Source organism: Oncorhynchus mykiss, chromosome 12 (genome assembly GCF_013265735.2).
Source record: "Oncorhynchus mykiss isolate Arlee chromosome 12, USDA_OmykA_1.1, whole genome shotgun sequence".
In the NCBI taxonomy this organism is placed as follows: Eukaryota; Metazoa; Chordata; class Actinopteri; order Salmoniformes; family Salmonidae; genus Oncorhynchus; species Oncorhynchus mykiss.
In genome coordinates this window covers 67,315,884-67,387,972 of record NC_048576.1, presented here as the reverse complement: position 1 = coordinate 67,387,972, position 72,089 = coordinate 67,315,884, and the positions used below count along the sequence as shown (strand labels likewise).

The 72,089-nt window shown below is 43.3% G+C and overlaps 1 long non-coding RNA gene across 2 annotated transcripts; it reads left to right on the top strand.

The window, feature by feature from the left end:
- The first annotated feature begins 17,273 nt into the window (after window positions 1-17,273).
- LOC118937720 lies at window positions 17,274-55,817 on the top strand. Of its 2 annotated transcripts, none has more exons than XR_005035114.1 (6): window positions 17,274-17,584; window positions 17,741-17,834; window positions 18,879-18,948; window positions 27,473-27,595; window positions 28,196-28,263; window positions 55,379-55,817. It is a non-coding gene; the product is annotated as an uncharacterized LOC118937720 (long non-coding RNA). The 2 variants fall into 2 exon arrangements; XR_005035113.1 differs by having other exon boundaries at window positions 27,686-28,263.
- The last annotated feature ends 16,272 nt before the right edge of the window (window positions 55,818-72,089 follow it).

The following is a 72,089-nucleotide window of genomic DNA, read 5'->3' as shown; positions in this document are numbered from 1 at the left end:
GGAATTCAACTTTTAGCAGGACAGTAACCTAAAACACAAGGCCAAATCTACACTGGAGTTGCTTACCAAGAAGACAGTGAATGTTCCGGACTGGCCAAGTTTACAGCTTTGACTTAAATCTGTTTGAAAATCTATGGCATGACTTGAACATTTCTGTCTAGCCATGATCGACAGAGCTTGAAGAATTTAAAAAAGAATAACGGGCAAATATTGCACAATCCAAGTGTGCAAAGCTCTTAGAGACTTACCCAAAAAGACTCCTAGCTGTAACCGATGCCAAAGGTGATTCTAACATGTATTGACTCAGGGAGCTGAATACTTATGCAACGACTATATTTTTGTTAATTTCTATTCATCTTTAAAACATATATAATTTTTCTTCCCCTTTGACATTGGAGTATTTTGTGTAGCTGGTTGACAAAAAAAAAGACAATTAAATGTTAATCCCACTTTGTAACACAATAAAATGTGAAGAAATCAAAAGGGTCTGGATACTTTTGCAACAGGATCGATAATAAACAGAAGCAGCAGCGTATGTGATGAGTCAAAAGAGTTAGTACAAAAAGGGTCATGTACAGTCTGGGTAGCTATTTGGTGAACTATTTAGTAGTCTTATGGCTTGCTGTTCAGGGTCTTGTTGGTTCCAGACTACTGTGCAGTAGCAGAGAGAACGGTCTATGACGTGGATGGCTGGAGTCTTTGGGGCCTTCCTCTGACACCGCCTGGTATAGAGGTCCTGGAAGGCAGGGAGATCGGACCCGGTGATGTACTGGGTTGTACGCACTACCCTCTAGCGTCTTAAGGTCGGATGCCAAGCAGTTGCCATGCCAAGCGGTGATGCAGCCAGTCAGGATGCTCTCAATGTTGCAGCTGTTGAACTTCTGGAGGATCTGAGGGCCCATGCAACACTTCTTTGCCTCCTAAGGTGGAAGAGGAGTTGTCGTGCCTTCTTCACAACTGTGTTGGTGTGTGTGGAGCATTTTAAGTCCTTAGCGATGTGGACACCGAGGCACTTGAAGCTTTCGACCCACTCCACTACAACCCCGTCGATATGGATGGGGGCGAGCTCACCCCTCCGTTTCCTGTAGTTCACGATCAGCTCCTTTGTCTTGCTGACGTTGAGGGAGAGGTTTTTGCCCTGTCACCACACTGCCAGGTCACTGACCTCTCTATAGGCGGTCTCATCCTCGTCGATGATCAGTCCTACCATCATCGTGTCGTCAGCAAACGTAATGATGGGGTGACAGTCGTCCGCAGCCAGGCAGTCGTGGTGAAACGGAAGTACAGGAGGGGGATTAAGCACAAAACCCTACATGGCTATAAATTGCAGCGGTTGAAGCCACTGTATAGCATGCTCTTTAATTTTTAACATTTTTATTTCACCTTTATTTAACCAGGTAGGCCAGTTCTCATTTACAACTGCGACCTGGCCAAGATAAAGCAAAGCAGTACGACAAAAAACAACAGTTACACATAGGATAAACAAAATTACAATCAATTACACAATAGGAAAATCTATATACGGTGTGTGCAAATGAATATGATGAATACAGCTGCAGCGATCAGTAAGCTGCTCAGAGAGCTGATGCTTAAAGCTAGTGAGGGAGATACGTCTCCAAAACTTCAGCGATTTTTGCAATTCGTTCCAGTCATTGGCAGCAGAGAACTGGAAGGAAAGGCGGCCAAACGAGGTGTTGACTTTGGGGAAGACCAGTGAGATATACCTGCTGGAGCGCGTGCTATGGTGTTGTTGTAGGTGTTGTTATGGTGACCAGTGAGCTGAGATAAGGCGGAGCTTTACCTAGCAAAGACTTATAGATGACCTGGAGCCAGTGGGTCTGGCGATGAATATGTAGCGAGGGCCAGCCGACGAGAGCATACAGGTCACAGTGGTGGGTGGTATATGGGGCTTTGGTGACAAAACGGATGGGACTGTGATAGACTGCATCCAGTTTGCTGAGTAGAGTGTTGGAGGCTATTTTGTAAATGACATCACCAGAGTCGAGGATCGGTAGGATAGTCAGTTTTACGAGGGTTATGTTTGGCAGTGTGAGTGAAGGAGGCTTTGTTGCGAAATAGGAAGCCGACTAGATTTAATTTTGGATTGGAGATGTTTACTATGAGTCTGGAAGGAGAGTTTACAGTCTAGCCAGACATTTGTAGTTGTCCACAAGTCAGAACCGTCCAGAGTAGTGATGCAGGCAGTGATCGGTTGAAGAGCATGCATTTAGTTTTACTAGCGTTTAAGAGCAGTTGGGGGCCATGGAAGGAGTATTATATGGCATTGAAGCTCGTTTGGAGGTTTGTTAACACAGTGTCCAAAGAAGAGCCAGATGTATACAGAATGGGGTCGTCTGCGTAGAGGTGGACCAAGGAATCACCCGCAGCAAGAGTGACATCATTGATATATGAAGAGAAAAGAGTCAGCCCGAGAATTGTACCCTATGGTACCCCCATAGAGACTGCCAGAGGTCCGGACAACAGGCCCTCTGATTTGACACACTGAACTCTATCGGAGAAGTAGTTGGTGAACCAGGTGAGGCATTCATTTGTGAAACCAAAGCTGTTGAGTCTGCCGATAAGAATGTGGTGATTGACAGAGTCGAAAGCCTTGGCCAGGTCGATGAAGAAGGCTACACAGTCCTGTCTTTTATCGATGGCGGTTATGATATCGTTTAGTACCTTGAGCGTGGCTGAGGTGCACCCGTGACCAGCTCGGAAACTGGATTGCACAGCAGAGAAGGTACGGTGAGATTCGAAATGGTCAGCGATCTGTTTGTTAATTTGGCTTTCCGAAGACTTTAGAAAGGCAGGGTGGATATAGGTCTGTAACAGTTTGGGTCTAGAGTGTCACCCCCTTTGAAGAGGGGGATGAACGCAGCAGCTTTCCAATCTTTAGGAATCTTGGACGATACGAAAGAGAGGTTGAACAGACGAGTAACAGGGGTTGCTACAATGGCGGCGGATAATTTTAGAAATAGAGGGTCCAGATTGTCTAGCCCAGCTGATTTGTACGGGTCCAAGGGTTTTGCTCTGATTTACAACTTGATATCTGTGGCGTGTTACTAGAAACACCCTTTACATCTCCTATTGACATCAATACATCATTTACTATATACTAAAGTGTAAATTCTGCCCACAGGTCGTTAGAATGTGGCCCACACTGGAGGCTTTAAATGATGCCCGGACTGATACTGTGGAGGCCATGATGTTCTGCTCATGCTACATGAGTTATAGCTACTGTACTGACGCGACTACACAAACAAACTTCTAAACGCATCGCTAAACACACTAACCTACTGTATACGGAAGTTACGACATTAAAATGTCAAATGAATGCAACATTTTAGAGACACAGTTGCTGTGCAAAAGGCCACACTGTTGAGTTGACATTAACTGTGTGCTAGGGAGCACTCAACGGAAGGGAATTGTTTTTCACAGCCTGGAGGTCCAATCACCTACAGTCTCTATTCCATGTGTGTGTGTGTGTGTGTGTGTGTGCATGCACGTATGCACTTGTGTGCCTAAGTGTGTGTGAGCAAGAGATATCCAATGTATATGAAGGTCTTTGTGATGAGCATGAGGTCTATGAATCTGAATAGGCCAAGCTTAATATTTGTAAGATGTATCTATCTGTAGGTCAGTTTACATGCAGATATTGATGTGGATTTGTGTGTGGTTATGAGTCAATTGTGCGTGTAGGTCTGTGTGTGTGACTTAATTTGCATTGTGAGACGTTTCCAATGTGACAGTACAGTAGCATGCACGGGTAAGTATGTGTACACACACACACACACACACAGCTGAATTGATGAGCAGCGGTACATCAGCTTGAGATGAACTGGCTCGGAGGCGTTGGGTGGAAAGGATAAATTGGGGAGGAAGGAGGGGAGGAGGAAAGGGTTAGATGTGCAGTGTGAGGGGGTGGGGGGGGAGGAGGAAAGGGGAGACGGCGGAACTCAATCAGGGCTGGGTCACATTGGTTCAGAGCGGCAATTCAGCGCTGCCGCCGCGCTGAAAAATGCAAGGTGACAGTTCATTTTCGCTGGTGACAGCTTTTGTCGGTCTCACTCGCCGGCTCCCTGGTGAACTGTGTGGTGGTGGCAGCGACGGCAGAAGAGGGACAAGGAACAGGGGGGAGTGAGGGAGGAGGGGGGAGTGAGCCGAACCAGCAGCATGTCAGGCAGCATTCCCAGCTGCAGACAGACAGGAACAGGCATACAGGAAGAGCAGCGGTGGTGGAACAATGACTAGTGACAGTGAATAGACAAGTGGATCAGCCAACGGGGAACAGCTAAGGTGGAATAGCTATAGGAAATGGCCAAAGGAGGAACATCCTAGGCCAAGGAGGAACAGTATTAGGGAACAATGACGAAGAACAATGACGGAGAACAGCCAAGAGGGAACAGGAGTACCGATCGGTCAAGGTTCAGCAGTCAAGGCATATGTCAGTCTTATGACAGGGATATGAAGTACAGTGTTGCAATTATACATTTAAAAAAAAATATATATAATTTAGCAGATGCTCCTATCCATAGCAACTTAAAGTAGTGAGTGCACACATTTTCATACTTGTCCCATGTGGGAATCAAACCAACAACCCTGACATTGCAAGCACCATGCTCTACCAACTGAGCCACATAGGACCTGAATATCTATGACAACGCAGGAGACCATCACCCAGAGTGCATAACACACCAGCCATGGCATGTCATGTGACACACGTAAATGTGCGCACACAGAGACTCTGGGGTTCATTGAACAGGAGAGCGACACACGACAGACAGATACGTGTGTGTGTGTGTTGGCACCTCAGCCCGGTTTGGGAACATGAGCGCGGCTCAGCGGCTCGATTGACACGTAGGTAAATGAGAGGCGGTAGATGGCGGCGTGCGGTTGAATGGGCCCTAATTTGCATGCTAATTGTGTGATAGCCTGTGAATGATTGTTTTGGTCTGGATCAATGGAGAGACGAGCCGTGGCGGCCAGGGGAGATGACACACACACACACACACACACACATCAGAGAAAGACAGCGTCAACACACTCCGCTATCAACGCTCCACTCTGCCTAACCCCAACTACCAACCAAGAGATATGGAGAAAAACAGAGGCCAGAGAGGTGTTCATGAAATTGGGGTTTGACAGTGTGTGTGTTTGGATTGGTTGGGATTTATATAAAAAAGGTAGGTTTGCATATGCGTGTTTGCGAGCGTATCGTTTTGGTGTACATGTTTGCAAGCATGTGTATTTTAAAGTGTGTATAACACACTGAGGGAAAGTAAACAGATTTGCACATTTTAGTTGGAAATACTTAACATTTCAGTCCACTAAAGCTTTCTGTTGTTGCATGCAGTTGTGCAATATATCTAGTGGGGTTTCAATGGATCCAACTGGCATCATCAGTCATGTAGAAATGAAGTGATTTATTGTCTTACAGCTGTCAATACTTGATTATGTTACGCATAGGCAAGAATGAACCGGTATTTGCTGGTTTAGTGTGCGTGTGTGTGTGTGTATTTTTGCGATAGAGAGATAGCGAGAGACTGAGAGAATAACAGATGTACAGGTAACTGCCAAAATAAAGGAACCACTTGAGTAAATGAGGGATACAAAGTATATTGAAAGCAGGTGCTTCCACACAGGTGTGGTTCCTGAGTTAACTAAGCAATTAACATCCTATCAAACCCCATGTATAAAAATGCCCAGTTGCCATTATTTTGGCTACCATGTTAGTGACTTTGAAAGAGGAGTCTCAAAGGAGAATATGGGGTTAAAAAGGGTGTGTGTGTGGCCTCCCGGGTGGTGCAGTGGTCTAGGGCACTGCATCGCAACGCTCGCTGTGCCACCAGAGACTCTGGGTTTACGCCCAGATATCCTTGTCTCATCGCGCACCAGCGACTCCTGTGGCGGGCCGGGCGCAGTGCATGCTAACCAAGGTCGCCAGGTGCACGGCGTTTCCTCCGACACATTGGTGCTGGCTTCCGGGTTGGCTGCGTGCTGTGTTAAGAAGCAGTGTGGCTTGGTTGGGTTGTGTTTCGGAGGACGCATGTCTTTTGACCTTGGTCTCTCCCGAGCCCATACGGGAGTTGTAGCGTTGAGACAAGATAGTAATTACGAACAATTGGATACCACGAAATTGGGGAGAAAAGGTACAATTAAATATTTAAAAAATAAAATACACACACGTTGTCTCAGTCACCCAGATCTCAACCCATTTGAGCACTTAAGGGATATTCTTGAGTGGTGCCTGAGACAGCATTGTCTACCACCATCAACAAAACACCAAATTATGGAATTTCTCACGGAAGAATGTTGTCACATCCCTCCAATAGAGTTCCAGACACTTGTAGAATCTATGCCAAGGAGCATTGAGTCTGTGGTGGCCCAATGTGGGGGCGTTTCTTTCCTTTATTTTGACATTTACCTGTATCTCTGGTCTGAACAAGGTCTTCAAATCTCACATTGGCCCCTTTACCGTAGGTTGAAGGTCATTGGAACCCTTTTCATACCAAAACAAAATGGCCACCCTCTTTGTTATCCATGTCTTTGGGGCCCAAAAGGCACAAGTGTCCAGGTCAATCATCATTATTATCCCTCAATAGACCAAGACCGATACAGTCAGCAGCACCACAGGAAAAAGACAATAAGACGGAGCAGACATTCTCCCACACCAGGCGTCCATCTTGGGGATTCAAGCTCTCCATTGCTGCTCAGTCATCTATTGATCAGGATGGGTATCGATGGAACAAGACAAGAGTTTTGACTTCACTTGGACATTCTTCTTCCCAACATGGATGTTGATTATCTTTCCATTACCTCATTAGGGAATCTCTGGAGGAGTCTTTCTGCCGAGCTGACCACAGCTCTAGTGATGGTCTTAAAGGGAGAGAGATAGAGAGTGTGTGTGGGGAGGGAGGCCTGATAATACAATAGAAATAGACTGTTTGATTTCTGTAAAGGATAAATGCCTAAAACTCCACTTTGCCTGAAAGATCATTGCAGAGATCCAATCTTTACTTGACCTTTGAATGAGCCTGCATGCCCTTTGTATATTCTGACACGGGTCATGTGTGTGAATGCTAGTCAATTTGGATGTAAACATTGGGGTTTAGCTTGAATATGTGCGTGTTGTATGCGACTTAGTGTGTATATGGGTGTCAATTGTAATATCTGTCCCTCTGTCTAACACTGTGGTCACAATACTGTCTCTCTACTGCAGGACCAACACTCCAACCTGATGGCCAAAGTCTGTCACACAGGCACAAAAACACACACATAGACCCCCCCTCAGGCCCCCATCCTCCACCTGCACACACACACACATAAGCACGTGCACACACATCTTCCTCCTTTGTTTGGGATCCCTCATAGTCCAGTATTATTTCCCTCCAGGTATCACAGGATCAGGCTTGTTGTGTGGGTATGGCTGGCCATGGGTCTGGAGATGGCTGATCCGTGACTTGCAGCTCTTGTCGCAGTGGGGGCAGGGATGATTCGTCCTCTGGATTGTCGTTACTGTGCTTTGAGGCATGCTCTCTTCTTTCGGGCCTCAAAGAGTTGAATTCCGTTGATGATGACCTCTATGAAGATCTGTCAAGGGCATGTTTTTTTTATCAGTTATTTGGATTCACATGGCATTTCTTGAGGTGTGCTTTGAGGTTGTCACGGAAACCCTTTCTACCCTCCAGTGGCACAGGAACCACCTCAATCTCCCCACACTGAAACATACACAGGGTCCTGATAGGTTGCTGCAATGTAATGTGCTGGTGGTGCAGTAGCCCTAATGCGTGCTCTCTGTGGGGGCGTTTTGGCAGCAGGCACCTGCTTAGGGAGGCTGGCTGTGGGTTGCCAGGATGTCTTGGTCCAGAGCTCCTGAGGAGGATGACACCATTACAGAGCTACAGAGAGACGGTCCTCATTTGCAGGCAGAACCCGTCGAGGTCGGGACCCTGCTGCATCCGTCGCCATGGCAACCCCATGTAATGTTGAGAGAAGAGCGCAATTCTAAACTCCCTGGTCTATCACTTTCTCCCTCCCCTTTGCTCCTTCGGTGCCTGTCTTATGTCCTACTTCTTCTTTGTCTCTCGGTCGCATCGTCATCCTTTCTTTCTACTTCGACTGTATTTTCAGATTCTTCTGCAGGGCAGCTTTGGTCAATGAATCAATGTTCCTATTTTGGGTTGTCTCGGTTCATTCACCAATTTCTACAGGCCTATCCTTCTCTCCATGGCCATTTCTCTCTTTGTATTCTTCTCTTTTCCTCTCATCCCTGTGGATCCTTCGCTTGCTGCCTTCATCTCTCCTTTCTTGACTCCCGACCTCCCTCGCTTTGATAACTCCAAATGATAATATCTTAGATAAACTTACACCCCCCCCCCCCCCCCCCCCCCCCTTTGGCTTGCCTTCATTCCTTCCTTCCTTTCCCATCTGTGGTAGAGGGTTGTTGAGGTCACATAGTGAACACCAGTCTCCTCTGCAAGCTCTGATAAGACAGTGGCAGGTAGAGATCTGAAGGTAGAGGCCAGAGCAGCAGGTCACTGGAGACTCACACATAGCAAATTGGAGCCTGTGTGAAATATGGTGGCATAACTGGTAACAATACTGCTCCGATACATTTCCCCCCTGCTATTTAATTACCTCCTATGATGCTATTGTAGAGATATTGTGAATGCACTTAAACATACACTCCTGTGAAGGTACACAAACACCTGTATGGTTCAAGCACTCTTACCTTTGCACTGTGCTCCACCCTCATCTATGTCAACCCTGTCTCATCTATCCAACCCTCATTCCCCCCGCGTCCCCACCAGTCAATAAGCCCATTCCAACCTCTTAGCAGGTCTATGATTCAGGCTTACAGTAACTTCCTCTCCCTGTCCAATCTATTATACTGTCATGTATCTGGTTTTGGGGAGTACTGATACAAAGTCTGTGTCCCAAATGGCACCTGATTCCCTATATAGTGCACTGCTTTTGACCAGAGCTCTATGGACTGTTCTCACTGGGTGCCATTTGGGACCCACAACAGCCTTTTCTGGTGTAATGGTCAGTGAGCAGTTAGGAGTGTAATTGTCATTCCCATGTGGGCGTATACTGGTCAGGGACAGACAGATCACCCCTTGAGTCCAATCTCCCCTACTGCTGCAGGGAGTCTGGGCTTTGTGCACTACTGCTTATCTACCATGGGACAGTTCTGGCAGGTAGCGACAGCAGGGAGAGAGAGAGAGGAGGAGAGAGAGCAGGCAGATTGAGGAGAGGGAGGTGAGCAAGAGAATATGGAGTCAGAAGAAGAGGAGTTGGGGGATGCGAGATAGTGATTGTAGGGCAGTGAGAAATAGAGAGCAGACAGAAGAGTAGACAGGGGAGTGAGCATGGGCGAGAGAAGGACAGGAAGAAAGACGGAGAAAGAGAGGGAAAAAGACAGAGCGAGGGAGAAGAGAGCAGCACTGTAATGGCTCTCGTCTTCTTGCAATCGAATTCTCACCGCTCTGTCGCACAGAGGGACGCTAATTGACAGGCAACCACTTAAGTCTTAATTTTCTTTTAAGATTGCAGGGTAAAAATAAAGAGAATGGAAGAAAGGATATGAGGGGGGAATTCTAATGAGAGCAAGAGTGTCAGAGACTGGGCTCTTAAAAATGTGATTTTTCTTCCATTTCCCTCCAGACCCCAAACTCCTATTACCATGCATTTGGATCTGTTATGGCAGGTATTCCCAAACAAGGGTACGCACAATGCCGACGGGGGTACGCCAAATAAAAATGTGATTCACATTTAAAAATAATAATTATTATTATTATTATTTACATTTTCTAACAGTCCATTTATATTTTCCACCATAAAATTCAACCATCTAGCGTTCAGCGAAATAACAACAAAAGGTCAAATACAGGTAGCCTAGTCAAATAATTAACACCCAATCACATTAACCGTTACTCTCTCCCGCAAATTCCACGGTCCATATGTAGCCAAACGTAACTGCTGCTCATTCAGTTCTCAAAAATGTATAAATTGTTTAAGAAAGTAAGGACCGCATCCATAGAGACACATACCAGCTCTACTGGTGGTACTGCTACTACCAGCAGTACTACACCTGCACCTGTGGACAAAACGAGTTGTTCTGCTTCCGTGAGCACATCCTAGCATGCTAGCATCAGTAAATCTACATTTGTTATTCGCCCAGCTAGCATGGACACTGACAGTTGTGAATCTGATTCAGTCAAAGAGCTACTGCCCCCTACCCGGGAAAGCACCAAACAACAGACAGGGACGTTAGACCATCGAAAAATATCATGAACTAGATTGATTTGGGGTTCACTTATATTGGGAGTAGTGCCTTTCCTCAGCCACAGTATGTGCAAAAGCACCATCTCACAACTTGATGAAACCGTCACTCTTGCGCAGACCTTTAGAAACAAAACATGCCAATTTGCAAAATAAGCCACAGGAGTTTTTTGAGTGAGAATTAAGATGACTTTCGAGTAGTAAGACATGCATAAAAGCAACATATACTATTAATTAGAAGGGGCTAGAAGAGTCTTATATGGTGAGCTACCGAGTGGCTAGGACAGGCAAGCCCCATACTACTGTGGAGGACTTAATTCTTCCTGCTGCCGTGGATATGGCTGGGACAATGCTGGGGGAAAAGGCCAAAAAAACGACACAGATAATGCCTTCTTAAAACAACACTGTTTCACGACGCATCAGTGACATGACAGGAGATGTTTTGAAACAATTACTGTTTTCCATAAAAGTCAGTGAATTCTATGCGTTACAGCTGAATGAGTCAACAGACGTGGCGGGCCTGGCACAGCTCCTGGTATATGTCCGTTATGTTTATGGGGGGTCAATTAAGGAAGACATCCTCTTCTGTAAACCAAGACAACAGGAAAGGATATTTTTACTGGACAGCTTTGCGACATCAAATGGACTTTGGTGGTCAAGATGTGTTGGTATCTGTACTGATGGCGCAAAAGCCATGACAGGGAGACATTGTGGCGTGGTAACACGCATGCAAGCAGTTGCTCCTGAAGCCACTTGGGTACACTGCAGCATCCACCGAGAGGCTCCTGCTGCCAAAGGAATGCCTGACAGCTTGAAAGACGTTTTGGACACTACAGTGAAAATGGTTAACTTTGTTAAAGCAAAGCGCTTGAACTCTCGTGTATTTTCTACACTATACAATGGTATGGGCAGCGATCATGTTACACTTTTACAACATACAGAAGTGCGCTGGTTATCAAGGGGCAAAGTATTTACATGTTTTCTTTAATTGAGAGACGGGCTTAAAGTTCTTTACTGACCATAATTTTTACTTGTCTGACCGCTTGAATGATGACGAGTTTCTCACATGACTGGCCTATCTGGGTGATGTTTTTTCTCGCCTGAATGATCTGAATCTAGGATTACAGGGACTCTCCGCAACTATATTCAATGTGCGGGACAAAATTGAGGCTTAAGAAGTTGGAGCTCTTCTCTGTCTGCATTAACAAGGACAACACACAGGTCTTTCCATCATTGTATGATTTTTTTGTGTGCAAATGATCTCAAGCTTACGGACAATATCAAATGTGAGGTGCTTCGCTATATGAGTGAGTTGGGTGCGCAATTACGCAGGTACTTTCCCGAAACAGATGACAAAAACTGGATTCGTTATCTCTTTCATGCCCTGCCTCCAGTCCACTTACCGATATCTGAACAAGAGAGCCTCATCAAAATTGCAACAAGCGGTTCTGTGAAAAAATAATTTCATCAGAACCCTCTGTCAGATTTCTGGATTGGGCTGCGCTCAGAGTATCCTGGCTTGGCAAATCACACTGTTAAGACACTGATGCCCTTTGCAACCACGTACCTATGTGAGAGTGGATTCTCAGCCCTCACTCATGAAAATGTAATACAGGCACAGACTGTGAGTGGAAAATGACTGAGACTCTCTCCAATACAACCCAACACTGCAGAGTTATGTGTATCCTTTCAAGCACATCCTTCTCATTAACCTGTGGTGAGTTATTCACAATTTTCAATGAACAAATAAAGTTTTATATTTAAGATATTTTATATGCAAAATGTTATATGCTAAATGATTGATTATGATTATTTGTGCCCTGGACGTATAAGAGATTTTTGTCACTTCCCACGAGCCGGATTGTGACAAAAACTCACACTCATTCTTATGTTTAATAAATGTATCGTATAGTGTGTGTGGCAGGCTTACAATGATGGCAAAAAACAACATTTGAGAGTGCGCTGATCCTGGTGCTAGAGGGGGTACGCAGGTGGAGGTTGAATGTTTGAAGGGGTACGGGACTATAAAAAGTTTGGGAACCACTGTCCTATGGTAATAGTCCACAGACTAGACAGTAAGATCATACCAAACGACGCTGTTCTAACCAAATTGGTTACCGGATGTGCTGAATAGACTGTAAAACAAATCAATATTATTTTTAGTGGTAGAACGGATTACTGTGTGAAACAAATATGCACTAGACAGCACAGGAGGTTGGTGGCACCTTAATTGAGGAGGACAGGCTCGTGGTAATAACTGGAGAGGAATGAGTGAAATGGTAACAAATACATCAAACATATAGTTGAGGTGTTCGATGCCATTCCATTTGCTCCATCCATTATTATCAGCCGTTCTCACCTCACTAGCCTCCTGTGCTTGACAGATACATGGACCGGGAGAAATATGTATAAAGTACACACACACACACACACACACACACACACACACACACACACACAGCAAGGATCAGTCACAAGAAATACCTATACCCCCATCCCACACCCCTGCAAAGATGTATTTTTTGATTGTACAATGTTAGGTGTAAAAAAGAGAGTTGTCAAAATATTGTAAGACAGTTCATTGTTTCTCTTTATGAGGCCTCAACATCAGTGTGAAAAGGCCAAAACAGATTTTATAATTATCGTTGTCAAATAACAAACCCATCCTGTGTAAAGTGTCAGGATGTTTATTGTCTAGTAGTGACACAACGGTCCCAGTGGTGGTTAGCTGTATTACTGCTAGGCTACGTTCCTTTTAAATCTCTCCAGCCCTCTGCCTCTCTCAAGCCCGTTACCCTCCCATTAGTCGGCTCACAGACAGGACCCAGGTCACAGACAGTGAAGCTCGCCCCCTAGTGGCTACAACATGACACTCCAAGATGCTGTGATCTAAATCTGGCTCATCCAGCACAGAGGGAAGCAGAGAGGAACTGGAGTCTAATAGAAAACAATGGGTCAGTGAGATCACAGCCCTGGCTGCTGACTTCTATCTACTACTCTACCTTAGAAAACTTGTCACAAAAAAAAAAACTCTCCAATACTAAAACGAATGATCCGCAGAAGGATACCATCAAATGAAAAATCCTTAATTGCTAATATAATTACGGAATGTTGATTACTTAATTATTAGCCTACATAATTGGTTAATTTTCACTTTTGAATTAATTTTAACATTTTTCAGTTTTCAAAGTGGCACTGCTTTTCACTCCGATTTAAACAATGTCGCTTTGATTCTGTTGCAGATGGTCTTGTAGTTGTCCCACACACAGAGAAAGACATAAAAGGCCTCTTTCAGGGTCTGTATCAGTGTGTGAGTGTTTATGGCTTGGTGGGGATATGCCACTCCTTTCTTATCAGGCTGTTTTGGAGACACAAGCAGTTTAGGCAGCTTTTTATCTCCCTCAGGCCTCTTCTGCCCCCTCGTAACGCAGATATGATATCTGGGCCATATCAGTTAGTGCCCCCTCTCTCCCTAACTCTATTTTACTGCCCCTCATCAAGACTTTTCGGATCCTGACAAGGCCCAAGGCCTCTGTGTCGTAGATACAAAGCCGGGCACTCGGCAAAAGCCCATGCGAGAGCCAAAAGGCTATTGCTCATACCTTGTTACAGAACCTCCCCCCTCTCCCTAGACCCTCAACCTCTCACCGAGGCCACCCAATGCCGTCATGGCCCGTTGCCATGGAGACCATAACGTTATCACTGGGCACTAACTGCAGCCTTTCAAACCCTCTCAGCTCCAACCTGAAAACGAGGCCTTCGCCGATAAAAAAAACAGGGCAAGCAGCCAAGAGAGGTGGAGGTTGTGAAACCAAATGATTCCTCTGAAATGGCTGAGGTGGAATAGTGCATGTGAGGGCACAGCTCTGACTGAGCAGATTGGTCAGGTAGGGAATATGGGTCAGTGGAATCTGGGTCAACTAGGGTACAGTGGAGATGGCACAAAAGTGCTCAAGACATTGTGGGTAGTGTGGAATGACCAACTAACTACCAATCATGTCAAGGCTGAATATGCTGAATTTAAAATGCCCTCAATCTCAACCTCATTACAATAATCAATTGGTCCAACCGCTGCACTGTCATACCAAATACATCTTCCCATTCAGAGCACATCAGTCTACTACTGCATCAGCTAAACAACGCAAACCATCATTAAGCGGTAATCTGTACTGGAATATGGCGTCTGCGGTCAGATAGGTCAGTTTACATTGTATTAAACCCACCTCTTTATCTGCGTGCTGCATTGTTGACACAACAGATATGGTGGAGAAAGCTTATCCCTCTGTAAAGCTTACGTTATCAAGAGCAAAGCTATTACTCCTCACTGATCAGCTACCGATTGACAATACGGTAGTTAGACAGTATTTACCACAACTGTTTAAGGTTCACACAGGTTCCTATGTGAGACAAGGATACTGATTAGGCATGTTGTTGCCACCCAAATGGGCCTAACCTATAAATAAGCACCACAGGTATTACTGCAGTTATAGTCAACCACTACAAACTCAGAAAGTTTTACATGTGACACACACCACACAAAACAGAAATTCTTTGGTTGCTGCCATTTCCAAAAAACAAACATCGGTTGAGTGACATACAAATGAGTATCGGTTGTTCTATCTGCCACAAAAGGGAGCACAGCATGAACTCTACATCTGCAGTGACTACATGGTGATGCAATTACACCATAGTCACCCTTTCTCTCAGTTTCTATTGCACCAGCATCGCTACTGTCGGTCTCTGCTTGTCATCCGCAGACACATAGACACAGCAGCCAAGAGTGTTGAGTTGAGTGAAGACTAATTTACACAGCGTCGCCTCAAGCGGCAAAAAGGACATTAGTTCGCTAACCTGCTACTGAGAAACAAGTCCACGTGCGAATGTTTACGATGAAGAAACGCCTTGTCTGCCACGCCCTGTGCCCTGAAGGGAATGAGAAGAGGAGGCTCCGGTTGGTCTGTCTGCCTGACAGGAAAAAAGAAAGAAAAATAAACAGCACCTGATTTTTCTCGCTCCCTTCTGTCCGTCACCGGGTGTCAAATCAACATCACATCCCTCGTTACTTTATCTCCTGCGCTGAGTGTCAGATGCTTGACGGTTGGCCCCAGACAGTGTCTGCCACAGCAGTGGTGTGATCCCTGGGCCAATGTCCCGCAGGGAGAAACAAAATGGCTGCTGGTTGGCGTTAGCTCCCAAGAGGGCATCAATGCAGGGTCTAGGTGTTAGAGAGGAGATGAAGAAAGGTCAATTGGGAACCCACAGTCACGTCATGCTTAAAATGGATCTGTGACTCAGTGGTGTGTGTCGTAAAAACCCCTATGCTACTGTCTGTTAAAGAATTCTGACAGTTTTTTAAAAAGCTACTTGTAGATGTTGCAGCGTAAAACCACAAAGATAGCAATAAAAAGTCACAATAGGTAGCCTATGAAACCAATCTAAGACATTAACTTTGTTACTTTTTGTGGGAAGGTTAAAAAGCTGTTTGACCTCAAGTCTAATTTGCAATTTGTGCATGTGAAATGAACATTGCAAGGGCAAGCACTTAAGCCAGTCCAGGCAGAGTGGTAGAGAGCATACACTGAGCCTGAGGGAGGCTCGTAAGGTGTCTCTGTCATTGTGTCCAACATGTCATGGCGCACGGTGTCAATGGGCTTCTCAGACACCAAGCACAGAGTGCACTGCACAGAGAGTGTGTGTGTGTGTGTGTGTGTGTGGTTTTGGTTTAGGTGCCTGGGTGAAAGGTTCAGATGTCAACAGGTTTCCCTCAGCTCCTGGTCATTAGCCTAAGCGTTGTCTTAACCTCAGGCCATGCATGCTCTTGATCTAGCACAGACAGGCTAATGTGATTACAATATGATTGTTTTTTAAGCCTGGTGTTGCAACAGTAGTTGTAGGTCACCCTAGCCATTCATGTTTATGATTTCTATACAGTATTTTACAGTTGTAGTTGTAGTCCACCAAGTTGTAGTTCTAGTTCACCTGTAGGCCTAGTTCTAGTTCACCTGTAGGGCTGGCTAGTTGTAGTCCACCCAGTTGTAGTTCACCGGTAGGCCTAGTTGTAGTCCACCCAGTTGTAGTTCTAGTTCACCTGTAGGCCTAGTTGTAGGTCACCCTAGCCATCCATGTTCATGATCACCATAGTATTTTCCTGACCATGGGAACTGACCAGGACAACCTCCTGTTCCTAGCATCCAATCTTCAATTATTAAAACAATTATAAATAATGAAAGGTGCCGTACTGTTAGGCAGACAATATCCGATTAATGATGCTAAATAATCAACCACAAATAAACCAGAAAGACCACAAATGTTTGTAGATTCATGCTAGCTATACTGAACAAAAATATAAACGCAACATGTAAAGTTTTGGTCTCATGTTTCATGAGCTGAAATAAAAGATCCCAGAAACTTACCATATGCACAAAAAGGTTATTTCTCTCAAATTTTGTGCACAAATTTGTTTACATCCCTGTTAGTGAGCATTTCTCCTTTGCCAGGATAATCCATCCTCCTAACAGGTGTGGCATATTAAGAAGCTAATTAAACAGCATGACCATTACACAGGTGCACCTTGTGCTGGGGACAATAAAAGGCAACTCTAAAATGTGCAGTTTTGTCACACAACTCAATACCACAGATGTCTCAAGTTTTGAGGGAGCGTGCACTTGACATGCTGACTGCAGGAATGTCCACCAAAGCTCTTTCCAGAAAATGTCATGCTAATTTCTCTACCATAAGCCACCTCCAACGTAGTTTTAAAGAATTTGGCAGTATATCCAACTGGCCTCACAACCGCAGACCATGTGTAACCACGCCAGCCCAGGATCGTCTGAGACCAGCCACCCGGAAAGATGATTCAATCGAGGAGTATTTCTGTCTTTAATAGAGCCCCTTCAAGGGGGAAAACTCCCGAGTCATGTGAAATCCATGCATTAGTGCCTAATGAATTCATTTCAATTGACTTAATGACTTATATGAACTGTAACTCAGTAAAATCCTTGAATTTGTTGCATGTTTTGCTATTATTTTTTTGTCAGTAGTTAACAATGCTAATAATACCATTATGAGGCAATGTAAGACTTAATGTTATGTTCAGAAATGTGTAAGCCTAATAGCATATTTGTTAACATTTACAAAATGTATGCCAAAATGTTGTTTAAATAAAAATACTTTTAGTTTTACCACCGTCCATACCTGAAGTTTTTGCCGCTGTTTGTCGTCTCCAAACTCGCGCGCATGGGCATCATTACTTCCGGGCAAAGCACAGGCAGCTGGCGTGACTGGACCAACATGTAAAGTAGGTTTAGTTCTGTAGTGCTACACATTCACCAACTCTGTTTGAAAAAAAATCCCTTGTTGGTGTATTATGGAAATTTTAAACAAAGTTGCATAGGCATGACATGCAGCATTTTTTCCTTCTCACCTAACGATAAACATTTGCGTTTTGATCCAGAAATGTCTACAGCCCAGTCAGCTGCCCGTGATTTGCATCACGTTCATGCGCTCGAGTTTGGAGACGACCAGAAGGCGCCAAAGCGTATCTTTAGGTAAATATAGAGGTACAAGTAAAATATATGAACTACAATTGGGCATGCGTTTTGTAAATGTTAACAAAAAATAGGCCTATAAATGTATTCACATAAGGGGTAACCCAACTCCATGATTTATACATAGGCTACTTACCTCAAATCTACCTGTCTAACCGCAAGCTACTGTCGATTTTCAAACATTTCGACTGAGGTGAACAGCTTAAAAACAATTTAAGCTTGTCAATAAATAATATTTGACAAGACTTGAGAAGTAGGCATATATGTGTTTTGTTTTAGAGAAGACATTTTGTGTAGGCAACATGGACCGTGTCAACAGGCAAACTGTCCTAGTAATAGTTGTGGCCTAATTAAGCCCACATATGGTTCTTCTTATAGGCTAGGTCTATTGAAGGGTACATTATCCAATGATTGTGAATATTTTCTCTTTCCATGAAATTCAGTAGTCAATATATGAAATAGACCTAGAACTATATGTGAATTTCTATCTGTAACTTATGTGACTATAAGCCTACTTTTAAAACAAATAAGAAATGTATGCCATATTAAAGAAATGACATCTCAAGCTATTTTTGACCAGGGAATGAGAATAACTTTGCAATATGATCTTTCCACCGCTTTCCACCACAATGGTAGGGCAGTGGGGCCCCACTGTCATGGCGGAACAGTGATGGAGTGAGTGTGAGCCTGATGCTGGGTTCACACAGAGTGTGATGGGAGAGAGAGGGATGGAAGAGAGAAGGCAACACTAGGCAGGCGCTGCCTGGTGGGGGTGGCTCCCAAACCTGCTAGTGACTGATGATCGCACTAAACACGTAGCCTACAAAATGAGTTTGCTGAACAGCCTTGTCGAAGCCTCTCTGGCGTGACGCCAATAACACAGCTCAAAACCGCTGGATTGGGAAAAAAAGACAGATCTGATCCCCATTACAGCTTTCAATTAAAGGGTTACTGTAACAAAACTGACCCTCTCTCCCTCAAGTCTTTATTTACCATAGCTGTAGATGTTAGTGTTAGTAATTTGAGATCTTTCATGTGTCTTAGTTTGCAGGTGTACAATGAAATTAAACTGGACGTGGATGCAGGTCATGAATTCATATCAGCAAGATATTGGGTGAGTTAAAAACAATGAGTTTTCTTCACTCTTTGTCATCATCTCTTGATGATTGGTTAAATCAGGTGTGTTAATGACAGGGACAAAAGCTGACACATACAGCAACCCTTCTGGACCAGTGAATAACACGGGTATATTTTATTTGCAGCACTTTCGGCCCACCAGTGCAACAGTATTAGCATGATCTATTCCCAGCCCTTTTAGTGTTGAGGAAGCTCTCGGCGGTACAGCAGGCCCTGTAGGACCCACACAGCAGATGTACTGTATCACTGTACATTTTAACCTTGTTTACTCTTCAAATAAAAAATAGGGACCTAAGAAGTCACACAGGAGTAGTTCTCATTTAGTTGTTCGATCTCAATTTACCTTGGTAAAGGCACATGGCACACATGGGGATTTGAACACAGCACGTGCCAGACTCCGTGTAATTGGGTAATTGATCATCAATCAGTTCACTTGAGAGCAATTCAGGAGCCGGTGTAGCTATGGTCCACTGGGACGGCAGAAGTCTTCATCACTATAGCATGGATCGGTTGGATGGTGGATTGGTCACTGTACCACACCAATTATAAGACAGTCAGTCAGGGGATATGATGCAGAGGGATCCGCACTAATCAGCTCTGGGGGTGGACCGTACTGTACAGAATGATAGTTCTACACTGTAGGCAGTGGGGTAGGTCTACCTATCATATTGGTGGTGTCATGGAATTGTCACCGTCTACCTATAGGTTTTGACATGCTGTTATAAACTAATATTGTAGCAAAAAGTTATAGGGATTGTCATAGACTTCAACCTCTCTTCCTTGGTCTAAATCAGTGTTTTTCAGTTCTGGTCTTGGAGGGCCGCTGTGTACAGGCTTTAGTTAGTCCCAGCCCAGGTTAATGGTCTTGATGATTAGTTGATTTGTGGTCTACATAGTAGAAGAGGACCTCAGAGGCTCCTAAAGATGGAAGCCATGCACAATTTGGAAGACCACCATTTGTCTGAGAGGAGGTTAATCAATGGAAAGTGGAAGATAGCACAACCCTACCCTTCAGTAGATGTGTGTTGGCACAGGGTTTCCCCATCACTGTTTTTTCAACGCCGGCCGGCCCTCCCGGTGGTCCTAATTCATCCCGAGAGGGCGTGCGTACGCCACACCGTCTCCTTTACATTAATCGACAGGCAGAACTGTCTGCCGCACGGCACCGGCAGCGCCAGGAGAGGAATAGTAATGGGGGGAATGTGTGGATGTTATTAAGTCGTCTGACGGGAGGTCCTCAGCTGTTTTACAGGGATCATCCATCAAAAGGCAGGCACTCTCCTCTTTCTTTTATCCTCCTCATGTCCAAAGTTATGCCAACACCGTGGGGCAGAGACACGCTCACAGTTTATAGGAGCATTAAGGAGACGGTCAGGGACCGCACTGTAAATCCTTTCATATTAACTATCTATCTGGAGTGGGCGGCCATTACAGGGCGAGTGGATGAGGCCAAAACGTGGTCTAATTGGCTGCAGTGTGCGATGCGATAGATAGCGGCTGCTGAAACAAGTTGTTGTTCTAACAGCGGATGGAAGAGTGGAGGTGTGATTGCTGACATTGTCAATGTCATAACTTCTATTAATTAGGCTACCACCCACCCACCTTGTTTGTCAGGTGAAGTACCGTTGGCCAATTCGTTTCATGTTTGTTACTCTTCATAGAGGCAATTTAACAGGTGAAGAAGTTGCTGTGTTTGACCATATCGGGTAGTGGTGCATTTACTGATTGATAGCTTTTACTGTAGGTGTTATATCAAAGGTCAAATATGGGCTGCTTATATTTGTCTTATTTCACACATATACAAGTGGGTAACCTGTACAAGTGTGTTGTGATATGGAAATGTGTTTTTTTGCATATCCCACATAATCACATTATATCCTTTTAGTCATGATAGTCAATGCTCGACTACTGTATAAACTAATGATTGTATCTAGCTGGTAGTGCTGAGAATACACCAATAGGACTGTCAATATTAGATATCGATTAGGTGAGGACTCGTTGAGGTATTTGACTTTCTAGTTCCTCAACACAACGTTGAGTCATGATGATTGGTCCAGGAATAACCCAATCTGAATGGCTGTGAAATAAAAGTTACACACCATTTAGTAGACACTTTTATCCAAAGCCACTTAGTCATCCATGCATTTGTTTTGTATGGGTGGTCCCGGGAACTGAACCCAGCACCAGGGTCTATGAGCTGTGCTACATGAAGTCACACTTTACCCGCTCATTTTGGCGATGAATCATCACATTAATTCTGACTCTTGAATTATGATCCATTAAAGCAGCCGGCTCTACCTTTCATCCCTCCTTTTTTTCTATCCTTTCACGAGAGCTAAGCGGGAAGAAGAAGAACGACCTTTAATGAAGAATTAGACTGGAGCTCCTCTAAATCCATCAGGAACCGTCAGGCCCTTAACCAAATGATGAATCCTAACCTTTTTACTCCTCAATAAAAAAGAAATATCAACCGCAATGTAAAACTGTTGAAGTTTAATTACTTTTTCAATTGTAACTCAAACCGAGTGGCAGTGATATGGCAGATGGTGGCCGCTGCCACCCCACTGCTGCTGCTACTGCCACTGCCATATCACACAGAGGGGATTCTCTAGTCTATTCTATATTGTTGCTACACCTACAGTACACCTAGTAATTTTCTCCAAACAAAATCTCAGATTTGTCAAATACAGCAGAGTCATGTTGTTTCAGAACTGTTAAGATGATCTATCGTAATAGTTGGATTGGTAGATCACCAGATAGTATGTGTATCAGTAACTATGTATCTACAACCCATCCATAGTCCCTAGAGCTTCGTTAGCTATTGTTGAACTGTGAAAGGGAAACCAGTCCTACAGGTCCTTGGTATACGGCACAGTGCCAAAACTGCCCTAATGTAACGACACCCCTGACATTTTGTTTAACCAAGATGCTAGTTTGTGGCATTTGACATTTAGACATTGTTTAGTGAGAATAGTCCTCTCCGTCTCTCATGTCAGGTCTCGCTGTTCAAAGCATAGATTTCTATCATTGCTCAGTGATATTTGTTGCAATTTGACACACTGTCTTGAGTTTCTTCCTACACTCTTAGAAAAAAACGGTTCCAAAATAGTTCCTCAGCTGTCCCCAAAGGAGAACCCTTTTTGGTTCCTGATAGAACCCTTTTCAGTTCCCATTAGAACCATTCTGCTTACAACTAAAAAGGGTTCTTCAAAGGGTTCTCCTATGGGGAAAGCCAAAGAACCCTTTAAGGTTCTAGATAGCACCTATTTTTCTAAGAGTGTATTCCTATTCCCATATGTTTTTGTTCTACAGTATTTTGCTAAATGTGCAAAACCTGATATGCTAATATTAATGACAGTATACAAATTTAACAGAGGGCCAAAAGGAGGGGAATACCATTACAAACTATGCATTTATATCTTTGTATGTCATTCTCCTCATTGAACCTCTAAAGGTACATGCCGCGTGGTCACAGGGTTCAGCAGAGGAAACCAAAGGAAGGCGGGAGCTGCTTGTCTGGGGAAGAGAGAATTCCTGTACGGCAGATATTAATTCCTGTATATGATTCCTGTATGTCTCAGTTGGTAGAGCATGGCGCTTGCACTGCCACGGTTTTGGGTTTGATTCCCAGGGCCACCAATATGTAAAATGTATGCACACATGCACTGTGTAGGCATATACAGTATAATGCATATTATTATATATTCATTCCAATGACAGCTTGATAGACTCCAGACCAAAGAGAACAGACAGTAGATTTGCACTTGGAACTTTTACCTTGGCTTTAGAATGGCTTTCGAAGCGCTGTACATCTTCAACAGTTCAGATTAGAATGAGATTGAACAATGGCCATTATTTCTGGTATTCTGCACACCATATGTTTTTACTATCATGAGATGACTTTAGACTCCGAGTCAGGGGTGTCAGATGTAACCACAAGTTCCTGAGTGCGAGTGACTCTAGGTATGCAGTAGGGGCTCCTGAGTGGCGCAGCAGTCCAAGGCACTGCATCTCAGTGCAAGAGGTGTCAGGTGAGGTGAATCCAGGCTGAATCACATCTGGCTGTGATTGGGAGTCCCATAGGGTGGTGCACAATTGGCCGGGGTAGGCTGTTATTGTAAATAAGAATTAGTTCTTAACTGACTTGCCTAGTTAAATAACATTAAAAAAATGCATTACCAATTTGGTGTCTCACCAGAAAATGCTTAGTAATTGGAATGGAAAGCCCCTACTGTATAAGGCCTTTATATAACTGGAGTTATATATCACTGGAGTTTCTTGGAATGTGAAATCGCTCCTTCTTTACAGTAATGGTTCCAGCAGCAGTCTAAATCTATGTGGTAATTTTATGTATATGGTTGCCATGTACCTCAATGAGGGTACAGCTTGGTGTTTGACAGAGTATATTACTTGCCACTCTGGTGTCGTTTGATACCTCCTGGTGACTGCACCTCCTGCATGTCCTCAAATGACATGCATAGGATACTAGGCCCTCTTAAGGCCAGGAAACTCTGTACATAAGAACGAGAGAGGGCAGCATCAGGCAGACAAGCAGCCTGCCCGCCTCAATGCCAGCTGTGTTCTTTCTCATACTTACACCCTTCACACCTCACCCTATGTGACTCCCCGGCCTGGAATTTCACCCGCAGTTGAACCTTGTTACCCTCTACTTGAACCATCCATCAACGACTAGTTTAAAACGCATCTCTGTCATATGGATGACATATCAGTCATGTAGGATGCCATCTAATCTGACTTTACTTTTTGACAACTGGTATAACTAACAGTTGTTTAAGTAAGCTAAACATAAAATATTTAGTCTTGATTGTTTTTCAGGTAAGCTCAGGGGTGAAAGTAAGGTGGTACGGTCCGGTACGGCGTCTCTGCAAAATAAATAGTTGGGGTACGCTATACCGGTAGGTAAATGATGAGCCTATTACAATAAATCTAACTAAATATCAAGAAAACTGTAGGCTATTACATCACTTTCTAGCAATCCTGCATGTCAGAGCCATGGAAAATGAGCGAATGGACTGGTACAATGGTATAGTCTATGCTCCAAAATGCAATGTGGTTCAACAAGAACACTGACATTTTGCCAAGGCAGAATGAGTGGCCAACACTGAGACGCACGCAGACAGCAGTGGAAACATACATTCTGGCCTAATGACAATCGGCAACTTCCATTACGGATGTCTCTTTCCATTCACAACTGTTTGGAGGCTGGAAATATGTTTCGAGTGTATGAACGTGCACAGGTAGCCTAGTAAAGGAGCCCTTTGAAGTGATTGTTTGACAATCAGATGAAAACATCGAGCCTGGTTGTGTTTATGCCACAATAAAATGTAATACATTTTATAAGTTAAATGACAAGTCTTTACAACTAGGCCCACAGAGATCTTATTACGCTAGAGGCTGGCTGGCTGAATTGGCAGGGTGGTAAGGTGGGTAACATTGCAGAGATTAGGACTTTCTTTATTCACACACACAGTACCAGTCAAAAGTTTGGACACACCTACTCATTCAAGGGTTTTTCTTTATTTTTTACTATTTTCTACATTGTAGAATACTACTGAAGACATCAAAACAGTGAAATAACACATGTGGAATCATGTAGTAACCCAAAAGTGTTAAACAAATAAAAATAGATTTAAGATTTGAGATTCTTCAAAGTAGCTACCCTTTGCCTTGATGACAGCTGTGCACACTCTTGGCATTATCTCAACCAGCTTCATGAGGTAGTCACCTGGAATGCATTTCAATTAATAGGTGTTCCTCGTTAAAAGTACATTTGTGGAATTTCTTTCCTTCTCAATACGTTAGAGCCAATCAGTTGTGTGACAAGGTAGGGTGGTATACAGAAGACAGCCCTATTTGGTAAAATATCAAGTCCATATTATGGCAAGAACAGCTCAAATAAACAAAGAGAAATGACAGTCCATTACTTTAAGTCAATCCGGAAAATTTCGAGAACTTTGAAGCGCAGTCGCAAAAACAATCGAGCTGTGATGAAAATGGCTCTCATGAGGACTGCCACAGGAAAGGAAAACCAGAGTTACCTCTGCTGCAGAGGATAAGTTCATTAGAGTTACGAGCCTCAGAAATTGAAGCCCAAATAAATGCTTCACAGAGTTCAAGTAAAAGACACATCTCAACATGAACTGTTCAGAGGAGACTGCGTGAATTAGGCCTTCATGGTCGATTGCTGCAAAGAAACCACTACTAAAGGACACTAATAATAAGAAGAAACTTGCTTGGGCTAAGAAACATGAGCAATGGACATTAGACCGGTGGACATTTGTCCTTGGTCGAATTAGTCCAAATTTGAGATTTTTTGGTTCCAATCGCTGTGTCTATGTGAGATGCAGAGTAGAACGGATGATCTCTGCATGTGTGGTTCCCACTGTGAAGCATGGAGAAGGAGCTGTGGGGGTGCTTTGCTGGTGACACTGTCTGTGATTTATTTGGAATTCAAGGCACACCTAAACAGCATGGCTACCACAGCATTCTGCAGCGATGCGCCATCCCATCTGGTTTGTGCTTAGTGGGACTATCATTTGTTTTTTGACAGGACAATGATCCAACCAACCTCCAGGCGGTGTAAGGGCTACATGAGAGTGATGGTGTGCTGCATCAGATGACCTGGCCTCCACAATCACCCAACTTCAACCCAAATGAGATGAATTGGGATGAGTTGGACCACAGAGTAAAGGAAAAGCAGCTAACAAGTGCTCAGCATATGTGGGAACTCCTTCAAGACTGTTGGAAAAGCATTCCAGGTGAAGCTGGTTGAGAGAATGCCAAGTGTGTACAAAGCTGTCATCAAGGCAAAGGGTGGCTGCTACTTCAAAGAATCTAAAATATGAAATAGATTTTGATGTGTTTAGCACTTTTTTGGTTACTACGTGATTCCATGTGTGTTATTTCATTGTTTTGATGTCTTTACTATTATTCTTCAATGTAGAAAATAGTAAAAATAAAGAAACCCTTGAATGAGTAGGTGTGTGCCAACTTTTGACTGTTACTGTATATACTGTACACTGAGTGTACAAAACATTAGGAACACCTGCTCCTTTCCATGACAGACTGATCAGGTGAAAGCTAGGATCCGTTATTGATGTTAAATGAATGTTAAATCCACTTCAATCAGTGTAGATGAAGGGGAGGAGACAGGTTAAAGAAGGATGTTTAAGCCTTGAGACAATTGAGACATGGATTGTGGATGTGTGCCATTCAAAGGTTGAATGGGCAAGACAAAAGATTGAATTGCCTTTAAACGGTTATTGTAGTTGCTGCCATGCGCACCCGTTTGTGTTTTTCGCCCTGAACAGTTTTCCTGTGTGTATCAAGAATGGTCCACCACCCAAAGGACATCCAGTCAACGTGACCAGCTGTGGGAAACATGAGTCAAAATGGGCCAGCATCCCTGTGGAACGCTTTCGACACCTTGTAGGGTCAATGCCCCGACAAATTCAGGCTATTCTGATATATCAAATTCCGGAAGGTGTTGTTAATGTTTTGTACACTCAATGTAGAAACGCTCTTTGTACTGGTTTGAGTGCGTCACGAACTGCAACGTTGCTGGGTTTTTCACACTCAACAGTGTCAAGAATGGTCCACCACCCAAAGGACATCAAGCCAACTTGACACAACTGTGGAAGCATTAGAGTCAACATGGGCCAGCATCCCGGTGGAACGCTTTCGACACCTTGTAGAGTCCATGCCCCGACGAATTGAGACTGTTCTGAGGGCAAATGGGGTGCAACTCGGTAAGTTGGAACATGTTCCTAATGTTTTGTACACTCTGCACGTACGTCATGCTGTCTGCACCAGCATTTTCTATCACTCATACTTTCTGTTTGAGTGAGCAACATTAAATTAAGTCATCAAGGTCTGTTTTATCTCTAGAGAATGAGTTGCTGAAGGAGCATGTGTGTTATCTTCCTCTGGAAATAATGTCGCTACAGTGCACTCGTCTGGTGTTTTTTTGCAGTTGGCAAAGGCAGTAGTCGCATCCATGTGAGTTCTGGTTTAGATCAGGCTAATTTGAACCCCAAGTAGGTCGGTGAAGTCACACCCCCCACACACACACCTTTCTTGGGAAAATATGTGGTTTCTAATTAGACATTTCCAGGGATTGTTTGCGTTAAATATGTTTTCCTCAGTCAGTGCAAGGCCCTTAATGAGCTAGTAACATGACAATATTTAAATCCCACAGGGTTGCCCTCATTCTATCTACCTCATTTACTAACAAACTAACAATGCCCATCTCTCTCTCTCTTCTTCTCTCTTCTTCTCTCTTCTCTCTCTCTCTCTCTCTCTCTCTCTCTCTCTCTCTCTCTCTCTCTCTCTCTCTCTCTCTCTCTCTCTCTCTCTCTCTCTCTCTCTCTCTCTCTCTCTCTCTCTCTCTCTCTCTCTCTCTCTCTCTCTCTCTCTCTCTCTCTCTCTCTCTCTCTCTCTCTCTCTCTCTCTCTCTCTCATATATTCCGTCTCTTTCGCAGGGATCTGCAGCTCAGTGATCCATCACCCTCGTATTTGTGTGTTAGAACATTACAGCGAGCGGACCAGAGTGTCGCTGGTTTAAATCCCAAGTCTGATGGGAAACTAATTGAGTGTGATTCTAGGTAGGTACTAGATGCCATCTGCTGTTGTGCCCTTGAGCAAGGCTCTTAATTCCTAAGATTTGAAGAACAACTTTCTACTTTACCACACAGCCAAGCTCCATGGCAACCCTATAACACCCAGCAGACCTCCACGCCACCACTGTCCCCACCACCCAATAATCCCCTCATGGTCTGTCTCCATCCTAAAACAAGTGGAGAAGTTCCACAGTGACAGGTTTACAGTCATCAAAGCACATATGTAACCTCTCTACTCTCCAGGGTCTGAGAATACCTTGTTTTTTTTACAGCCACAGGCAATAGAGAGCTTATCTTAAAAAAGGGTATCTCACAACCTTTATGTCCATGTGGACAGTATCAGATATGCATAATCTATATTATATTACCTCCAATCTACATTATATGACCCTTTGTTTAAACTGTGATGTTCTTGTCTACTCATCTTATGTACTATGTCATGTTTTAATGTTTTGTGTGGATCCCCAGAAAGTGTAGCTGGTGCTTTAGCCGTAGCTAATGGGGGATGCCAAAATAAATGTTGTTAGATTGGGTTGGGTTTGTAGCCAGTAAACAAAGGATGTGTTTTTGATTTAGATTTCTCAGTTTTTCTAGACTGACAAGATATTGAGATGTTGAAAGAGGACGTGGGTCCATGCATCCCAACTGTACAGGTAGGAATAAAGGTGTGTGTTAGTGCATGGCCATACTGTAGGGCCTTCATAACCCTTGATTTATTCAACATGTTGTTGTGTTACAACCTGAATTCAAAATGGATAAAATTAAGTGTTTCTTTCTCACCCAACTACACATAATACCCCATAATGATGAAGTAAAAACATGTTTTTAGACATTTTTGCAAATTTATTGAAAATTAAACATCGAAATATCTATTTTACGTAAGTATTCACACCCCTGAGTCAATACTTTGTAGAAGCACCCTTGGCAGTGATTACAGCTGTGAGTCTTTCTAGGTTAGTCTCTATGAGCATTCCACACCTGAATTGTACAATATTTGCACATTATTCTGAAACAAATTCTTAAAACACTGTCAAGTTGGTTGTTGATCAATGCTAGACAGCCATTTGCAAGTCTTGCCATAGATTTTCAAAGCTATATAAGTCAAAACTGTAACTAGGCCACTCAGGAACATTCAATGCCGTCTTGGTAAGATGTTCCAGTGTATATTTTGCCTTGTGTTTTAGGCTATTGTCCTGCTGAAAGGTGATTTTCTGTGAATAACTCTATTGTTTATTTTTATCCTGAAAAACTCCCTAGTCCTTGCCGATGACAAGCATACGCATAACATGATCCATGTGTTGTGTTCTTAAAACATGATTCCAATTTTACATTATGTGGTATTGTGTGTAGGCCAGTGACACCAAATCTCAATTTAATCTATCCAAAATGTGTAAAAAGTCAAGGCGTGTGAATACTTTCTGAAGGCACTGTATATTAAGCAGCTCTTTACGGCCAAATGAGTGGGTCGGTGGGATTGAGGCCCAGTTCCCCTCAACCCGACCGTGTCCAGCTCCAATGCAGATATAAGAAAGATGAAAGATGGGGAGGGAGTGAGAGAGAGGTAAAGAAAGCGAGCGAGAGAGGGTGAGAGGGAAGGAGGGGAGAGAGACAGAGAATGCCTTTCAAAACCCTCCATATGACTGACAGAAAAGTATGTACGGCATAGCGTTGGCTGTGAGTAATGTCACATCACTAAATCACGGTACATCCTAGCAGACGCTCGCCGTGATGCCGGGGTCGCAAATTATCATGATGCATTATTACACTGAGTGCAACACAGTATCACGGTGTCTTCCAAATTACACCTGAGCGATGAGCTTATCTTATTAATTAATCATGCTAATATATACGTCCTCAACCGCAGTTTCGTTTTTTTTCTGAGTCGAAGCAAGCCGTGTAATATAACACCCATTCACCGCAAACCCAGATGTTAATTTCTATAAAGAACAAACAAACAAAAAATATCAACTTTAAGTATCAAGATTTGTTCTCACCACAAGATTAATTAAGAAGTTTGAGGTTTAATTCTCCCATGACTAGCATCTATTTTCAGTCCTGTGCTCTGGGAGCCACAGCAATAGATTTGTCACAGAGCAGATGTTGTGTAGTGCAGCTTTCTGGGATGCAATGTCAGTCAAGGGCTTCTGGTGGGGAGACAGGGGGACAGGTAAGGGGGAAGAGAGGTACATATACTGAACACAAATATAAATGCAAAATGCAACAATTTCAATGATATTACTGAGTTACAGTTCATAAGGAAATCAGTCAATTTCAATAAATTAATTAGGCCCTAATTTTATTTATTTATTTCACCTTTATTTAACCAGGTAGGCAAGTTGAGAACAAGTTCTCATTTACAATTGCGACCTGGCCAAGATAAAGCAAAGCAGTTCGACACATACAACGACACAGAGTTACACATGGAGTAAAACAAACATACAGTCAATAATACAGTATAAACAAGTCTATATACGATGTGAGCAAATGAGGTGAGATAAGGGAGGTAAAGGCAAAAAGGCCATCGTGGCAAAGTAGATACAATATAGCAAGTAAAACACTGGAATGGTAGATTTGCAATGGGAGAATGTGCAAAGTAGAAATAAAAATAATGGGGGTGCAAAGGAGCAACATAAATAAATAAATTAAATACAGTAGGGAAAGAGGTAGTTGTTTGGGCTAAATTATAGGTGGGCTATGTACAGGTGCAGTAATCTGTGAGCTGCTCTGACAGTTGGTGCTTAAAGCTAGTGAGGGAGATAAGTGTTTCCAGTTTCAGAGATTTTTGTAGTTCATTCCAGTCATTGGCAGCAGAGAACTGGAAGGAGAGGCGGCCAAAGAAATAATTGGTTTTGGGGGTGACTAGAGAGATATACCTGCTGGAGCGTGTGCTACAGGTGGGGGATGCAATGGTGACCAGCGAGCTGAGATAAGGGGGGACTTTACCTAGCAGGGTCTTGTAGATGACATGGAGCCAGTGGGTTTGGCGACGAGTATGAAGCGAGGGCCAGCCAACGAGAGCGTACAGGTCGCAATGGTGGGTAGTATATGGGGCTTTGGTGACAAAACGGATTGCACTGTGATAGACTGCATCCAATTTGTTGAGTAGGGTATTGGAGGCTATTTTGTAAATGACATCGCCAAAGTCGAGGATTGGTAGGATGGTCAGTTTTACAAGGGTATGTTTGGCAGCATGAGTGAAGGATGCTTTGTTGCGAAATAGGAAGCCAATTCTAGATTTAACTTTGGATTAGAGATGTTTGATATGGGTCTGGAAGGAAAGTTTACAGTCTAACCAGACACCTAAGTATTTGTAGTTGTCCACGTATTCAGAGCCGTAAGTCAGAGCCGTCCAGAGTAGTGATGTTGGACAGGCGGGTAGGTGCAGGTAGCGATCGGTTGAAGAGCATGCATTTAGTTTTACTTGTATTTAAGAGCAATTGGAGGCCACGGAAGGAGAGTTGTATGGCATTGAAGCTTGCCTGGAGGGTTGTTAACACAGTGTCCAAAGAAGGGCCAGAAGTATACAGAATGGTGTCGTCTGCGTAGAGGTGGATCAGAGACTCACCAGCAACAAGAGCGACCTCATTGATGTATACAGAGAAGAGAGTCGGTCCAAGAATTGAACCCTGTGGCACCCCCATAGAGACTGCCAGAGGTCCGGACAGCAGACCCTCCGATTTGACACACTGAACTCTATCAGAGAAGTAGTTGGTGAACCAGGCGAGGCAATCATTTGAGAAACCAAGGCTGTCGAGTCTGCCGATGAGGATGTGGTGATTGACAGAGTCGAAAGCCTTGGCCAGATCAATGAATACGGCTGCACAGTAATGTTTCTTATCGATGGCGGTTAAGATATCATTTAGGACCTTGAGCGTGGCTGAGGTGCACCCATGACCAGCTCTGAAACCAGATTGCATAGCAGAGAAGGTATGGTGAGATTCGAAATGGTCGATAATCTGTTTGTTGACTTGGCTTTCGAAGACCTTAGAAAGGCATTCTAGGATAGATATAGGTCTGTAGCAGTTTGGGTCAAGAGTGTCACCCCCTTTTGAAGAGGGGGATGACTGCAGCTGCTTTCCAATCTTTGGGAATCTCAGACGACACGAAAGAGAGGTTGAACAGGCTAGTAATAGGGGTGGCAACAATTTTGGCAGATAATTTTAGAAAGAAAGGGTCCAGATTGTCTAGCCCGGCTGATTTGTAGGGGGTCCAGATTTTGCAGCTCATTCAGAACATCAGCTGAGCAGATTTGGGAGAAGGAGAAATGGGGAAGGCTTGGGCGAGTTGTTGTGGGGGGTGCAGTGCTGTTGACCGTGGTAGGAGTAGCCAGGTGGAAAGCATGGCCAGCCGTAGAAAAATGCTTATTGAAATTCTCAATTATGGTGGATTTATCAGTGGTGACAGTGTTTCCTATCTTCAGTGCAGTGGGCAGCTGGGAGGAGGGGTTATTATTCTCCATGGACTTTACAGTGTCCCAGAACTTTTTTGAGTTAGTGTTGCAGGAAGCAAATTTCTGCTTGAAAAAGCTAGCCTTGGCTTTTCTAACTGCCTGTGTATAATGGTTTCTAGCTTCCCTGAACAGCTGCATATCACGGGGGCTGTTCGATGCTAATGCAGAACGCCATAGGATGTTTTTTTGTTGGTTAAGGGCAGTCAGGTCTGGGGAGAACCAAGGGCTATATCTATTCCTGGTTCTAAATTTCTTGAATGGGGCATGTTTATTTAAGATGGTTAAGAAGGCATTTAAAAAAAATATCCAGGCATCCTCTACTGACGGGATGAGATCAATATCCTTCCAGGATACCCCGGCCAGGTCGATTAGAAAGGCCTGCTCGCTGAAGTGTTTCAGGGAGCGTTTTACTGTGATGAGTGGAGGTCGTTTGACCGCTGACCCATTACGGATGCAGGCAATGAGGCAGTGATCGCTGAGATCTTGGTTGAAAACAGCAGAGGTGTATTTAGAGGGCAAGTTGGTTAGGATGATATCTATGAGGGTGCCCGTGTTTAAGGCTTTGGGGAGGTACCTGGTAGGTTCATTGATCATTTGTGTGAGGTTGAGGGCATCAAGTTTAGATTGTAGGATGGCTGGGGTGTTAAGCATGTTCCAGTTTAGGTCGCCTAGCAGCACAAGCTCTGAAGATAGCAATCAGTTCACATATGGTGTCCAGAGCACAGCTGGGGGCAGAGGGTGGTCTATAGCAGGCGGCAACGGTGAGAGACTTGTTTTTAGAGAGGTGGATTTTTAAAAGTGTTTGGGCACAGACCTGGATAGTAGGACAGAACTCTGCAGGCTATCTTTGCAGTAGATTGCAACACTGCCCCCTTTGGCAGTTCTATCTTGTCTGAAAATGTTGTAGTTTGGAATTAAAATGTCTGAATTTAATAATGAAGGGGCACAGCCATGGGTGGGCCTGGGCCCCACCCACTTGGGAGCCAGGCCCAGCCAATCAGAATTTTCAGAATCTGAGTTTTTCCCTACAAAAGAGCTTTATTACAGACATAAATACTCCTCAGTTTCATCAGCTGTCTGGGTGGCTGGTCTCAGACAATTCCTCAGGTGAAAAGCCAGATGTGGAGATCCTACACATGGTCTGCGGTTGTGAGGTCGGCGGACAGGCTGCCAAATTCTCTAAAATGACATTGAAGGCGGCTTATGGTAGAGAAATGAACATTCAATTCTCTGTCAACAGCTCTGGTAGACATTCCTGCAGTCAGCATGCCAATTGCATGCTCACTCAAAACTTGAGACGTTGTGTAATTGTGTGACAAAACTGCACATTTTAGAGTGTCCTTTTATTTTCCCCAGCACAAAGAGTACCTGTGTAATGATCATGCTGATTATCTTGGCAAAATATAAATATTCACTAACAGGGATGTAAACAAATTTATGCACAACATTTGAGAGAAATAAACTTTTTGTGCATATGGACAATTTCTAGGATATTTTATTTCAGCTCATGAAACATGGGACCAACACTTTACATGTTGCGTTTATATTTTTGTTCAGTATAGATTACCCCCTCCCATGCACTGGGCCAAAAAAAACTCAGTTAAACTGCCTCTAGGGGTTCAGAGTGCTTGTTACCAGGGTTAGGGGTTTATGGATTGGAAATTGAACACTTTCAGTGTAGATTTGCTCACCCCTTCGTTTGTTTTTATATTGACAGTGTAAGTAGGATGGGCCTCAAGCCCTGGTGGTTAGGGTCCCATTCAGTGGTTAATCCTGGTTTTTAGTGCCTGAGGTGTCACTACAGACCCTGGTTCAATTCCAGGCTGTATCACAACCGGCCGTGATTGGGAGGCTCATAGGGCGGCACACAATTGTCCAAGCGTCTTTAGAGTTTGGCTGGGATAGGCTGTCATTGTAAATAAGAATTTGTTCTTAAAACTGACTTGCCTAGTTGAATTAAAAACATGAAGGGTGTGTGTTTGAAACCCCCACTTCATCAGTGGTTGAGCTGTTGTACTGATGACTGTTGTAAATCTGCCTCGCCACATTCCTCCCTCCCACCATCAGACAAACAGCACACACACACACACATACACAGCCAGCAAAATAAACCTTACACACTGCACTGCCCCCCAATGGCCCCGGGAGGTAACAGCAAGTGCGCTGCCCCTCCCCCGCTCTCATCTACCCTCTGCCTGAGCAGCAGCTCCCTATTGGCTGTGGTGGAGCCACACAGTTGCATGCGAACACACACACAGACCTAGAAACTCAATCCATACACACATACATCTGCAAGGACATGTCACGAGTAAGAAGCAACTTCCCCATCTTAAAGCACATAGAGTTTCCATCTTTCATCCAGGCAGTGTCACAGTGGCTTGATTGCTCTCCATTGCTCACCATTAGGAAACGGAACGTCATGATAGTTCGCTTGTCTCTCCATTACATTATTTGGCAGATGCAGAGCTTTCCATAAGTGGTCTCATTGAAAGAAGCTTGGAGCACGTGTTGGGGGTCAGAGAGTGCACCACATTACTCTTCAGATGGGGTTCACTGGGGGTTCTAGAGTTGAGCCGGAAGAACGAAAATTTGAGGGTGTGTTTTTATATCAGGCCAAATACCCCCAGACCCCCCGGACTACTACCATCCAAGTGTGACATTTTGGGATTTTTGTATCCGTTTTGTTCCCCCTTGCCACTTTTTCATCATACAGTATTTCTCGTTGACATGTGAAACTCTGTGTCGAGTGAGTACAGTAAACAGCAAGTGGGTTGAGTGAGAGAGAGAGCAAATGGAGAGTGAATGTCAATGCACTGCCCCAATGAGCCCTTCGCGTCACAAGCAGACAGGAAACTGCCAATGGAAGTGTTATGAAATGCAGCAATGGATCAAACGACAGTTATCGTCACATAGAGGGGCATAACCATATCCATAGCCTTTTAAATCGAGCATAACCTCTCATGTTTACTCAGTAGCGTATTTAAAGTAAATACGTGGCCTTTGGGAGGATTATATTGTTGTTGTAGTGTTGTACGTTCATTCACTGTGCCGCATATTGTCCCTGTTAGACCCCCCAGTGGCAAATACAGTTTGGGGACTATTGCCATCCTGCCACTAATGAAACTTTCTGTCAACACCGGCTTGACGCGTAAACGCTGGCATGTCTTTCTATTACACACACACACACCTAAACCTACACCTACTCAAAACCTGTCCCCCCACTCCCTCAGAAAAATAGGCGTGAACACTTTTGAAAGAATAAAACAAATCATTTATTTTCTTATTCCTCTGTGTGGCTTGCCCCGGCGAGTCTCTGGCTGCCAAATGTGCAAACAAACTGTTTTTGTTCATCTTTTTCCCCCGTTCACTACCTGTTGGAGTAGTGTTGACTCTGTCATAGTCCCTGCAGATGTCTGTGTATGTAACCAAGGCGTTTCATTCTGCGGTGCCTGCCATTTATATGTCTCTGTAAGCGTGTCTTTCAACTCTGGGATAATGAGGGGGTACAAGTGCACATTGACCTCCCATTGAATGACTTCAAACTCCAAAAAATGCAGAATATGAAAAAGTGATTACAATGAATCTGTGATGATTAGCTCAGGCATGGTGTATTGTATTAGCTACGCAAACGGCATTCAAGAGGCTGTTTTCCCCCTCTCTTATTAGACGGGAGGATAATTACAACCACAGCCTGCTTTACTTTGTGTATAAGGCCACTGGTGAAGGGTGATTGAAGTGTAGGTGAAATAACTGGAGAGATAGTCACAGAAACGTTTAGCTTACATACACCAGTCTGTCTTGGTGGCCACGGGAGTTGTGCTCGGACAGTACTGTATGGTGGAAGCAAAAGCTGCTCTCTTTTCTAAGGAGTAGTCATCGTAACTATGAACGTCAGCGATTGTGATCCACCCTCTTTATAGACCTAGCCAGAGCTACTGTTGGCTTTCACTGCATGGATTACAAAGGAACTGCAGTGCATGGTTTGATGGGTTGATCTGCAGTTACTCAGAGATTTGTTCACGTGCAACTAGAACATGCTACCCAGGGTCTGTTCACTCCTATACATTTTTGTTGTTGTTTTGTGTAAAATATTAAATGTAGTATATAGGATACATGTAGTGTATGTTTGAGGAAATTTGGATGTCATATTGATGGGTATGACAGTCAACACTGCGGGTCTGTGTAGTTACAGTAGTATCAACGTGGAGAGTGCCAAGTAAAGGATCACTGGCACAATTCTGAGGTGATGTAATGTGACTCGCAGCAACGGCGGGGCCTGGATGAGGCAACAGTGCAACACATCACACAGCACAATGCTGAGAGAGGAATTGTGACCTACGTGCCATATGGATCATCAATCTATCACCTTGTCAAATAATACCCTTACATGACATTCACTAGGTTATTACTATATAGTGTTTCCCCATTTTGTCAGTCAGATTTTGTGTTCTGAGTGTTTTTTTAAATCACTTTTAAATATCCCCCGCTTCCAAAATGGCTGCCTTCAAAATGGTCTTCTACAGATATGTCTCTCCCAGACCACCCAACATTTGACTGTAGCATAATTACATCTGCTAACATTTCTTTTGTTGCTTTCCTTTATTCTGTCTCAATTCTCTCTTGTGCCTTTTAATATCCCCTAGGATGAGTACATAAGCACTGTTGGCTGAAATGTGGAAAACGTTTCCCTCTTCAATCACACCCTAGGGAAGAGGCTGTCTGAAAAGCATGGTCAGAACCATTAATCACTAATCATTAGCATCTAAATGTACTTATCCTGAATGTACTTATTCAGTAGTCCCATTCTAAGTCCCCAGGAAAGGTGACTAGATTGGAGCCTTCCCGTGTGTTCCCTGAATGCCTCCATGGTAAAAACATGAGCCTTGTTCTGTGAAGACGTGGGAAAGGCTGCCTCTCTATCCCTAAGCTAAATATAACCACTGGCATTTTTTTTGTCTCTCTCTGCTCTCTTTTGACATCCATCTTCTTCATGTTTTTAATGTTACTGTGGGGCCATAAGTCCTCCAGGCCTCGGCTGACAGCAGTGTGTGCTGCCTGGCTTGGGAGATGTGCAGTCTTCTGCCCTCTCTTCCTCCCCCATCATGCCCCACGGCTGCACCCAGATCCAGAGTTCCACGTTCAGTAGCACACAGTGTTGTGGAACGTGCAGATAGAAATATACTGTGTAGAACAGACTCTCTCTGTGACATGTAGAGTAGGTGATTAATGTCAGTTCTTTTCTTAGCATAATTGTATCTGCAATGTTCAGCATGTTGTACACTCTAAAAAGGAAAGGTTCCTGGATGATCCTTCAGGATAATTTAAGGTTCCAAAATTAACCTTAAGGTTTCTGCAGGATCCTTTAGGTTCCCCTTTTAACCTTATATTATCCTAAGGTTACTTTAAGAACCCATACTTAGCAAGCAGTTAATTTTTTAACCATTGTAGACTTAAAGGGTGCTTTGAAGAACCCTTTTCAAAAGAGGGGTTTGTTTTGGAACCAGCAGTGTGCTCGTGAGTAAAGAGCGCTCATGCATATAATTCGAAGACGCACTGGAAGTGGGAGCACATGGATGGCTGGAGATGTGACAGGTGAGAGACGACTTGCAACGGATCGACATGAAAGGTGAGTAAACATTAGCTATTTGCTAGCTAATACAGTTAATCAAACTACTATATAAATAATATCAAAACAATACCTATTGTTTTTATTCAGCTAGCCAAGCTACATAGCCTGTAATGTTAGCTGGTAATTTATGTATAATTGCCGGTACGTTTTAGCTAATTAGCTAGCAAGTTAAAGTTATTGTAGCGTTAGCTAACTTCGGCTAGCTAAATTCAATATTGAGAAATGTTTGTCCTCATTTAAACCCATGATACATTTTCTCACCATCTTCTTCCATCCTCTTCTCTTTAAGACCATAGTCCATGTTTTATCCTGCCCCTGTCCAGTTAGGTTGTAAGTTAGAGAATTTGGGTGCTGTGAAAAGCTCTGCCCTTACAAACAGGTAAAGGCGTCCGCATGCTTCCCAGCCGAAACAGTTCGGAAGAGTTTGTGCATATATTATGACATTTTTACATTTTAGTTTGTTTTTTAAATCTTTTTTATTGTGGCCTTCATTAAAGTCTTTATTGTCATTCAACGAGAGATGACTCGTTTTCATGTACATTTTTTCATTGAGAAATACTGCACCAAACATCTGAGTTAGTCACGCAATTTTACATCTAAGATTTCTGCAAAAACAGATTTCTCGAGTTATCTTTTTTTGAGTAAGTGTATTCTTGTCACCTTTCCTGGGGACTTAGAATAGGACTACTGAATAAGTATATTCAGGATAACTTGAATGTGTCTAACGTTCATTTATGTCTTTCAGGCAGTGGTGGAAAAACTACCCAATTGTCATACTTGAGTAAAAGTAAAGATAACTTAATAGAAAATGACTCAAGTAAAAGTGAAAGTCACCCAGTAAAATACTACTTGAGTAAAATCCTAAACGTGTTCAGTTTCAAATATACTTAAGAATCAAAAGTAAATGTAATGACTAAAATATGCTTAAGTATCAAAAATAAAAGTATGAATCATTTCAAAATTCTTAAATTAATCAAAGCAGATGGATCCATTTTCTTGTTTTTTAAAGTTTTTAAACGACTACTCATTCAAGGGTTTTTCTTTATTTTCTACATGGTATAATAATAGTGAAGACATCAAAACTATGAAATAACACACATGGAATCATGTATTAACCAAAAAAAGTGTTAAACAAATATATGTTATATTTGAGATTCTTCATTCTTGGCATTCTCTCAACCAGCTTCATGAGGTAGTCACCTGGAATTCATTTCAATTAACAGGTGTGCTTCTTAAAAGTTAATCTGTGGAATTTATTTCCTTCTTAATGCATTTGAGCCAATCAGTTGTGTTGTGACAAGGTAGGGTGGTATACAGAAGAAAGCCCCATTTGGTAAAACACCAAGTCCATATTTTGGCAAGAACTGCTCAAATAAGCAAAGAGAAACGAGAGTCCATCATTACTTTAGGACATGAAGGTCAGTCAATATGAAGAATTTCAAGTGCAGTTGTAAAAACTATCAAGAGCTGTGATGAAACTGGCTCTCGTGAGGACCGCCACAGGAAAGAAAGACCCAGAGTTACCTCTGCTGCATAGGATAAGTTCATTAGAGTTACCAGCCTCAGAAATTTCAGCCCAAATAAATGCTTCACAGAGTTCAAGGAACAGAAACATCTCAACATCAACTGTTCAGAGGAGAATGTGTGAATCAGGCCTTCATGGTTGAGTATCTGCATAGAAACCACTACTAAAGGACACCAATAATAAGAAGAGACTTGCTTGGGCCAATAAACATGAGCATTAGACCAGTGGAAATGTGTCCTTTGGTCTGGAGTCCAAATTGGAGATTTTTGTGCTCTTCACAGATGCCTGCCTGCAACATCCTCCAGCATGACCGGTTTGGCGGTGGGTCAGTCATGGTGTGGGGTGGCATTTCTTTGGGGGGCCGCACAGCCCTCCATGTGCTCGCCAGAGGTAGCCTGACTGCCATTAGTTACCGATATGAGATCCTCAGACCCCTTGTGAGACCATATTCTGGTGCGGTTGGCCCTGGGTTCCTCCTAATGTCTCGCTCTATCCACCACAGACTGTCCAGGAGTTGGCGGATGCTTTAGTCCAGGTCTGGGAGGAGATCCCTCAGCAGACCATCCGCCACCTCATCAGGAGCATGCCCAGGCGTTGTAGGGAGGTCATACAGGCACGCGGAGGCCACACACACTACTGAGCCTCATTTTGACTTGTTTTAAGGACATTACATCAAAGTTGGATCAGCTTGTAGTGTGGTTTTCCACTTTAATTTTGAGTGTGACTTCAAATCCAGACCTCCATGGGCTGATAAATTTGATTTCCATTGATATTTTTTGTGTGATTTTGTTGTCAGCACATTCAACTATGTAAAGAGAAAAGTATTTAATAAGAATATTTCATTCATTCAGATCTAGGATGTTATTTTAGTGTTCCCTTTATTTTTTTGAGCAGTGTATAAAATATATTTTGATTTGCTTAACACTTTTGTTTACTACATGATTCCATATGTGTTATTTCATAGTTTTTGTGTCTTCACTATTATTCTACAATGTAGAAAATAGTAAAAAATAAAGATTTCTGTCTGTGTGTGTCCACAAACAGGTATGACACACACAGACAGGCAGAAATGTTTTGCTGCAGAGAGGGACAGGGGAGACCAGAGCACAAAGTAATGCGAGGTCAGTTGTAACAGACAAATTGCAAAAATGAGAAACCATCTAGAAAGATGTTATACCTTTTTAAAAGGTTCTTCAGGAAAAAGGTTATTGGAGGCCCCTTTAGGGGTTCCACCGGTGTTTCAATCTGAGGTACCCCTAAAGGTGTCCATCCTAAATACAATCCAGCTCTCCTGTAGTAGTATGCTGCTGACCCTGGCCTGTCCCATACTGCCCCTACAGGCAGATGGAAGGGAGAATGCCTGCTTCCCCTCCCCTTCCCTCCTTCAGTTAGTCATCCCTCTCCCAAGGCCTGGCCTCTGGCTGTATAGGCCAGTCACAGCCCAAACGGATGTAAAGCCACATTCCCAGAATGTCTACTGGCCTTTTTGGCTCCAAAATGGAGTCTACTCCCACAATTTGATGATCAGTGCCTATGTGAACATAGAAGCACAGCACATACATGTGTGTTTTAACATTTTCGTGTGTATCCATTATTTTTGCTCAGAGGCAGACTGTGGCGGCCCCCCTGCTCTGTTTGGACAAGTTTGCAGAGCCCAGGGCCCTTTCCGGGGAACACGTCTCAGCCAAAGAGACAAATTGTAAGTCAGGGTTCTTTGGGGACATTTGTTTATCCAGTCAGACATAATTCATTTCTCGGCTAATCAACAGGCAGATAACGGTTGAATAATGGAGCAAAATACTGATCGTATCTCGAAGCTGTTTGCTTAAGCTATTTAGAGGAGAGAGAGGGAGAAAAAGACTAATGGAGAACACTGGGGCGCTTGTATCAGTTTTGCAGTAGCAGTCGAAACATATGCCAAATAAACATAACTGAATGCCAACTGGGCTTAGCCCCTTAAAGACGGACACCTGAGGAAGGTTTGGGATGGCTTAGCAAGCATTTATATATATCACACACACACAGAGCATCTCACCGGCACAAACATCATGTGTACTTGCGGTAGTAGCCAACCAACTATCCTCTCCCCATATTTACTCCCCGTTTGGTCTCATTATTGGCTTCTTACTCTCAATTCCATCCAAGACATCACCAACCTGTAGTTTGGTATCGACAGTGTTCCTCAGCTGCTATCCTTTGTGTGCTGTGATGAAGGGACCAATGGGATCAACTCTGGTGCTGTTAATACTGGGCCTCTACTTTGGGAACAGGGCATTGATGCAAACATGGCAGCCCCCAGTGGAGCCCAAAGTCTGCGGTAAGGGGAGGAAGGGAGGGAGAGGGGTACCATTAGGACCCCCCATGGCACACTGTAACAAACTCACCAGTAGGCCTCATGCGTCTTCTTAGACGATGCATCTTCCTTTCAAGGAACTCGGCTCAAACAAATTAGTCTCGCTCTCACCTTTTGAAATGAATTTCTGCCAGAGAGCGATAGCACAATTCCGCCCCCACCACCATTTTCCTCCCACACACACACACATACACACACACAAACACATACACACACATACACACTTCCCCAGCAAAACAACGATGCGTCTCACAGCACAACAAGCAGCACGAGTCCTATTATAATTCCACGTACCCTCCCAGACCCTGGCAGGCAGCCCCACTACAGATAAAAAGGTATTTAAACATGAGGGTGCTAATTGATGGTGGTCATTACACCCCACAGTGTGTGATTGGTTTCTATAGGAAGAAAAAGCTTATTAGTAGCACTGTGGGCTTGGCCCAATTGAGCGGCTGTGGTGTGTGTGTTTGTGGGTGGTGGTGATGTTGGTAAGGGGGTGGTGAGTGGTTGCTTGAAGCAGTTGATGAATTACTCAGCCAGTTTTCTGTCAGAGTCATACTTTAGATAAGATGAGGTAAATCCGTTGAGACGGTTTATGCAGCTTCTCTATATAAGCAGGAAGATTAGAGCCGGACAGTGGTTCCACAGTGACCTCGGGATTAAAACTGGGACACTCTCTCACCCTCTTGGTCAAGTGGCTCGCTCATGTAATCTCAAAAAACTTGGCTAAAACCTTGTCAAACACATCCTCCCATGAAGTCTCTACTACTTTAAAAGCCTTGTATGTAATGTTAAGAGGTGCTCAGACAGTGTGCATATGCACAGGTGACCTTTATTGGATGGCAAGTTGTATATCACTCCTTTATATCAGTCACTTCGAGTCTGTTTTGGAGTCCATTATCTTGTTACTTTATAGTTTTTAGAGTCCTTACTCATAGTTTTCTGACCTAGTCTCTCAGATATTGCTCTCTCCCTGGCAGTGAAACAGTTAACCCCCCTTTGTAAACATCCAGAAGCAGTCTTGCACTGCTGCAGTGCTCCCCACTGGACAGCTGTTTGAACTGCAGCAAACAGGAAACTGCTGCTGTCATCAGCTCCCATCAGATAGGGCCATGATCCCCCTAGTGACCAATCACAAGTGAGAACGCGTCCATTGATGAAATAGCCAAGAAATCTGTGTAGAATTTGGGAATTGGCTATAATAGAATGATCAACTACAGTATAGGCCTATTTAAACACATGTATCACACCTGTTTGTGGTAGGCCTATATGCGCAAGCCTGTAAATCTATGTTTATGTTCAGTGGGCTAATGCATGAATTCACTGGAAATAGTAGTTTTGACATTTGTACATACCAAATTGCAACTTTGCATCTACACTATGTATGTTTTTGTGTGTGAACACAGTATCAGCTGCTCTGTGGAAAGTTGCACTCCCTGGAGAATGGTTTTGGTCAGGTGAGGGAGTTATATGGAGCGTGATGACTCATGGCTCTGGAATCGGGCGGGGTGACTTTGCCCTAACCCCCACGCTGTGTGTGATTGGCAGTTGAATGGTGCCCAAGGTAGGCGTACTCCCCCACTCCACCTCTCCTGTGTAATCACTGTGTTTGCCCTGACCATCAACCTCCATTCTCTGAGCTCCACGCACACACGTACACAAGCACTCGCACACACACACACACCGATTCCTCCATTCTCTGCACAACTCTCAATAGGACACCAGAGCAAACAGCTCCGCCATCACCTACAAAGGCCATGACCCCAACACTCCCATACTCATACTCACAGCCACGCCAGCTAGAGAGAGAGAGCCTTGAACAGGTTTTTATCTGATAATCCGAAAACACGGCAACTTGTTAAAGTAGTGCCTTCAGTGTTTCTGTGAGTGTTTTTACTTGAGAAATAATTCTGTGATGTTTTGTGTTTTGCAGGTTAGCTCTTTTATTTGACCACTGCTTCCTCTCACTCAGTTTTGTGACAATAGTGCCATACATTTTTTCTTTCTTCAAACACTAACCAAACTCACTATGCCAGAGAAATGAGTATGATGGTTTTATTTAGAGACGGTGAGCAGAGAATTTATAATCTTGTGTACATACAGTGCATTCTATACAGTAGCTGCTTGCTGATGCTTTGCGAGGAGGGTATAATGTAGACATTCACCATTCAGCCGAGCCTTCGGAGCTGTGCACATATACATACGGGCTCATAGGTGAGTAATGACGCCCTTAAATCTTAGAAATGAAAATGAAATGAGATCCAGCCCAGTGGAGCTGAAACGCTGGCGTTGTCTTGGCAATTTCTTAACCAAATAATCACAGCGTGTAAACTTTTTTTTTTTCTGCTTCCCCCCGAGCCGTGTCATGTTCATGGTTACGGACGGTAAATAATCCCTAACTTGAAAAAACAGAGCGAACGAGTGGAAGGCCCTGGATAAAAACAGGCATTCATTGCTCCTTGAGGTCCCCCCCCCCCTTCTCCTCCCTCCCCACCATTTCTGAAATGTTCAAACGCATTCATAAAGTTTGGGGCAAACTTTATGAGTTGGAAGTCTTATTTTTTTCTACATATAAATTAACTACTGTTTATTTTAAAAACAACATTGGGGCTCCCTGAGGACATAGCTCGTGAATGATCTCATTGAGCGTGGAGCGGTGTGTATGAGTGATTCTGCTTGTCCCGGCCTTATTGTGACAGAAGGGCTTGTTGACCCTGCAGATTAATTTAATTGCGTCTTTAATGCTGTTTACTGTATGGCTAAGTGAGGTGCAAATGGTGGCAAATCTGAAGCGATAACGAGCGTGCTGAAAACTGACGACCGAATCTCGAGCCCTGCCACTTGGGGATAATAGGAGTTAGGGGTGTGTGGCGAGGCGTTCAGCACCCTGCCAAATACTGTTCCCCTCCACCCTCCCACTCCGCTCCCCCTTTCTCTCGATCTTTCACTCCAATAATAAAAAAGAAAACCCTGGAACATCAGAATTAAACTGAAACACGTGTGCCTTGTATTGCCGTCCGTCCCTATTTCCCTGCCTGCCTCTCTTTCTCCTACCTCTTTCTGTCCTCTTTTTCCTCTCTCTCTCTCTTGCTTTTGCTCTCGCTCTCTCTTTTGTCCTTTCAGACTTAGTGGCCTCACACGGGGTGGCCCATATAGTTCAAGGCATCCTCCTGTCCTGTTTTTTTTCTACCCAAATGATGGGGCCATCGTTTGTGCTCCTCTTCAGTGTGGAGCTCCCCCCAGAGGTTCCTGTCTGACACTGCAGCTTCTGCCTCCCCCATCTGGAAACACCACATATTTACATATCAGTTTTCCATGCATGTGTAAATACTTTCAAAGTAAAAAATATTTAACCTTTATTTATGCAACAAAGTCCCATTGAGATCAATGTGTATTTCGCAAGGGAGCCCTGCGTCGCAAAGAGCAGCAAGCAATAGAAAGTACACTAAGGAATTATTGGGAGCATTAGAAATAGAAAAATACAATAATAAAAAACATTCCTCTGAGAGTAAAAAAGAGAGTAAACGTCCTAATAGTTTAATATGGAGTAATTCCATAATTAAAATAAAAAATGGGCATACAGTATTTCCTTAAAATATATCTAATCTCATTCAGAACACGTCAGATCCTGTGAAAAGTGCAGTCCTCAACATACAAAGTAAAGCAGCTCCATAGTGGTCATTCTTCTAGTTAGAAATAAAACTCACCCGTCCACTTCCATTGTGTGACCATAAATATAGTCTAATGTCTGGAGGACACTCTTATAAAAAAAGGGTTCTGTGGCTGTCCCCATATGAGAACCTGTCCCCACGTAGAACCCTCTGTGGAAAGGTTTCTACATGGAACCAAAAGCATTCTACCTGGAACCAAAAGGGTTCTATCTGGAACCAAAAGGTTTTTTTTCAAACGATTCTCCTATGGGGATAGCAGAAGAACCCTTTTTAGTTCTAGATATACATTTTTTTCAAGCTTGCACTGCTGTAAGAGACTTTACATGAACCTGATTCTCAAGTATCCCCCCTCCCTTCGCCCTCAGTGGTGTTTTATTACCCCTGCGTTTATTAACTGATATTTCTTTTGGGCAGTAGAATCACTGCCAGACATTCACCCCCTCCGCTCCACTTCCATACCCAGCCCTACATCATGTCACGTCACCTGACTGCATGGTGTGATTCAAGTCCTGTGGGTCATGTCTGAAGTGTCCCCCATGGCACTCTATTCCCTTTATAGTGCTCTACTTTTGACTGAGCCCCAATGGGTTACTGTATATATGTAATAGGGTGCCATTTGGGACACGTGTTCTGTCTGCCTCCTACTACGCCAAACATAAATCCACCCCGCTTGGCCCTTTAGCCTGGCATGGAGCGTGGGAGGTTACAGACAAAACATACATGGCTTACACACGTTAACACGTACACGCCTTGATGGCTTGTCAGAGATCTTTGGTCATGGGAACCTACATTGTGATTGACAACTGAGCATTTGAATACATTGCCTTGACTAGTCGGCGGCATCACTGGGTTGAGGGCAGGGTAGGCAGAATATGTGAATTTACTCTACAATGTATTTAATTAAATAAGCTATTCGTGCACAGGAGTTTGGTGGCACCTTAATTGGGGAGGACGGGCTCGTGTTAATGACTGGAGCCGAATAATTGGAATGGTATCAAATACATCAAAACACCTGGTTTCCATAGTTGTGCTTTCGTATTGTTATGACTTCATGGGGCCTACTGGAGTGGATGGGATACTTATTCTTTAACATTATTTGATGCTGTGTGTGCAAGATGGCGCCGATAGACATGGCAGCTCAGTTTCTAGCTTCTAAGCAACTTTGCAGTATTTTTTTTTTTGTGTGATATTTCTTGCGTTATTAGTGTTATTACAGTGTACTGTATTCTAGTCAAGGCCATCCTATTTATCTATTGCTGTATATATGCTATTCTATCCTACGTATTCTACAGATTTACTAAATATTCTATCCACATACGGTCCATAATGTCTATACATCCCATTTACTGTATTTATACTCCGGACTCCGGCATTAATATTGATTTATATATTTCTTAATTTCATTCTTATACTTTTAGATTTGTGTGTATTGTTGTGAATTGTTAGATATCACTGCACTGTTGGAGCTAGGAACACAAGCATTTCACTACACTTGCAATAACATCTGCTAAATATGTGGATGCAACCAATAAAATTGTATTTTATTTGTGTGTGACTGCTGTTGTCTATCTATCAGGCATGTCTATGCATTTGACCAAAACTGTCTGTCCATCAGCGCCATGGAGTGCACAGGTATTAAGGTCGCTATATCGTTTCATCACCACAAGCCTGTCACTTTTGATGTCACACTGTTGCTGTCGTTATTGATGATAGTGGTGTTGGGCTACCATAGGTTGTGTAAACAGTGTGTTTTTTGTTTTGCTTGTCGCATTATTCCATGCTGTGTGTCACATGTTGGGTCCATGCTGGTTCTGTCTCTATGTGTGTGGCAGACCGAAGTGCTGTTTGATTAATTCAGAATGTAATCAAAATGTCATTGCTCCTCCTTCACTACAAGTAGAATGGCCCGACTACAGAAGATATAATTTTGGGCGCATTGATGCTATGTTTTCTGTTATTTTCTTGATTTTTGAGTTTGATCCAACATATTGGAAGATGGTTGGTCCCTCTGAAGGTCCTATAGGCACGGTTTGTCACTGCTATACTTTGTATGTTAAACATATCCGAAAATACTAGATTGTATACAATACTATATCCAGTGACAAGGGGTTGGAACAGGTTCAGGGAACAGAACAGAAAACCAGAAAATAACTTAATTATACTGTTATTTTAAAAACATTTTGGGAACCGGTTAATAACAGTCTTTTATGTTCCTGGAAATGTAAGTCCCACAAAAACACAAAAATGACGCCAATGCAAAGCCCTCACTCTGTCACTCAGAGACTTATTCCAATGTCTGCCTGCCAGATGAAGATCTTTTCCAGTGTGTAGGCCACCTGTCCCTCTCCCTCCAAAGATTAGGCTACTGTAGCCTACTGACTTTACAAGTGTGATTCAGAAATGAGGGAGCTTTTTTTTATTAGAGAAGAATGGATTAACTTTTTCAATGCTAGTTACGGATACCATAGTTGTCACGTTTCACGTTGGATTTATTAACTACAAAAAGGTAAAAATTATTTTTAGTTCTGGTGCCGCTCTGCACACACAAGCATGTTAGCTAGCTAGCTAGCTCTGGTCAAACGTTAAGCCAACTTTCGGAAGTTCAAAGACAAAAGTTCCTCTGTAGAAGCCGCTCCTGCGTAGGAAGAATTCTGTGGGACTAATTCAGATAACTCATGTCAAAACAAGATTCCCCGTCCTTCAAAACAAGCCACCCTTTTCATTCTCTCTCGCTCTCTACTCACCTGCAAAATTTCAGTTGCATCTCGCATCCTATACTTGTCTGTCCATCGCGCATGTAAACAACTTGACCGCTCCATAGCAAGCTGCACTATTCTCACTGAACGGTGAAGTAATTTAATGTAATGTAAAAAAAATATATATATATATATATATATATATATATATATATATATATATATATATATATATATATATATATATATATATATATATATATATATATATATATATATATATATATATATATATATATGAGAGATTTAAAAAGGAACGATGTAAATCTGTCTTTTTTGGGGGTTTGAACCCGTTCAGAACTTTTATTTTGCAGGTTGGAACAGTGGAATGGAAAGAAAATAATGATGGTTCTGTTCATCATTTCTATTCGAACACCTGCCAGTGCTGAAACACAGCCAGTTGGACCCTGTAACTCCATCCTAAAATAGAATCACAGTGTATTTCCAGCTCCAAAACTTATTCTTCCTCTCTTGCTCCTGTCCTCTCCTCCTCCTGACCACCTGGTGCCTTTAAACAACGTCAGGCTTGGCTGGCAATGGTCCGTCGAGCAATGACAGAATCACACAGCCCAGGCCTGCACAGAGCTGAGCGGGCCTCTTGGCCTGAGCTGTTGGCCGGCCAGTGGAGTGGAATAGAGTGCTAGGCTCTGGCGTTGATGTGCTCACTGGAGTGGTCAGCACTGCATGGAGCATGCAGCCAAAGGGTGTTCCGCTCTCTCCACCATCGCAGGCGGTGGTTCACTGATGTCTCTCTATCAGACACTGCTGCTTCTTAGGGTTTTGTCATGTCAAATGTGGCTTTTCTTCGCCATATTTTGCGTGCTCTATTACCCCCCCCTTATTTCTCTCACTCTGTCTCCTTCTATGTAGCGTGTGACCATGTGCTTTGCCGACACTGTTTCATGGGATGTTTTTTCAGAGATCCATGGGCTCCACATGGCACCATGTTCTCTTTGAACCATGCTCCAGCCTGCCAATCTCCTTTCACCCTTTACCTGCTTATTTTCAAGTTGGCAAGTGTTGCTTTTACTTTGTTCCTAACTGCTCAGAAGCCCATTGGCGGAGTTCCGGACTGTATTATAGGCTTGACGTCTCGCATGTCGTTTCCGTGTATGTGTACAGTGCTTCCACATTGTCCCCTCCCCTTTTTTACCGTTTAACTGAAACCAGGGAGCGCCAGCGAACCTTACCGATGTCCGCCCTCCTAGGAAACGCCAGTTGACACTCCAGGACTTGACTTCCCAGAGCATAGAAACGGCATGCAAGACGTAACACAAATACTGTCCGAAGCTCCACCAATGGGCTACTCAGCAGCTAGGAACAAAGGCAGAGAAGAAGTGAGAAGAGGTGTCCGGAAGCAGCAGCCTGCTGCTATACATGCCTGTGTGGTAGCTAGGAGTAGGCCCCATGAAGACTGAATGCAATGTGGCTTTAAAATGGTTGCCGATTGTACTGTATGGACATGTGGGCGTTTTGGGGGATTATAATTTTTTTGTTAAATCCATCACTAAGGCAACTCAAATGGAGCGTTTTTCTTCTCTGTAGGAGGTGATTATGTAGGTAATTTAATTGTAGGCTATTATATATTTGTAAACAAACAACAGAGAAAAAGAAGTACTTTTCATTTAGATTTTAAATATTGTTCCCCAATAATGCTCCCACAGGTCACAACAGCTGGACATAGATTTTCTCATATGTCCAGCTGGAGGTCAGCTCCATCCTCAAAGCCACTCTAACCCTGCCCTACTCTGTACTCTACTGCATCTCCTGACACACCTGCTAGTGCCCCTGGCCTGACCCATCCATTAACCGTTTCAAGTAACTTTCACCCACACATACACACACACACACACACACATAATGAGAGCCCAAATGCTCCCTCACCTCCACCTATATGTCTCAGATGCTCTGCTTTAACTGTGAGGCGTCTGTCAGGGTTATGGATGCGTCTGTGCCATCGTCTGTCTTCCTGATCCTCACACTTACTCTCCTCAGCGGCCTGACTGATGGCTGCCCTGCCCACCGGCCTGTAGGGCCCTGAGGAGGCACCATGCGTGAGTGTGTGTGTCTGTGTGTGCGCATGCGGCTGCATGAGAGACGTTTGGGGAAAGTTCAGGTGAGATGATGATGATGATATGAAAATAAACTTGATTTGAATACTCAGTCAAATGTGCTGCAGAGCCCTCTCTCTCTAGCGGTATGAGAGAGGGAGATGGAGAAGGTGACCAGTTAATTAAGTCAATCTTAGTCTCAACGCAATGTTCTGCAATTGTTAACAGCTGATTCTGTGTAGTGTAATGAAGTTCTCTACACCAGTATCTATTTTGAATGATAGTGAGTTCCATAGAATTTCGTTGTGTTTTTAGTTTCTGTGAAAATTGAATTAGATTGGAATTCTATGATATATTTTACTGGGAAAGAATGGAGTCATGTGGAAGACCTGATAGTTCTATCCATTAACTTCCCGTCTGCTAAATTATGTGGTAGTAATGTAGCAGAATTTTAATGTGACTGAAATACGCCCAGAGATATGACTTTTTCATGGTTTCCACTGGCTACTCTTGCATATTTGATACTGTACATAAATTAGACTTGTGTGAGAACTGAATTCAAAATAGGAGTACAGCTCTACATATCTCCATACCATTTCACTATAGAAACATCATTCATTTTACATACGATCATTTGTATTAATATATAATATGGCTCTTACCATGATCTGAGGAGAAAAATAAACTTTAGTTATTGAATTTTTATACGAACTGAAAGTACTTTAACTTTACGTCTTGAGCTATTTTTGTGTTGATTTATTGTCTTGATTCATTCATTTATTGTCTTGATTCATAAGAAAACCGCTGGATAACATTTTGAGTAAACAATCAATAGCATTGAAGAGACAACCCGCGGTTGCTGCAATAATTTTTGGACTGTTAAATGAATGATATATTCTTCAAGAATCAATTGCTATATAACTTATTAATGCCTCATGAGCTTAGTGCAACTATCACACCGAAAGTATATACGTTTGTTTTAGCGTGTTTTTTTTTTTACCCCAATGTTTGTAAACAAAGTCATTGTAAACAAACATTGTATAGCTTCAAAATAGGGTTAAACTATCAATTTGATTTCATGGATGGCCGGGCCTTGCATCCATAGCTCTGTCTATGAATTTGTGTGCGGTTATACATTACCGGTCAAAGGTTTTAGAACACCTACTCATTCAAGTGTTTTTCTTTATTTTGACTATTTTCTACATTGTATAAAAATAGTGAAGACACCAAAACTATGAAATAACACATATGGAATCATGTAGTAACCAAAAAAGTGTTAAGCAAATCAAATTATATTTGAGATTCTTCAAATAGCCACCGTTTGCCTTGATGACAGCTTTGCACACTCTTGGCATTCTCTCAACCAGCTTCATGAGGTAGTCACCTGGAATGCATTTCAATTAACCACTTAGGGATCCCTTCACGCGCCAATCCCTTTAGCGGGATCGATTTGACAACATCCAGTGAAATTGCAGAGTGCCAAATTCAAACTACGGAAATATCAAAATTCAACATTCATGAAAATATAAGTGTAACACATCAAAATAAAGCTTAACTTCTTGTTAATCCGGCCTCTGTGTCAGATTTCAAAAAGGCTTTACGGCGAAAGCAGACCATGCGATTATCTGAGGACATGCACCCCGCATACAAACACAAGAAAATAATTTTTCAACCAGGCAGGTGCAACACAAAAGTCAGAAATAATGATATAATAAATGCCTTACCTCTTGAAGATCATCTTCTTTTTGCAATCCCAAATGTCTCAGTGACGCAATGAATGGTTGTTTTGTTCGATAAATTCTGTCTTTATATCCCCAAAATGTCTAGAACTTTGAAAGTTTCTTCAAGTGCAGTTGCAAAAACAATCAATTGTCCATCCCTTCCCTAGACTCTTCACAATAAAATAAAAGCACTCACACATCTGAGATCTTGTTGTATATGCATGGGAACAATGTGATAACTTCAAGGAAAATGAAAAACCTCACCCACTGCTCTTGCTAGTATCACTTATTTTATTAAAGCTTGAACTAAATTACTGATACTATCAAGAGCAGGGTTTGGGTTCCTCCTTCCTTTGACCATATCAGGAATATGACAAGACTGCATAGGTAAGAGAAATTAGAATTACAAAATATTTGTGTCTCAGTTTCCGTCTGTTGGCTTTAAAAGAGCAAACAGCTGAAATGCATGTTGGTCTGCAGTCTTCAATTTATATAATCAAACACATGTCCAGGAGACATTAGAAAAGGGGTGTAGGTGACAAGAAGATTCTGTCACTCCATGAACCTCTACAGCCCTTACTGTCCAGGAGAAAGCCCACTTATTTGTACCTCATCCCTCACTCCCTACCTAGGCTTCACCATGTCACCCAGTCATTCCACTCTCTTCAGTCCTATAGCACTCTTCCAAGATGGCTGCTCTACCTGACCCAGTCAACAGCTATAAAAACAGACCTGGCAGCTAGCCTTGGCCCATCTTTAACTTGGTTCAATCTGCCTGTTAGCTCTAATGCAAACATCACTCTGATGTTAATGGTAAGGCAAACCTAAGGGCCCGAGCCGGTTTCCCCTCTGTCCCTTTCTCTGTGATGAATCGTGTGGATCCAGAGAGGCAGAGAGGCACTCAAAGGGAAGAAAGACATGAGTGTCTCCAATGTAACCATATCCTCAGGGGCTTCTGCTTCATTACAGTCAGGATTTGAAACATGCAACGTTACACAGAGGAGACGTTACTACCACAGTAGCAGTGTTTCAGGATGCAGTGAGCTGTGCGTCTCGTCTCCTCAGTGTAACGTTGCATGTTTAGAATCCTGACTGTAATGAAGCAGAGGGAGAAGCCCCTGAGGATATGGTTACATTGGAAACACTCCTCATGTCTGTCTTCCCTTCGAGTGCCTCTCTGGGTCCACACGATTCATCACAGGGAGAGGGACAGAGGGGAAACTCAGGCCCTTACGTTTGCCTTAGGCAGTGGCTCGGGTGGTTGTTGTCCTTGATGATCTTTTTGGCCTTCCACCCTATGTCACAGGAAGGCCAAAAAGATCAAGGACAACAACCACCCGAGCCACTGCCTGTTCACCCCGTTATCATCCAGAAGGCGAGGTCAGTACAGGAGCATCAAAGCTGGGACTGAGAGACTGAAAAACAGCTTCTATCTCAAGACCATCAGACTGTTAAATAGCCATCACTAGCACATTAATGGGAGGCTACCGAGTGGCGCAGTGGTCTAAGGCACTGCATCTCAGTGCTAGAGGCCTCACTACAGACATCCTGGTTGGAATCCAGGCTGTATCACAACCGGACATGATTGGGAGTCCCATAAGGCAATGCACAATTGGCCCAGCGTCGTCCGGGTTTGGCCGGTGTAGGCCGTCATTGTAAATAAGAATTTGCTCTTAACTGACTTGCCTAGTTAAATAAAGGTTCAATAAATAAAAACATATAACATTAGAGGCTGCTGCCTTTATACATAGACTTGAAATCACTGGCCACTTGAATAAATGGAACACTAGTCACTTTAATAATGCTTACATATCTTGCATTACTCATCTCATATGTATATACTGTGTTCTACTGTATCTTAGTCTATGTTGCTCTGACATTGCTCATCCATATATATACAGGTATGTGTGTATATATATATATGTGTGTGTGTTTTTCTTAATTCCATTCCTTTACTTAGATTTGTGTTTATTAGGTATATGTTGTGAAATTGTTATATATTACTTGTTAGATATTACTGCACTGTCGAAGCTAGAAACACAAGCATTTCGCTACACACGCAATAATATCTTCTAAACACGTGACCAATAACATTTGATTTGATTTGACACACCGAGACGCACAGCTCACTGCAACCTGAAACAAAAACACAAATTCACCGAATGGACTCTATGAAGGTGCTTGAAGTATTTCTTAACCAGTACTAGCTGAAGGGTTTCTGCCCCTCTTCTACCCACCCACCCCCCCATCCATGTCCCTCCTGTCTGTCCCTCACGTGAGAGGTACTTGTCCTTGTCAGAGAGTGGAGTGGAGAAGAGGGAGGGGGGCCCTCGGTCATAAATCAGCCTTGTGTATAGCGCCACTGTCTCACACCTGACTACCTGAGATATAAAGGCAAGTGTGTGTGTGAGGATACGTGTGTGTATATGTTTGTGTGTGTGTGTCCCACGCCTCCGAAGCCTTGACTCCCTTTCAATGTCTGCGCTGGGTCTGGTGTCATGGCCAGCAGAGGTGTCATGCCAATAGGGGGCACAGGGGCACGTGCCCCCTTAGATTTGTCCTGTTTAGAAATGTATGTATTATTTTTTTCTCTGTAATGCTACTAGCAACCTAGCAATTTTATGAAGTTGGCTTTAACTGGCCCAACCTCATAACTAGCTACCAAGAAGCCATTTCAGGCTATTAATGACATTAGAGTAACTAGCTTGTCTAACTATCTTAGCTGGCATGCCTGCTGGCAAGGTTGGTAGACTTTATAAAAGCAAGCAATTACTAAATATACTGAATAAGACATACATTATTTTCAAGCTTTTACCCCTCAAATCTTTGGGATGCACGACGCCCCTGTCGGCCAGGACACCCGACACTGTGCCCTCCAGTCCACTAAGCCACTGATGGATGGGGCTATAATCAATGCCCCTTAGAGGATTGGGGATGCTGGTTAAGAGGAGGGCCAGATGAAGAGGTGGAGGAGTTGGCGTGGGGGCATCAGATGATTCAAAATGTGTCACACACGTGACCTCAAATTATTTCAGCAGCAAATCAGTTTTGGCCCAAAAAGTTGTATATATTTGTGTATGCAGCTTCTTTTTTTTTTATTAAAAAGAGGCTTAGGTGGTGGGTGTGGCATGGGGCATGGTCAGCCCCTCAGCGCTGCAAATTTTGAAAGATCATTGTAGAGGCCCATCTTGGGAGTGTAGAGACATTTTTGCAGTTTTAAAGCTAATTCCCTGCAATTATACACATTTTGCCATGTAGCTGAGAGAAAATGTTGCAGTTTTAAAGAAAATTTCCTGCAACTCTACATATTCTACATGGAGCTGACAAAATACTTTGCTGTTTTAAAGCTAATTTCTATGCATTTTGGCTAATGCTGTGTCCTTTTGATCAAACAATATCAACATTTAAACTGCTAAATTCATTGGTTTTGGAATGTTAAATTCTCCCTGACTGTCTAGCTTTTATTTAGGTGATTATTAGTTCTCAAAGATTTTATTATAAAAAAAGACGTGGGTCCATTATCTTTCATACTTTTGTATCTGATTTGAGGCATTTAACTTTACACTGAAAGCCATCCTGAAAATTAAGTTGACTTTTTTTTTTTTTACACAGTTTGGACTTCGGCAATCCTCAAAAAACGCTTAGGCGGCACGCCCAAGGATTTCAATGGCAGAGAAATCCCAGTGTATGTGTGCGTGCCTGTATATGTGCGTGCTTGCTGTACTCGTGAAGGTTTGTGGTGGCCTGTTATCTGAGGCGTGGCGTGTTGGAGCACTATGATGGAATATGATGGAATACGCAGAATGGTCGGCCTGCCAGTCTCAAGGTTCTCCTCTCCAGAGCTGATGGCCTTTAGAACTCCCTGTGACCTTAGACAGGAAACCCAGTTTCTACTCTACATCCTAATCCCCCTGTGACTCCAAACCACTGGATTACCTCATTCCTCATCAGTCAGTCCGTCTCACGGTGGTAATCTCAGTCTTTCCTGCTTACGTCCATATCATTGTTTAAATGTAATGTATTGAGAGAGTATTAAAGGCATTTTAAAAAAGTTAGATTCGATTCAGTTTCATTCATAGTGAAGAAAAGCAAAGGGGTGACAGGCAGACTGTTCAAAGAGAAGAGAGAAATGGAGAGGGGAGGAGGGAATGGAGCATTGCAGTGTGGTGGTACTCAGTCATCTATCAGATCCACCTCACAAAGCTCATCAAATGGAAACTGGCACAGCTTGCCCCAGAGGGTATGTGCAGTGCGGACAAAGTGAAGGGAGTTGTGGGGGAGGCACATTGCCCGGTGATAAATTCTACTCCCAGCTGCCCCCTCGCTGGCACCATGGTGAATGCCACTCTCTTTGCTGGCAGTGCTGAGGCTAACAGGAGCACCTGCACTCTTCCACCCTCAACCTCACCACCCTCCTCCCTTTCATCGCCCTGCCTCCCCTTGACCCCCCTCCACCACACACACACACACACAGCCAAGATCCTAATTAGGGGATATTATATCATGGGAAGTCCCTTGACCTCTGACACCCGGCCCTGTGGGGTGAAGGTGGCTGGAGCCCTTTGAACCTTCTGACAAGTTGTGTGACACCCCTTCAGGCCCGGGGGGTGGTTAGTTACCTAGCTACCTTTTCAAAGCGAAGACCATCCAGGTGTCCAGACAGACGCCAGCCCTCAGGGAGAGAAGCAGGAGGGCTCTTTAGTGTTGGTGGAGAGGAGGGGCAGGTGGTTTAGGAGGGGACATTACAGTTTTATTACACCTTCTGTTGCTAGCAGGACACTCATGGACACTGTAATACTGCGTAGTCCTCCTACTGTGGTTGGTTCAGAGAGATGAGAAACTACCGCTAGCTGCCCCACCTGGTAATATACAGCAAGATGACTGTCTTGGAAAGATGACATCACTTGTGTCTGACTGTATGTAATGCACCTGCTGGCCTGTCTGTGAACCCAAGGGGGTTTCCTGCCTGGGCGGGTCAATGGCCGATGGGGTTGGCTTGTGGTCGTGACCTTTTGACCTCCTTGTGATCAGTTGTGCTGGATCTACGTTCTAATGAGTGACTGAATGTGATTGTAAGATGTTCGGACCCAACCCCAACCTTTCTCAGGGATGAAGACTGAATGAGGATGAGGAAGATTGCCTTTTTTGACTGCACGGCTCATACAGTAGATGAACGGCAGTGCTCATTATGCATACATATATAGTTTGGGGTAGTGGCTTTGTAAAGCAGGTGTAGGTTTACCCTCACTTACACACAGCGAGTGGCTGAAGGCCCTTCCAGCCTCTTCCCTCTCTCTGTTCTAATGCAGCCGACGTGCCAGCCAACAAAGCCTGTGGATCACACACCTCTGTACACAGCTCCGTGGGAGTGTTTGAGCATTGGCTGCCTCACCGGTCCCCTCACAAAGGCACCTTTGTACCATGCTGTTTGTCTATATGCTGTGTTTGCATATATACGTATGCGTGTCTATCTGTATGTTTGTGTGTGCTCGTTTGAAGGGAGGGGCCGTTGAAGGGGATTAGTTGTTGTCATGGCTGCCAGTGGCACATCACGCATTGCTCCACCCCTCGTCAAAAATGCGCCATGTGACGCAAGGGGCTGCCCAATCCCGCCGCTCATTCATCACTGCTGACGTCGGTTGCAGAGGTGGGGATGAGGCTCTGCTTCCCTCATCCCGTTCACCCACACACCACCCCCTCCCGATTTAGCGATGATGTGGAAGCTCACTAGCTGCTAAAAATCAACCAAACCTTCCAAACACTGCCACCTCACGGCTAAGTGACGCCATCTCCTTCCCTTTCCTCTGCCCTCCGTCCCTTTTCATCTGTCTCTTTTTCTCTTGCCTTCAAAGCAAATACTATCTGTAAAAGATGCAGGAAAGATGGCGTCATTACGATACATCCTCTACCCTTCAGCAACCACCCCACCCATGCCCTCCCCCCGTCCTCTGAGAGAGGGTAAATGGAGTTCAGAGTTCACCCCCTGTTCACCACCCTCACCAAATGACAGATCCCTTTCTATTTAACCTCAAATAAAGGTGTTTCATTTCGGGAGAGAAGAAGAGTAACCGAGAGAATTAGGGAACAGACCTAAATCGGAACGAAAAATAGACCAGTGGTCCCATAGGAATGATTCTGCCTATGAGATCTTGCCTCTTTACCCTTATGGATTAATTCAATTGCAACTAAACTAACCAGTAGTAAATCCCCCCCATGTCACTTCACTGCTCCCTAGCCCCCCACCCACCCAGCCTTTTCCCCACAATTTGGAAACATGGCACGGAGGTTGCAGGGTTAACAACCTTTCCTCTTGTGCTTTCGGAGCTGGGGACCTTTGTGAAAATTAAATATGTCTACTTGGGTGTAAAGAGAAAGGCCCATGCGTGTCCTGTCCTCTTGCTATGACAATGATACTGACAACCAGGATGGTTCAAGTTCAGTTCACGGGTTCAGCTCGTGTTCCCATGTTAGGATGGGAACCGAAAGCACTGCACAGGGGAGCCAATGCAGCATCTATATGCAGAGCAATTATGGGCGGGCGGCGTTTTATATTCGGTTGACATTTTCCTTGTTTTGATGTGCTGCATTTCGTCTTCAAATACCCGCAATGCGGCAACTAAATTCTTAGCCGTATATATGCGTCAAAGATAGTCAGGTCTTCAGTACCGTGTATAACTTTTATATTATTTCTGTTGAAATTTCTTATTAATATAATCAACTACAAAGTTTTTTATTTGTTTATTTCTCAGATAAAATATCATAACTGATAAATATGTCTTTCAACCTTGGTCTCAAAGGTACAATTACTCATTACGGTGAAAACAACAGATCTTTTAAGTCAACGTTTTTCCTTCCAGAAAATAACACATGAATTAGACCTCTTTAGATATCCGCCGATACTCTCTCTAGACTATAGTCTGTGTTTGTGTACGTTCCTCAGTTCCACAATCAGAGCTGTCATAGGGGATATTAATATTGTCCATATTTCAGTAAATCCCATTTTCCTTTATATTGATTGACCTAAACATATCCATTGGCACCAAGCCATGTCCAGGTGGAGGTCACCACATTCCGCCATTTTCCTCACACCAAAACCATTTTGTTTCCCAGAGAAACAGAAAAGAAAGGTAGCCGAAAAACAAATGACTCGTTGGAATCAGGAAGAGAGCCAGAGAGAGAATGAGCAGCCGGGGCAAAAGAATGGAAAACAGCTCATGCTTTAGAGGACGATGACAGACTAGCTGAGAGTGAGAAAGGGCAAACACAGTTCAAGGGTTCAAACGCTGTTCACCTAGTGACGACCGACGACGAAACAGCACATACCTTCAACCATCCCCAAGCCCCACACCAGTACCACCCCTACCCCGACTCAGGGCCCCCTCTTGTCACTTATCAGGTATTTAACAGGGGGAATTGGCTGTGTCTCTGGCCGGGCTCTAACCTGGGTGCCAGCGCGGGGTCGACGGTGGTGCCCGCATGCTTTATTCTTCTAATGGTGCAGCTTGTCGTCTCCACTGAGGTGGGTGACACCAGATTTGTAATCGGCGACAGGAACAGATGGAGCCGCCATTGTGGCACCCCACCCCTCCTTCCCTCTCAGTCCGCTTCCCTTTGCCCCCCAGCCCCCCTCCTGCCCGTATGGTAATGTGAACTGTGTTTCACCCGCAAATGGAACTGGTGACCTGACCGTGTACGCCACTTTACCCCACCCCCAACGTCCCCCCAAACCTAGACTGGATGACAACATTCTCTCCCTTACCCTACCCTGACTCCCTTCCCATATCCCATGCCACACCTCCAGGGAGTTAGGAAAAAGGGGCTTGGATGAGGACTGTAGGGGGAACGGGTGGTGTCACCAGAGAGGGATAAGGGCAGTTAGATTTGGAGCAGTGGGGTGGGGATTGTTTTGGGGTGAAGGTGGGGGTGCACCTAGGGAGGGTTGCTGTAGTAGAGATGTTGGATGGAGGGCCATCGCTCCTCCAGAGTTTGAGGCAGGGCAAGTTTACAATCTGTCTCCAAGGGGGAGAAATGGTGTTTGTTTTGCGAGTGGCGGAAGGGGGTAAAGAGAGGGTGGGGGGGGGGGGGGGGGGTTTATGGTTAGGAGGGGAAGGGTGTTTTCTCAAAGTTTTTTTTTAAGAAGAAGAAGAAGCTCAGCCTTGGCAGGAACCTCGGGGGTCAGTCTAACGTGGCACGTTTTTGACCCTGTGGTTTTTGTGGGAAGCTTCTGGAAGCCTCAGCTCCTGATACGCATGCAGTAGTGGTCTCGGCGTCTCGCTCTCCGCCCTGTGGTGACAAAGCAGTACTGCCACACACTGGGGAATAGAGGGAGAGAGTAGGACAGAGGGCGTATTGGAGTGAGAGGCAGGGGTAAGGTCAATGCTTGTTAAAAAGTCTCCTGTATCAGAAGTACAATGTATTTCCATATTACCATTGAGCCTCATTATTCTGACACGGCTGACTTCTTTTGCCTGAGGACATGGAAAACATGGCCCTTACTGCAGAGGCTCAATGTTTTTGTTGTTGTTTGCTTAATGGATGCATGAATTATTATAGTCAAATAATGTCAAGGGTAGGCTTACCTGGTTGTTTTGTGATTTTGCAAACCCTTTGAATAAATCACAACCGGTTGAAATTGTATTATCCTTGATGTGGATTACCTGGATGTGACTTTGATGCAAGTTTTACGTACCATCAGTCATTGCAATTGTAGATTGTAAACTTGCACAGGACTGACAAAAGAGGGACTATTATAACATGGTATCAAGTGATTTCAAATGACTCTATGCCAGTATCGCTGCCACTCAAGTATCAGTGGAATGCTGTGGACAAAATTTCCCATCATTTTCACTAGAGAGAAGCATTTTAATCTTGGCATGACCCTGCCCTCGTGGACACTTTACATTGTCTTGGGCTCAAATAGGTGCTATTGCTACCTTAAGTGTGTCATGCCTTTGACATTACAAGATACAGCACAGGGATGGATGCACAGATTGTGGTGTTGTTGTTCAGGATCGGGAAGAGTGTTTTCGTTTCATATAACAATAGGGACTTCTATCACCTACTGTAGCCATGTCAACCCCCACTCTGCAGCCACTGACCACAGCTTACACATACTGTAGTCAAATTGTTCATCTGATTATTTACATACACTTGTCAATGCTTTTCAATTTATTTTGTGCAAATGATAGACCTATTTTTAATGATAGTTATGTTGTTGTTAAACTAAATACGATTAAATGCAATTCAATAGTGTTTTGGTGTACAGAAGTGAGCCGTCAAATCATATAAGCCATAATGTGAAACAAAATAAAGCTTTCCTTTTTTTTAGAATCAAATATTCATACTTCAATATATAGCAATTTGATATTTCAAGGTGTGTTAAACCAATTTTAAGAGCAATATTGGTGTTTGATAGGAAATATGTCTTATGAATATTGCATTCTAAATATAACTGATGAAGGCTCATTTTGTTGTAGTATAGAGGCCATTTCAGGATCATTTAATTGCAGGATAACTACAGTCCTATATTAAAGAATGATCCTATCTGAAAATGTTGGGCAAAGAAAAGACAGTTGATACCGTTAACAATATCAAATATTGAAAATAAATGGAAAGTTGATCAATTGTGTTTTGTGTACTTATGCTGAGACAAAAATGATCAAGGCAGTATTGCATGTAGAGAGGCAGTAAATGTACGGTGGAAAATGTTTGCTTTACAGGTTTTACATTATTTTATTTTCATGAGAAACCATTCCCTTATTTTACACCCTCCTATATGTATTCATAGTTTAGTTTTATTTAGTATAAGCTCTTAACTCCATCCATGCTAATTACAGTCAAGTAGCTTACCAGAACAACGTTTTTTTTAAAAGGACTGTTAAAATACATTATAAATAGAAATAGAGAGAATGAATTACAATACTGCAAAACATTTCACGATGAGTTTGTAGGTTGGCTTGAGTTAAATGGTGAATGAAGAGAACGGAGCATCAGCAGCAGAATAAAACATTCATCTTTGGGCAAATCATTTTTCATCACGTTTTTGCATCTGACACCAAAAATCGTCTTGAATTGTAAAAATGGTCAAATATATAATCAGTCAAATTGACTGCCATCCTTTTTGTTTTACCGCTAGATCTATTTTACAAATAGTTCATATGTCCTACAGATGGATGCTTATGGCACTTTGTAATTGTTTTGTTCACTGTAAACATTTGTCCTATGCGTTGTGATTGCTTGTCCAATGATGACACCAGTGACACTGTTTAGTGTACTGTTAAAACCCTGACCTTTTAAACATTGCATATCTAATGTCCATTGTCCAACTCGGTTTTTCTGATGCATTACATTCATAAAAAAACAACAACATTGCGCTGGCGTTTTATTGTACTGTGTTTATTAGATGTTTCATACGGTTCGTACCTCTTCGTGACGTTAAAAACTCATCTCAAACTGTTGAACGTGGTTGATGAATACTTATTTGGACATTCAAAGTCCCTGAAAAACCCGACATTAAAATGTACGACACATAGTATCATATGGAATGATGGATGAAGAAGAAGCAGAGTTATGTCCCTGAGTGAAAGGAGGAGTAAACAGACAGAGTGTGTGTGTGTGTGTGTGTGTGTGTGTGGTGTGTAAAGCATATCATCAGTTCTCCGTCAACATCTGCCTATCCTAAGTAGAATGTAGCTGCCAGCAAAACTATATCCAAGATAATAAGAGCATTTACGAGAGCTTGAAGGTGATGGAAATGGATCATGAACAAGTGTTCGCCTATATGTATACTCTGTCTGTGCCAGCAAAAAAAATAAAATAAAACTCCCACAGAGAGGAAGGGACTTTTTGGCTGGAGAACACTGGGCGGTGAACTTTTGACCCGGTCACTCTGTGACCTGTCTGAACCCTGGTCTGCAGGGCTGACCTTGTGACCTTGCTGCCATGGTGACCGCTGGGATCACTGAGAGGAAAAGGAGCTTGGAGTAGGGCGCTAGCAATGTCTTGTGTTGTTGTTTTCTCTTTCTTTCTTCCTCTTCTGGGAGGTGTGGAGTCTGATAAGAATTCCTGGAGATGGGGAATGGAACGTCAGGCAGACTAGCTCGGACAAAGTCATTGACACAAGTTCTGTTGATTTAAAGTAATAGCAGGAATAACATTTTTATACCAAGGGATGGCATGCTTTTGCATCATCACAGAATTTTCTTCCAAATGATAGTGATAACGTTGTTAATAAAGTTAAATAAAAATTAAATGAACTGTTAAAAACGTAAAGACAAACAACATATTTGCTCTTTAACACAGAGTGCTCTCTGTCCATAGAACAGTACATTTGATTCTCTCTGGTCGTTCTAAACTTCAGCCCTTCGAGCCCAAAGTGATATTCTGTCCGTCCCCTGTCACTGGCATCAGGCCAGCTTCACCTATCTGTCCTCTCCCTGGCAACCATTTCCCATGACAATGCCTCTTCAGCGACCGTTTCCCATGGCAATGCCTTCTCGGTGGCCCTGGCCTTTAAAAACTGCGGAAGTAAATCAAAGGCGAGGCCATTTGACTCTCCTCGTACCCCTCAAGTCTCATTTAGGAAATACCCAGACCCTCTGCCCTCTCTCTCTACCTCTCTCTGAGGGAGGACCCTAGGAGGGTTTGACCCCCGGAGAAGACCCCCCACTGACTGGTGACAACAGCCATGCTAGAAACACAGACGGGTGAAAACACATGTAGTGTCTCCGTCAGTGACTCAGGCTTAAGCTAATGGCCGCTGTCTGACAGGAGTCGGGGTACTGAAGGTGTTGTTTTGGCGCTGCGGGGTTATGGGATGTCTGATATGGGACCACCCTCCGTATGTCTGTCAGTGTGTCTGTCCATGTGTGATTTGTTGAGGACAGAGGACACCCAAACACCAACACAAATGTGAACGTATAGGCTTATTTAAATTCATGCAGACTCGATAGAGACGTGTAAGAGACATTTTTAAGACTCTTCTCTCTATCTTCTCTGTATTACACGCACACACACACACACACACACACACACAGAGGACTGTGGTTCTGCGAACATCAGACAGAATCAGTGAAATTAAGGTCTGGTTCATTAAGGAAATGGATGTCTGATGAACTCGCTCTCTCTGGGGCCCTGGATGTTATGGCTGGAAAATGAAATGGAAGATCCTGACGATCAATCACAGCTAGCTCTTCTCTCTTCACACAAGTCTCAAAAGCCAACTAATTGCTAATTAATGTAATTTAGCAGCTTACAGTATGATGACTATGGTTTAATTTTCCCCTATTTGCATTTCAGGCTGTTTCTACCCAGAATGACCATATGTCGCGTGGTCTCTGTCATGGCTTTGGTAATACTGCTGTACAGAAATTGACATCAACTTGGCTTACAGTATCTGGCCTAGCGTCTGATTCCTCAATCCCCACACACAACACTTATCCAACACATATCCATTATCCAAGATGCCTAACTCCGCAAACCTCCAACCCGCCCCTCCCAGGTTCTCCTTCGTTGTTAACCTCATTGGCGTTGTCGGCGGTGCTATCTGACCTAGCAGTAAACAATCATAATAATAAGTGCAATTATTATGGTATTGTTCATTTTCAGATGGCCACTGATGGGGCTCTGCTTGTCTGATTGTTTTTAATGGTTTCAACCTGCCTCTCCCTGAGCTCCCAACAATGCTGTGATGAATAGTAGGGTCCATTACCGACGCAGGACCCAGTGTAAATATTGGCAGGACTTAACGTGTTATTTCACTCTGGGGGAGCATTCAATTTCATCACATCCGCAGCAGAATAGACGCTTCTCACCTCATCTTTCTCAGGGCGTCCGCCCAAACAGACAATTTGGAGACTGCCGTGACTGCCAGAATTCGGGAGAGAGAAGGAGAGAAAGAAAGACATGGAGAGAGAGCGATGGAGAGTGAGAGAGTGAAAGATGGACAGGGTTTTGATTGAGGAAAAATGGTGATGTCTGGACTCCTCAATTTAATCGCTTTCGAATGGAGCGCTCAAGTGTCCTCTCGGTTTTAAGCTTTTATTTATTTGACTTCTGTTGGACTCTGTCCAGTGTGCACATTTGTAACTGGAGTCCCATGTCTAAGCAAAACAGGCGATTAGGCGATGGGAAACACGAGTCCTAAGAATCAGGAACACACTTTGTGTGTTTTGAGACATTTCTCACACTTCTGAGGTGTGAATGGATATGAAGTGTGTGTGTGTCTAATATCGTACTGTATGTGCTATCATATGAAGGAATACTACATGCTGCTAAATTAATCAGGGTCTGTATTGTACATTCTGACCAAGTAATTATTTGTGGTGTGAATGTTTTTTCTATACTCGGGACTGACTGCGCGCGCGTGTGTGTGTGTGTGTGTGTGTGTGTGTGTGTGTGTGTGTGTGTGTGTGTGTGTGTGTGTGTGTGTGTGTGTGTGTGTGTGTGTGTGTGTGTGTGTGTGTGTGTGTGTGTGTGTGTGTGTGTGTGTGTGTGTGTGTGTGTGTGTGTGTGTGTGTGTGTGTGTGTGTTTAGATGAGACCAAGGCGGCATCTGTTTTATTTACGTCTCAGGCTGTATTATTGTTATAAATTCTGATTTGACAGATATCTTTACTGGTGTTTCATTACGTTCTGGTGGCAGTCTTCTTTCGTGGTGGTGCAATTAAAATTCGGAGCACCAGACACTGCAAACCCCCCTCGGAGGATTGGATTTATAGTTTACCATGCCAGTCATGCCAGGGTTGTTATATGGCTATAAAATATGCCCTATGTCCAAAGCACTCATGTGTACAAATCAAGGGCGAAATTGTAGTGTAGATATTGGGATGGACGAACAGTAAGGAGGGTCCTCCCCGAGATTTTGTTTTGACATTTTAAAACACATTTCCTGCAATTCTACACAGTTTGACATGACTAATTATGCCTCTCTTGAGGGGTATATGTAGGGGTATTTTGAAAACACAATATAAGTGGAAGCAGTTTTATAATGCTATTCTACACATCTTGAGTCTGAGAGAAAATGTTGCAGTTTTAAAGCTAATTTCCGGCAATTCTACACATTTTGCCATGAGGCAGAAATAAAATGTTGCTGTTGAAATGAACTGTCCAGTGAAAATCTAACTTTTAAAAGTTCATATACATATATCTGTCCACATACTGTATAATGGGCTCCTGAGTGGTGCAGCGGTCTAAAGCACTGTATCTCAGTGCTAGAGGTGTCTCTACAGACACGCTGGTTCAAATCCAGTCTGTGTCACAACCGCCTGTGATTGGGAGTCCCATAGGGCGGTGCACAATTGGCCCAGCATCGTCCTGGTTTGGCTGGTGTAGACTGTCATTGAAAATAAGAATGTGTTCCTAAACTGACTTGCCTCGTTAAATTAAGGTTAAATGAATTTAAAAATATATATTTAAAAAAAATAACACACTACTACATAGGATCTTCATTTGAAAAAATGATCCTGCAAGGGAATGTCAATTATTATGTGGATTATAATTAGTTGAATTTTCCATCAGGGAAAATCAAGTCTGACATTTCAAAGTAGAAATGACAATTTCAGAAGCCTTTTAAAACCTCAAATACACTACAAGTTTTACATTTCTTCCATTGCAGGAAAGTTCTCCTGCAACAGGGTGATCAAATTAAGATCCTACATCTGTACAGTATATGCATGTATTGCAATACATACAGTGCCATCTGAAAGTATTCAGACCACTTGACTTTTTCCACATATTGTTAGGTTACAGCCTTATTCCAAACTTGATTAAATTGTTTCCCCCCCCTCATCAATCTACACACAATACCCCATGATGACAAAGCAAAAGCAGTTTTTTGTAGATTTTTGCTAATTTATAAAAAAAAACTAAACTGAAATATCAAATTTACATAAGTATTTAGACTCTTTTACTCCGTACTTTGTTGAAGCACCTTTGGCAGCGATTACAGGCTCAAGTCTTTTTGGGTATGATGCTACAAGTTTGGCACACCTGTATTTGTGGAGTTTCTCCCATTCTTCTCTGCAGATCCTCTCAAGCTCTGTCAGGTTGGATGGGGAGCGTTGCTACACAGCTATTTTCAGTTCTCTCCAGAGATGTTCGATCGGGTTCAAGTATGGGTTCTGGCTGGGCCACTCAAGGACATTCAAAGACTTGTCCCAAAGCCACTCCTGCGTTGTCTTGGCTGTGTGCTTAGGGTTGTTGTCCTGTTGGAAGGTGAACCTTTGCCCCATTCTGAGGTCCTGAGCGCTCTGGAGCAGGTTCTCATCAAGGATCTCTCATCTTTGCCTCGATCCTGACTAGTCCCCCAGTCCCTGCCGCTGAAAAACATCCCCACAGCATGATGCTGCCACCCCCATGCTTCACCCTAGGGATGGTGCCAGGTTTCCTCCAGACTCTTTGGCATTCAGGCCAAAGAGTTCAATCTTGGTTTCATCAGACCAGAGAATCTTGTTTCTCATGGTCTGCATGTCTTTAGGTGCCTTTTGGCAAACTCCAAGCGAGCTGTCATGTGCTTTTTTACTGAGGAGTGACTTCCGTCTGGCCACTCTACCATAAAAGCCTAATTGGTGGAGTGCTGCAGAGATGGTTGTCCTTCTGGAAGGTTATCCCATCTCCACAGAGGAACTCTAAAGCTCTGTCAGACTGACCATCGGGTTCTTGGTCACCTCCCTGACCAAGGCCCTTCTCCCCAGATTGCTCAGTTTGGCCGGCGGCCAGCTCTAGGAAGAGTCTTGGTGGTTCTAAACTTCTTCCATTTAAGAATGATGGAGGTCACTGTGTTCTTGGGGACCTTCAATGCTGCGGAAATTGTTTGGTACCCTTCCCAGATCTGTGCCTTGACACAATCCTGTCTCGGAGCTCTACGGACAATTTCTTCTACCTTGTTTATTGCTCTGACATGCACTGTCAACTGTGGGACCTTATATAGACAGTGTGCCTTTCCAATTCATGTCCAATCAATTGAATTTACCACAGGTGGACTCCAGTCAAGTTTTAGAAACATCGCAAGCATGCTCAATGGAAACAGGATGCACCTGAGCTCAATTTCGACTCTCATAGCAAAGGGTCTGAATATTCAAGTAAATTAGTTTTTTCTGTTTTTTGTTTTTAACAAATTAGCAAAAATGTATTAAACTGTTTTCACTTTGTCATTATGCGGTATTGTGTGTAGATGGATGAAATTGTAATTATTTAATCACTTTTTAGAATAAGGCTGTAACGTAACAGAATGTAGAAAAAGTCAAGGGGTCTGAATACTTTCAGAAGGCACTGCATATCTATCTCTACATATATCTATGTCCAGTGTGCTTAAATCGCACAATGTGATGGAAGACATATTCCTGTCGAGTGTGCCTAAATCCTAATGTACTGTACTTACAACAGGCAATATACATTCATCAGGAATTGATTGTTGTGATGTGAGCATGCAGGTGTCAAATTCATTTAAAGGAGTCAGGAAGACCAGTAACGTTTTCACAATACTTAGTATCACGATCACAATACTAAGTGAAATCAAAAGCTTTGTGTGACATAATACACAGTAAAATCACAAGAGTTAATTCAGCTTATGGAATCAAATGTAACACTATTTTGGGGTTTATATAGTCCAACCCCCATTTTGTGTTAATACTACTCATGGACATGGTGTTGATATTTTTGTATTAAAATGTCACAAAATAGAGTAAATATCCAACTCTTAGAGAGTTGCTTTAATTTAACTTTATGCTCTTTTCAGTGTAATTTTTTAATCAACTCCCTTTCCATTTTACACTTTCCTGTGTTGTTTTGAATTAACCATCAACTCCAACACGGTACATTTCTCTTTCAGTTGACTTTATTTTAGTTATAAGTTGTCACGCCTTATTTTAATATTTCTTATGTGTCACATATTGGTGGTTTGCAATGTGATAGCCAATCTCTGTTGGAATCCAACTTGAAGGATCCAACTTGATATCCAACACTTTTGTATCACCCACAACTTGCATTTAGAATGCCTGTCAGCATAGGCGGGAAATACAGTACATGGAGACTACAAACACCATGTACACCTGAATAACTATCTCACTAGCTGTTACTATAAACCCAACCACTTACAGATTGGATTAGTAAAAAGAAAAAGTGTGTTTCTTATCTTTGTGTAGAATAAGATTTTAAAAAACAAACAATCAATTTACATGCGAAAACACAGATATTGAAACAAACAATTGTTTAAATCAACCTGCAACAGAGCCTGCTGGGAAATATGACAATTAGGCCCCTCCCACATCTGTGGATAACTCCATAGATTTAACTCCCTATCTCTACTTACTCTTAATGGAGTTCAAATTACTCAATCCCAATGAACTCCAGTTATCAACACTAACTCCAGGGAGCGTAGCACTCTCTTGAGTGTTAAGATAACTCCCAGTAGTGTCAATTTAACCCCACATTTAATAACACAGTTTTTTTGAACTATCCTTGGTTTACTGTGTAGTAGGAAGAGGGATCAGTTTAACAGGAAGTTGAAATGCCTCTGTCAACACCTGCATTATATCCCTGTCTGTGTCTCAGTTAGTGTCTGGCTGGCCACACAGTCCCTTCCTCCCAGAACTAAGGTGTCACCAACACTCCCCAGACAGACACACAGAGCCTCTGGCCCCCAGACAGCCCACAACCCAACACGTCGATTGCTTTGAAAAATTAAGCAAAACCACGTGTGGCATCGGACGCCTGAAAAAATCTAAGATGTTAGCTGGGCTACCCACTCAAATCGACACCAAATTTGGTTGCAGTGCAGTAGGTGAAGCCTGGAAAGTCCTTCTTGTGTGCAACGGGTTTAAAAAATGTCCTTTCTCCTGAAATTAATGAGCTAGTCATTTCCATTGTGTGCGGGACACGGCCCTTCCGTAATTAAGGAAACCAAAATGTAGAAAAGCTCCGAGACCATCTGTAGCACTGTAATTTACTGCTTACGGCTTCACGGGACAAAAAGGAAATTGAAGTCTAAGATGATATGTTTCAAGAAATGTGTCCAAGCCGACATCAATCATGGTGGGTAATTGTCGACAAGCCAGCTGTTTGTTGAGGAGAAGATAATTAATTTAATTAGACAATGCTAGTTACACATCTCCCCTTATTTAGTAATAGTGGACATTTTTGGTAGATTTCTGTGTATTGTATATTTGTCAAGTTATTCAACTTTAGACAAAAATAACTATTGTCTACTCTCATTTTCTGAGATATGTACGTAAGAAGATGGCCGGTTCAATGGTATGCACCCAGTTATGTGGGCAGATGGTGGCATAGCATTGCGTCATGTATTTAGGATGCATATTAGCCTGTTCTGTACTGAACACAACCCCATTATCAGCAGCAGTCCAAAACCATAAAGGCAATAACCCCTAAAAAATGGTCACCCATCTTTCTGACTTTCAGATTCCTCTGACTTCTCTTATACCACGTCACCCCCGGTTTTCGTTTGTTTATTTATTTATTCCCTCATTGATGCATTCCTTTATTTGTTTAACTCCTGGCTCTGCGAACAGGCAGGACCCTATCAGAGGAAAGCGGGGCGCCCAAGATTAATATTCCAAGGGCGCGTTCGTGCATAGATCCAATAAGCATCCGAAGGTATGATCCATTTGCGGGGCGCACAGAGCGTGGTAAATGGCTTGCGCTTTGATGACGCCCCCCACCTCCCCTTCTTTCTCCCCCTCCTTCCGCCCCCCGCCCTCCAGTCTTAATGAATTGAAAAAGAGCCCTTATTAGAGATGGAGAAGGGACTCGTGCAGTGCGGACCCACTCCGCCCCCGGAGCGGGTTCAAAAGTTCAGACCTATTCCCCGCAGGCAGTGGAGCCTCGGCAGCCGCTGCTGTTACTGACACCTCCATTTCTCTACGCTCCACTCTCTGTGTGTGGAGAGTCACACACACATCCTCCACAGCAGACATTTTGAAACCCACACGCATAAACACAGACATGCTCACAAAAGTCATTAAGACACGTTATTGCTCACCCCCACACGCACACACACCAATAGTACACACACATTCACGCACCTTCAAACAAATGTTGTCCAACTCCCTCTCTCCTCATGCCGCTTCAAGCTGCTTCAGCCCTCCACCAGCTCTCCAGAGCTCACCCAATCTCCCCCTAGAAAGTCTTTGTTTGCACTAGCCTCTTATAGAGGGTCTGGGTAGAACTCTACTGAATGTAGCCTACTATCACAGCCTCTCTGGCTGGATACAGAAAGTCTATGCCACTACATTGTGTTCAAGTGCACCCTTACTCATGTTACTTACGAATGCTTATGTGCTCTATTCAACGGCCTGATTCCCAGTCAGGGTAAATCCATGAGTAGGTGGCATGAGTGGATCTTCAGATTAGCCCTGATAGATAGATAGATAGATAGTCTGGATACTTTATATGGCTTTATGGTTACCCCCTCTGCCATTCTGCCACTCCCTTAGCTGGGCACTCTCAAACCTTCTCCGTTCCGCGTACATAGACCCAGTCTATGAGGCCCATACAGTCACAGTTCAGGCTTGCCGGGGCACGATTGTCAATAGTGTATTCATTCAGGGACTACAGTGTACTGTGTGGTCTGTTTTTTTAAAAGATTTATTGGGACAAAGGCATTTGGGAAACATGGCTCTGTCCTGTTACGCTATTCCACCTGTCCCTAGACTGTTCACATTGTGTTGTCTTTCCTTAGAGGAATATACATACACCGAGTGTACAAAACATGATGAACTCTTTCCATGACATAGACTGACCAGGGGAATCCAGGTGAAAGCTATGATCACTTACTGATGTCACTTGTTAAATCTACTTCAATCAATGTAGATGAAGGGGAGGAGACAGGTTAAAGAAGGATTTTTAAACCATTCGACAATTGCGACATGGATTGTGTATGTGTGCTATTCAGAGGGTGAATGGGCAAGACAAAAGATTGAATTGCCTTTAAACGGTTATGGTATGTTCGCTGCCAGGCGCACCCGTTTGTGTTTTTCGCCCTGAACAGTTTTCCTGTGTGTATCAAGAATGGTCCACCACCCAAAGGACATCCAGTCAACGTGACCAGCTGTGGGAAACATGAGTCAAAATGGGCCAGCATCCCTGTGGAACTCTTTCGACACCTTGTAGGGTCAATGCCCCGACAAATTCAGGCTATTCTGATATATCAAAATTCGGAAGATGTTGTTAATGTTTTGTACACTCAGTGTAGAAACGCTCATGTACAGGCACTTACATATCTCCACTAACCTCCTTCAGGGTTGATTCACAGATTTTCCAGAAATCCTGATTGAAAGAAAAGTTAACAGAATTGTGCCACCCTACCTCTT